This window comes from Panicum hallii, chromosome 1 (assembly GCF_002211085.1).
Source record: "Panicum hallii strain FIL2 chromosome 1, PHallii_v3.1, whole genome shotgun sequence".
In the NCBI taxonomy this organism is placed as follows: Eukaryota; Viridiplantae; Streptophyta; class Magnoliopsida; order Poales; family Poaceae; genus Panicum; species Panicum hallii.
Window position 1 is genome coordinate 5,694,404 of NC_038042.1, and position 67,857 is coordinate 5,762,260.

The 67,857-nt window shown below is 46.8% G+C and overlaps 9 protein-coding genes and 1 long non-coding RNA gene across 12 annotated transcripts in view; 4 read left to right on the forward strand and 6 right to left on the reverse strand.

The window, feature by feature from the left end:
- Nucleotides 1–1,940: 1,940 nt before the first annotated feature.
- On the reverse strand, nt 1,941–4,150 carry LOC112903496 (UDP-glycosyltransferase 73D1-like). The gene has a single exon (XM_025972765.1). It carries the CDS (start codon nt 3,612–3,614, stop codon nt 2,127–2,129), a length of 1,488 nt encoding a protein of 495 aa, XP_025828550.1. The 5' UTR covers nt 3,615–4,150; the 3' UTR covers nt 1,941–2,126.
- A 622-nt stretch (nt 4,151–4,772) lies between these two features.
- On the reverse strand, nt 4,773–5,927 carry LOC112903506 (receptor kinase-like protein Xa21). The gene has a single exon (XM_025972774.1). It carries the CDS (start codon nt 5,896–5,898, stop codon nt 4,837–4,839), a length of 1,062 nt encoding a protein of 353 aa, XP_025828559.1. The 5' UTR covers nt 5,899–5,927; the 3' UTR covers nt 4,773–4,836.
- Nucleotides 5,928–6,395: 468 nt separating this feature from the next.
- Nucleotides 6,396–8,806, reverse strand: LOC112903517 (probable leucine-rich repeat receptor-like protein kinase At1g35710). 2 transcript variants are annotated; one of them, XM_025972785.1, is made up of 3 exons: nt 8,633–8,806; nt 7,744–8,491; nt 6,396–7,624 (listed from the first exon to the last, which is right to left on the reverse strand). In XM_025972785.1, the coding sequence occupies exon 3, from the start codon at nt 7,419–7,421 to the stop codon at nt 6,417–6,419; it is 1,005 nt and encodes a 334-aa protein (XP_025828570.1). In that variant the 5' UTR covers nt 7,422–7,624; nt 7,744–8,491; nt 8,633–8,806; the 3' UTR covers nt 6,396–6,416. The 2 variants fall into 2 exon arrangements, with proteins under 2 accessions (XP_025828570.1, XP_025828577.1); XM_025972792.1 differs by having other exon boundaries at nt 8,724–8,777.
- A 4,477-nt stretch (nt 8,807–13,283) lies between these two features.
- Nucleotides 13,284–17,893, forward strand: LOC112874574 (receptor kinase-like protein Xa21). The gene is made up of 3 exons (XM_025937963.1): nt 13,284–13,471; nt 13,612–16,333; nt 16,436–17,893. The coding sequence occupies exons 1-3, from the start codon at nt 13,379–13,381 to the stop codon at nt 16,828–16,830; spliced, it is 3,210 nt and encodes a 1,069-aa protein (XP_025793748.1). The 5' UTR covers nt 13,284–13,378; the 3' UTR covers nt 16,831–17,893.
- Nucleotides 17,894–28,572: 10,679 nt separating this feature from the next.
- On the reverse strand, nt 28,573–30,069 carry LOC112899839 (caffeoylshikimate esterase). Its single transcript, XM_025968474.1, has one exon. The coding sequence runs from the start codon at nt 29,821–29,823 to the stop codon at nt 28,804–28,806; it is 1,020 nt and encodes a 339-aa protein (XP_025824259.1). The 5' UTR covers nt 29,824–30,069; the 3' UTR covers nt 28,573–28,803.
- A 6,795-nt stretch (nt 30,070–36,864) lies between these two features.
- On the forward strand, nt 36,865–40,595 carry LOC112879000 (ADP,ATP carrier protein 2, chloroplastic-like). The gene is made up of 5 exons (XM_025943313.1): nt 36,865–37,706; nt 38,206–38,472; nt 38,556–38,699; nt 38,789–39,136; nt 39,784–40,595. The coding sequence occupies exons 1-5, from the start codon at nt 36,948–36,950 to the stop codon at nt 40,336–40,338; spliced, it is 2,073 nt and encodes a 690-aa protein (XP_025799098.1). The 5' UTR covers nt 36,865–36,947; the 3' UTR covers nt 40,339–40,595.
- Nucleotides 40,596–41,704: 1,109 nt separating this feature from the next.
- Nucleotides 41,705–46,298, forward strand: LOC112879001 (glycine-rich RNA-binding protein RZ1B). Of its 2 annotated transcripts, none has more exons than XM_025943314.1 (9): nt 41,705–41,986; nt 43,144–43,242; nt 43,318–43,688; nt 44,495–44,555; nt 44,631–44,687; nt 45,399–45,467; nt 45,604–45,669; nt 45,761–45,829; nt 45,958–46,298. In XM_025943314.1, the coding sequence occupies exons 1-9, from the start codon at nt 41,876–41,878 to the stop codon at nt 46,045–46,047; spliced, it is 993 nt and encodes a 330-aa protein (XP_025799099.1). In that variant the 5' UTR covers nt 41,705–41,875; the 3' UTR covers nt 46,048–46,298. The 2 variants fall into 2 exon arrangements, with proteins under 2 accessions (XP_025799099.1, XP_025799100.1); XM_025943315.1 differs by having other exon boundaries at nt 41,708–41,986; nt 44,634–44,687.
- A 3,895-nt stretch (nt 46,299–50,193) lies between these two features.
- LOC112889955 (ABC transporter G family member 39) lies at nt 50,194–56,972 on the forward strand. Its single transcript, XM_025956764.1, has 23 exons — nt 50,194–50,703; nt 50,833–50,953; nt 51,065–51,153; nt 51,243–51,327; nt 51,453–51,612; nt 51,697–51,773; nt 51,863–51,913; nt 51,990–52,080; nt 52,173–52,474; nt 52,559–52,840; nt 52,914–53,391; nt 53,469–53,572; nt 53,659–53,821; nt 53,910–54,029; nt 54,115–54,224; nt 54,314–54,646; nt 54,757–55,047; nt 55,139–55,222; nt 55,306–55,439; nt 55,527–55,754; nt 55,858–56,029; nt 56,142–56,396; nt 56,489–56,972. Exons 1-23 carry the CDS (start codon nt 50,363–50,365, stop codon nt 56,750–56,752), a joined length of 4,335 nt encoding a protein of 1,444 aa, XP_025812549.1. The 5' UTR covers nt 50,194–50,362; the 3' UTR covers nt 56,753–56,972.
- A 2,481-nt stretch (nt 56,973–59,453) lies between these two features.
- LOC112878964 lies at nt 59,454–60,470 on the reverse strand. The gene is made up of 2 exons (XR_003225917.1): nt 60,144–60,470; nt 59,454–59,956 (listed from the first exon to the last, which is right to left on the reverse strand). It is a non-coding gene; the product is annotated as an uncharacterized LOC112878964 (long non-coding RNA).
- Nucleotides 60,471–63,615: 3,145 nt separating this feature from the next.
- Nucleotides 63,616–67,857, reverse strand: part of LOC112878804 (palmitoyl-acyl carrier protein thioesterase, chloroplastic-like) — a 4,585-nt gene continuing 343 nt past the window's right edge. Inside the window, exons 2-7 of the mRNA XM_025943023.1 lie at nt 67,045–67,570; nt 66,810–66,943; nt 65,736–65,849; nt 65,345–65,528; nt 65,178–65,246; nt 63,616–64,273 (exon numbers count right to left, since the gene is read on the reverse strand). Coding sequence (XP_025798808.1) covers nt 64,007–64,273; nt 65,178–65,246; nt 65,345–65,528; nt 65,736–65,849; nt 66,810–66,943; nt 67,045–67,512 — 1,236 coding nt within the window. The 5' untranslated portion in view covers nt 67,513–67,570 and the 3' untranslated portion in view covers nt 63,616–64,006. The remainder of the gene's footprint in view (nt 64,274–65,177; nt 65,247–65,344; nt 65,529–65,735; nt 65,850–66,809; nt 66,944–67,044; nt 67,571–67,857) is intronic.

Below are 67,857 nucleotides of genomic sequence, written 5' to 3' on the forward strand. Positions count from 1 at the left end.
AACTACTGCTCGAGGAGAAAAGTAAAAAGCTTTGCACGTAGATAGACTATTACTATTTCAGTGCGGATATTTAAGTGACAATGTAAATCATGTTGTGCAACATAGATAGGCAGATCTAGGTTCTTATCCAATATTGGCATGCATCTACTACTGGCAGTAGTTGGTTCAAAAGCTCAAAGTATTCTATTTAAACATCTCTATTTTGCAAACTAAAAATATGCACTAGTAAACATTACTTGGACATATATTTAGTTATGCGATAGGAATCTTAAGATGCAACCGTAGTTTCTTCCCAAAATGAATTGAATCCATTTGAAAATAGGAAGAAGAATTGAATTCACGAACCTGGGTGCGGCTTAACTGAATTTACATTGTTATGCTTCCAACATGATCTAGCTTGCACTGGCTGGTGTTGAACTAATCAGGTACATATGTAAGAAACATGATCCCATTAGATCATAGTTGTGATTTTGGTGATTGTGTGACAATATAATTAATGGGACTAACAAAGTTTATGAGCTCATAATTGTAGGACTTCTATGTCCCACGGATGAAGTTCAAACCGTAGCAAGATGTCCAAATCACTATCAAGATGTCAAGTCCAAATGACAGCCGAGATGAGTTGGAGAAGTGACAGCATGAAAAGAGAGTGTCGGATGAACTGACGGCATGAAAAATCAAGGGGACGGTGCAATGCAGAATTGCAACGACGATCAAGTGAAGAAAAGTCTTTAGCATCGGATGATCCGGTCTTCAACGTCAGTTGAACCGACGAATTGTGATTTGATTACTCAATAAGCATGTCAAGTGATAGAAAGTTTCGAGGAGGAAGCCCTTCAACACCGGATAAACCGACGGGCGCCGGATGAAGCGTCGGATGAAGACATCGGTGCAATGATACAAGCAAAAACCAGCGTGGTAGAGAAGGGCCAATGGCTACGTGAAAAAAGGGGTACCAGATGAGCGGCACCCACCCAGGCGGAGCGTTGGTTGATCCGACACTACTGCACTTTTACTGGCCATTGGAGAGTTGTTGGGCTATTTATACCCCCTTCTCTAGCCCATTTATGGTTGCTGGACTTCAGAGGAAGCATACACACACTAAAGAAGACCTCCAAGCCACCATAGTGCTAATTAATCACATCCATAGACTTTAGCACATGTTTTGAGAGTGTTAGTATTAAATTAGGCTAAAAGAGAGTGTAAGAGTAAGGTGTAGGTGCTTTTTGTATGGTTCTAGAATGAACCATACTTGTAATCTTGGTGCCGTTCCATTTGAGTCTTGGTGACTCGCGGGCAAGTATTCGACTCTTACGCTTGGAGTGGAGCGGTGTCGACGACCTTAACTTATTCGGGGGACGAGGAGACCCCTCCTTTGTTGGAAGCTCCGTAGCGAAGGCGGCGTCAAGGTGACCGGTATAAGAGTGATGAGCATTGCCTTTGTGGCAATGTCTTCATCTACTTGGCTTGAACCTTAGTGGCGAGATCAAGCTCTTGCTCGAAAGAGATTTGGTGACCAGAAGTGTACCTTGGTGGAGCTTCAACGTGGACTAGGTGTGGCTTTAGCCCACCGATACCATGGGAAAAAAATCGACGTGCAGGGTCTGCATTTCTTCTAATCCACTCCTTTACGTTTCCACAGTTCATACTTGCAAGTTGTGCGCCTTTACTTCTTCCAAGCTAGGATTGATTATAGGTTGCAAAACTCTTGGGTTGGATTAGAACACAAGAAGAACTCTAGTTGCACATCTTGATAGCATGTTTTACTTTATATATTTTGTGCAAACTAGTTGAAATCATAGGTTAAAATTTTAAGTTTGCCTAATTCACCTCCTCCCTCTTTTAGCCTACGAGCACCGATTCCTTTCGATGTATCTTCGGTCTCGAGAGAAGGGGAGGCTCCACTTTTAGTGAGGATACATTAATGGAGCATGAATACCTGGAAGAAATTGGATGATATAGCTAGTATTCAAGTGTCACCTTTCAGAATAAACGGTGAGGCTAGAGAGAACTCAGTGGCAATTTCTTCTTCAAATAAGCTGGTTGATAACACTTGCCATGGCCTTTAACACTTGCCATGGCCTTCTCACAACAAGCATGCCTTCTCTCGCTTGCCGCTCGGCGGCTTATTGTTCTTCTGACGCTGTGGTTTTCTTCCGCTCGACGTGTTCCATGAGAAGCGCCATGTTCCGGTCCGACGAGCCGCCGCGCGCCACGGCGTCCCGCGCCTTCCTGCTGAGCTCGGCGGCCCTCGCCCGCCGCGCGGAGCCCTCCTCCCCGCCGTCCATCACTTCCGCCACGGCCCTCGCCACGTCCTCCCTCATCGCCACCAGGGCCGCCGCCTCCACGCCCCACGGCGTCGCGTCCTTGACGCCCACGGGCACCCCGACACGCAGCACGTCCACGACGAGCTTCTCGTTCACGAACTGCTCCGCGAAGTGCGGCCACGTCGCCATCGGCAGCCCCGCCGCGACGCACTCCAGCACGGAGTTCCAGCCGCAGTGCGTCACGAAGGCGCCCGTCGCCGGGTGCGACAGGATCGCCCTCTGCGGCGCCGAATCCCTGATCACCAGCCCCATCTCCCCGACGCGGGACTCGAAGCCGTCGCCGGACAGCCACCACTCGAACTCGGCGAGGTTGCCGGGCTTGACCGCCCAGATGAACGGCCGGTTGCTCGCCTCCAGCCCATGCGCGATCTCGGCAAGCTGCGGCACCGACGAGCGCACCAGGCTGCCGAAGCTCACGAACACCACGGAACGGGGCTTCTTGGACTCGAGCCAATTCGCGCACCGGACGGCGGCCGCGTCCTCGGCGGTCGCCGCCGCCGACGGCATGGTGTTCAGGAATAGAGGCCCGATGGTCCATACCTTCTTGCCGATGGCCGCCTCGTAGGCGTCCACGAACCGGGGCTCAAGCTCCGCGAAGCTGTTCACCACCAGGCCGTCCGCTCTCGCGCTCTCGGCCATGATCTCCTCGCCGAACTCCTTCATGCCGGGGCCCGTGAAATTCCCCGGCGACCGTGCCCGCGATATCTCGACGTCGATGGGGAAACCAGGGACGCGCACGGGACGCCTGTCGTCGTCGACGCCGTCGAAGATCCTATGGACGTTCATCTGTCGCATGCAGAAGGAGGAGAAGGCGCAGAACCCGTCGAACGCGAGCCGCGGCACGCCGAGCTCCCGGGCCGCCCCGCCGGTCCACGGGTGGCAGGCGTCGGCGACGACGCAGCTCGCCGGAGCGCCGGCGGCGGCATCGCCCCGGAGGCACGCGACGAGCGGCGCGCGGAGCATGGCGCAGGCGTCGTTGAAGCGGCCGAGGAGGCTGGGGCCCGGGAGCGCGTCGAGGCTCTCGCAGCCCTCGGGGAGGCCGGCCTCGGCGCAGGGGAAGCGGAGCGGGAGGAAGCGAATCGGGATCGCGTCGTCGCCGGGGCCGCGGCCGAGGCGGGGCAGGTTGAGGGTCGTGGTGACGAACGTGACGAGCGCGCCCCGGCGCGCCAGGGCCCGCGCCATGTCGAGCATCGGGCCGGCGTGGCCCGCCGCCATCATCGGCACCAGCACGAAGTGCGGCGCCGTCTCGGCGCCGGCGACAGCCGCGGCGCCGCTGCCCGACGACATGACCGGCGGACCCGGCGGGTGGCTCAACGAAGTCTTGTTGGATACTTTGTCTATGTGTGATTAGCTACTTGTGTTGTTCGCGCAAGCTGAGAGCTGAGTGCTGCAAGTCGTGGTCGTGCTAATAGCTGCTACGATGTCACTTCGGTCCACGAGACAATACACTAGTAGGTAGAACGATAAGATTGTTGGCCCTGGATTTTGCCAACTTCTAAGTAGAACTTTACTTTGACTTTATCACTTGGAGACGGGTCACGGAGTAAGGATTTGGTTGCTAGGGTCAAGGCTAATCCCCGCCCGAAGGAAAACGCAAGCCAATAGCCAACCACGCACACTTCTGAGTGATTCGCTCGCTTCTCCAGTTCTCCGATCTCCAGGAAGAAACACCTGAGGCGCGGAGACGCCGGGCCATGTCGATCTGTAGCGTTCCGTGGCTGCTTCGGGTCCACCCATCGGTGATGTTGTTGTGTCAAACTAAAATTTCGGTGGAAACATTGCGTGCTTTTGCTATATGTAAGATTTGGGAGTCATAGCGATTTATTTGGCTATTTTTAAGATTACAAACAAAACATGTTTGGATAAAGAAAACTTATTTGGGAGTCAAGAAGGTGGTGGCTGAAGGAGACAATGAGGTGGTGACTAGAAACAAAACATTGTTCGAAGTACGCTGTACTTTTTTTTATTCCACTACGCTTGCAATAGAATACAGAGGTCGTCTCACTCCATGTGCATAAAGCATCTAGTGTACCAAACTAATGAGTCATACTTAGCATCCACCCCCAATACAACTGGACTGTCTGATTTCGTGCAACTCTGCAGCTGCTTCTCTCATGTTCATTCGATCGCCAGGGGCCTGGCATGTGCAAGAAAGTGCCACTTCCACCAGGGCCAACAAGCACTGAAGGGCTCCATTTCCCTTTTCCAGGTTTGCTCGAGCACAGTTCTGGTATTCTTCTAGGAGATAAGCATGCACTATATCAAGTATCTGGTCAGCAAAGTTCGTCTCGCAGAAGTTGATGATGCTGCGTCCATTGCAGAAGAGAGGATCAGTAGGCCTTTTTCCTGTCAACATCTCCATCAGGACTACGCCAAAGCTGTACACGTCTGCAGAAGTTGATAGGTAACTACCTCCGGCGTATTCTGAATATTCGAAACAAAAGGTGCAGGGTATGACATAGTTAATCTAAGTGACTATATTGTTATCACATAAACAAAAGTTACAGCTTTATGTTCTTGTGTTCCCTGGAGCGATATATCCAATTATTCCCTTCAAACTTATTGTACCAGCTGATCTCGAATCTCCAGCTCTTTGTGATTTGGTTTCAAGGTAGAACCTTGCAATGCCGAAGTCTCCTAGATGAGCGGTCATGTCATCATCAAGAAGAATATTGCTGGGCTTCAAGTCGCAGTGAATGATGGGACTCTCACAATCATGATGTATATACTGCAATGCATCAGCAATGTCAACAGCTATTTTCAGTCTTTGAGACAGATTCATGTTATTCGCAGTGTTTCCGTAGCCAGGAGGATGCAACCAAGAATCCAAACTGCCATTGGGCATAAACCTATAGACTAGGGCTTTGAAATCATTGCCCCTATTATCAATTGTTGAGCACACAGTTAGAATTGGAAGAAGGTTGCGGTGCCGGATATTTCTCAGAGCTTGACATTCTGACATGAAACTCCTATCAGTCCCTTCCACGGCAAGGTCAAAAACCTTCACAGCCACAACCACGGGTTCAGGAGTTATTAGCCTTCCTTTGTATACTGAACCATGGCTTCCTCTCCCAACCAAGTTAGACGCTGAAAAGTTATCTGTAGATTGAGCTAAATCCTTATAAGGAACTTTAGGAAATTGCTCATCAGAAAAAGACAGTGATGACTGTGCTATTGACACCTTCTTTCTTGAGATGATAAAATATATCAGTAATGTGAGGGACACAATGCCTAACATGGGGGTCAATATTCTTACAAAATAGTGTCGCCGTCCAGTTCTTCTCTGAGTAACAGTATTGGGGCATGGAGGCATATGTAATTCTAGCACACCTCCACAGAGCTGCCAATTTCCTTCAAGCGAAATGGCTGTAGTGTTTTTGAATACCCCTTCTTTTGGTACTTCACCCTCAAGATAATTGTGAGACAGATCTAATTCTGTGAGAAGCTGTAGTTTGCTTAGAGTAATTGGGATCAACCCAGAAAAATTGTTATGAGAAAGGTTGAGCATGGCCAAACTATTAAGATTGCCGAAACACATGGGGATGCTTCCGGAGAGCAAGTTTAAGTGCATTCGGACAGTTTGCAGTTGCTGGCAAGTGCCCAAAGAAAATGGAATTCCCCCGGTAAGCTTGTTGGATGAAAGATCTAGATAGTTAATCTATTGAAGGTTGCCAAGATCAGGTATTTGGCCTTCCAAATTGTTGTTGGATAATGAACATTGAACAACTGTGGAAGCTATGAGATTTTTTGGTATATGGCCTTGAAGATTATCATAATTGAGGTATAAATTTGAGAGCTGTGGAAGTTTTCCTAAGCTTGAGGGTATGGGACCATAGAATTGATTCTCTCTTAGAAACAGCTCTGTCAACTTTGAAATATTACCAATGGAATCTGGAATGTGCCCGCTGAAGTGGTTGCTCTGAATGTATAAACCAAGGTTTTAAATCTCTGGCTATAGCTTCCGCTATCTCCGGCTATAGCTGTTTGAGAGAGATTTAGCTAATTTTTTCATATACAACTTAGCTTTTAGCTACTGCTGTAGCCCGCTATAGCCTGTTTTTGATATAGATAGCTAAATGCATTAGCCGGCTATTTCAAACATTGGTATAAACCCTCTAAGTTAACCATACTTTCAATCCAACCACCAATGGCACCTGTAAAGCTGTTGTACTGTAAATCTAATGTAGTTAGCTTATGAAGGTTTCCTATGCTCGATGGGACTAATCCGTATAGCATGTTGCTTCCAAGCGAGAGGTAGTCAAGATTAGAGGAAAGGTTACCGACTGAATCTGGTAGCACTCCCTGCTGCAGCAGATTTCCGTAGAGTGAAAGCCTCACTAGAAGAGTGCAGTTGGTTAATGCGTCTAGAAACTCCCAGCTTTGGCTATCTTCTGCTTCAAGATTGTTGTTATGGAGAAATAGCGTTCTGAACTTCTGAAGTTTAACAAGAGGAGGAGGGATTCTGCCTGTGAAGCCATAGTTGTTCTCCAATGCTATCGACTGCAGCGCTGATGCATTGCCTAGTGATTCCGGGATGTGGCCTCCCAGCATGTTTCCACCCAAGTAAAGGAGCTGGAGGTTAGGGAGGGAGTCCCCGATCTTAGATGGCAGTGGACCATGAAGCATATTCACTGGCATGGCCAATTGTTGCAGAGAAGAGAAATTCAGCAGTGCTTCGGGGATTCTACCTGTCAGCCTATTTCCACCAAGCAGCAAGTCTGACATGTTGGATAGCTTCCCAAGCTCCTCGGGGATGCTTCCATGGAGATGGTTAGATTGAAGAATGACGTGCCGTAAGGTTGCGATGTTACCTAGGTCAGGCGGAATGGCCCCTGTGAGATTGTTCGAGTGAAGCCATAGATGTAGCAGGCTGGAGAGGAGGGCTAACTTCTTGGGAATTTCTCCCACGAGCAAGTTCCCTGCAAGGTACAATCCCCGCAAGCTGGAGCAATTCGTGACTGCGTCCGGAATGCTTCCCTGTAACGAGTTGTAGTTTAGGTCAAGGAACTTGAGGTTGCGCAGGTAGCCGAGATCAGGAGGTATCTGGCCAGAGAACCTGTTCGTGGAGAGGTTAAGGTACGCAAGGTACGACATGTTCCCAAGGGAAGGAGAGACCCGACCGGCCAAACGAAGCACCTGCAGCGGCGGCTGCCAGCTGAGAGAGAAGCGAGGGGAGAAGACGGGCGGCGCAGGCACACAGGAGGCGGTTGTAGAGCACAATAGAAGATGCAGAAAAATTCAGTCGACGACGACGACGGCGACGCCTACGGCAACGGCGGCGGCTGTGACCATAGGAACTGTTGGGAGCAGACAAGATGCGCAACGAGAAGTGAGAATAAACGCGAGATCTGTGGTGGCGAGGAGCAGTCTGGCTGCGGCAAACACAGATATGTTAGGCCGGAGGGACGGCACGTACGTTGGAGTGGAGGCAGACGGCGGCGCCGGTGGATGCGCAGGCGACCTTTAGAACGCTGGGGAGGAATTGCATCTAGATGCGCGACGAAGGAGGAGGAAACTCGGTATCCCTGCGGCAAATACAAAATGAGAAATTCATCTGCGCCAAGCACGGCAGGGGATAGCATAGCGGCGGAGGGCTGCGGCGGCGACGGATGGATGCGGTGGCGGAGGCGGAGGCTGGGAGAGAGGGATGAGAGAGCGATGAGAGAGATGAATGCAGACACAGATAAGACGGAGAGACGAATCCAGCGCGAAAGTAGAGAGAGAATGATCTTGTACATATACCGTATGTATCAGTGTATAATACTATTCGGATTTCACGGCTGGGAAAACAAAAAAGGCAGCGGATGCGACAGCCGCCGAGATGTGCGGTCAGGATAGAGAACGCTGAGCGTTCGTTTGCCAAAAACCGCTTTGCCAAACGAAAATTACGGCGCGCCAGGCCACACGCCACGCCCTCCCAGCTGCAGAAGTGGACGCTGGAGTTCCATGAGCCCAGGGCCCCTCTCGGATCGCTCCTGATCGCGCGCTTGAAATCAAGGAGGGAGGCGAGGTCCGTGTCGTCCCCGTCGCGGGTCGTGCAGCTGACGGTTCCAGCTCCCCAGGACAAGAGCAAGATTACCATGGCCCACGGCATGAGCGAGCATGCCAGGTTCCATGTGTTGCTTAGCCTTAGCAGCCATGTTTAGGCCTTTGTTCTCTACTTCCTACATGAAGAAGAACATCAACAATCATGTCGGGGATGTAAATCAATCACATAATTAGTTCGCTTTTGCAGGAAGCAAGACTAACAAAAGGTAAAGAGGACACAATAAGACAAATAATAAAAGCAAAGATTTGAAGTGTACCTTGTGCCTGCTTAGTAAGAGTTAGTTGTGAACGACACAAGGCAACTGAAGTGCATGATATGCAGATACTAGGGAAAGAGAAGAAGCATACAGCCATGCCGCCACAGTTTATCCAGGACTGAAAGCAACGGAACATGAGCAGGGCCTGTCTTGTACTGGATGCGAGTTGCAGAATCCGATAGGTCTAGACAAGTGTAAAAGGGCATTGCCTCAAAGAAGTTTCATTTGTCATGCTCTAATGACATCTTTATCACTCTTACCCGGCAAGTCTTTCAATGTTCGTTGAAAGATTGCAAACGAAACCCGGGTCCACAAATGGACAATTACCCTTAATTATTGAGGAAGCGTGGCTTGCGTACCCACCCACCGGCCGGCTATGGGGCGATAAAAGAGACAACGGTGGATGGCGTCAAACACGGCAAAGTCTAAACTTGGACCATCTCCAGCAGTTTCTCAATAACATCTTCTAATAAGATAGTATTGGAATATTCCAATACTAATTTTATAGATTATTGGGAGAGATGCTTTTACAGTTCTCCTAATAACCTCATCCCTGGAAGAGCTAAAATTCTCCCTCATTTGAGGGGAGTAGGGAACAACCCAATAATTATTGGGGAAAGGGAGATGTTTTGGGGGAACTGTTGGAGTACATTTTCTTCCTAATATTATCATATTATTGGGGAAAGGGAGACTGCTGGAGATGCTCTTACTCTCTCTTTCTATATCTATATCTATATCTATATCTATATCTATACCTATTTCTAAAGCACATAAGGTTTCCATCTAAATTTTTGGTTGGTCCGTCTTGTATCATTGATAGGTGGACCTTTGGTCCATCCTGTATGCGAGTCGGACCAGCCCGTTGTCCACGACTCGATCACGTAGATCCCTACAAATTAACATGCGACTATATGTGTCCGATACTTATACCAACTTTGTCCGTAGCAATGCACGGGCATATTAGACTAGTTTTTTTTCAAAAAGAGCAAAGACTCTTTCGTGTTAATATTATGTTATATTGTTAGAAAGGAGAAACAAAAGAACAATAAAAAGAAAAAGACAGAAAGGGTACAGCAGATGCTAACACCCCCGCTGCCGCCCTTGCCCTCTCACTACTTGGACCAAAATAACAATTCCATAGGAACACCGGCCAACTAACGGCACCCTGACACAGGGCTCCTGCCAACTAATGGCAACGAAGATACGATACAGCAACAGACAGAAGGCCACAAAATTTTAAGAGAGTTGTTTAAAAGATGGCCGGCGATTTCTTTTTTTAAGAATTAGTTGTGAAATGGTTACTATGCCAAGTAACCATTAGACAAGATCCTTCCTTGTCTATGCTGCATTGCTGCTTACTCTCGGCCTGGTCCTAGTACTTCCTTTTATTGTTACGAAAAAGGGAGTGGCTCCAATGCCAAAGTTGTTAGTCTCTAATGGTTACTTGGCATAGTATGCCGCAGTGGCGCGGCGCTGGGCCTCCTCCGGAGTCCATCCATCCTGGAAGGAAGCACGGACGCGGCGGCACCGAGCTAGCTTGTTCCTTTCCTCATTAGACTGTGCCCCGGCCATACCCCTTCCCAAATTCCTCGCGCGCGCGTCATCAAGCACCGATCGCCGCGCACCGCCCGTATGCCGCCGGCCTCGCCGCGACGCGGTGTCCTCCGTGGCGCTCGCTGCTGTCGTGCCGTGCCGTGCCGCCGCCCTCTCCACGTTCGCGCAGGTGCGCTGCGCCTGCGAACGGACCGTCCAGCCGCCACGCCGCAGCGAACCCCCGCCGCCCAGCGGTCGAACGCGCGTCGTCCAGCAGTACACACGCCCAGAGGCCAGAGCAGCCGCCCGTCGAACTGCGCGTGCCGCCTGCGTCGACCGCGTCGTTGCATGGAGGCAATTGACGACCGATCCTTCTACCTGGGAAGCTGGAACACGTCGCCAACTAGGAAAGCGGGCGGTGGAGACCTGGACGACGCCGCCGACGCGGCGGGCGGCCGTGTTGGCAACGGCGCCGGCCGAGTCAGACCCTGAAATACCGTCCACCCTTGGGCCTCTCCCGAGCGTTGGATCGGGCTTGTGCGGCCGTGATCGGCGTGGATGGGGAGCCAGAACTTCTCCACTTTCCTCGCGCACGCAGTTGACTCATCCGGTTTTGGTTAGGTCTTCACGCATCTAGCATTATTCATGTAGGCTCACACCAAAAGATGACCCCTCGTACTCACATCTAGTTTGTGTGCTTATCAGAAATATTTTTGTATGATAGGAGCACAACTGAACAAACGGAGAAGAGAAGGAGAAGGGGGTCGTCTAGCTCATCAGGCGTCGATCGAGGCAGCCCTTCTGCTCGTGGCGCTTCTGGCAGTGGCCGTAGTAGGATATGTCCTGCGGCGCCGGCGGCGCGTTGTACATCCTCGCTCACTTCTTCTTCTTCTTCCCCTCTTCTTCTCTGCGGTCGCAGGCGAAGCACTAGCTAACCGAGCTCTCTGCTGCTACTACTGCTTCTACTTGGGCTCTCTTGTCTCTTCTACCTTGTGCGGAACAGAACAATGGATAGAAGGGCTTTCCTAGGTGACACCGTACCCTTTGACAAATGGTGTCCTCTCCTGCGTTTGGTCTTATAAATACGTTCAAGACGAGGCATGGGAGGAAGCTACTGCTCGGCGGCGTGCGCCCACGGGCCACGGCCTACGCACGGAAGCGAACAAAGTCACCGGCGGCGCCGCGCAGGTGCCGGTGATGGCGTGCTGCTCGCCAGCAGCCGCCTCCGCCGCCACGCCGCATCGTCCCTCATCTCGGAAGCCGGCTGCTGCGGTTCGACGCCGGCACAGCGCCTGCGAGCTATGCGCTGCGTTTCGTCGAAGGGGACGACGGCAGGAGGCTGGGCATGGAAAGCGGCGAAGGCCTGGCTCCTCCAACCGCGCCGATCACGACCGGACAAGCCCGATCCAACGCTGGGGCGATGTCCAGGGGTGGACGGTATTTCATTTACCGTCCACCCCTGGAGTCCGACCCGTCCGGCGCCGTTGCCAACACGGCCGGCCGCCGCGCCGCCCAAGTCTCCACCACCGGCTTTCCTAGTTGGCGACGTGTTCCAGCTTCCCAGGTAGAAGGTTCCGTCGTTAATTGCCGCCGTCGCAATTCGCAACGACACGGTGGACGCCGGCGGTGCGCGCAGTTCGACGGACGGCTGCTCGATCTGGCCTCTGGGCATGTGTTTGGTGGACGCGCGTTCCATCGGACCTATGGGCGGGGCGGCGGGGGTGCAGCTGGACGGTCCGTGCGCACAGGCGTGGACGTGGAGAGGGTGGCGGCACGGCACGACAGCAGCGACCGCCACGGAGGACATCGCGCCGCGGCGAGGCCGGCGGCATGCAGGCGGTGCGCGGCGATCGGTGCCTGGTGACGCGCGCGCGAGGACTTTGGAGAAGGGGTACGGCCGGAGCATAGTCTGGTGAGGAACAAGCTAGCTCGGTGCAGCGTCCGTGCTTCCTGCCAGGATGGACTCCGGAGGAGGCCCCACCATACTATGCGAAGTAACCGCCGGCTCGTGAATTTCCAATTTCACTACTAATTCTTAAAAAAAACAGAGAGAGAAACCGCCGGCCACTTTGTAAACAACTCTGAAAATTTTGTGATCTTCTGTTTGCTGCATTACATGTATCTTCGTTGCCATCAGTTGGCATGCAGGAGCCCTGTGTCAGGGTGCCGTTAGTTGACCGGTGTCCAATGGGCAATGGAATTGTTTTTTTGGTCGAAGTAGTGAGGGTACGGTTGGCAGAGGGGTTGTTCTGTTTGTTCAGCTGCTGTACCCTTTCTGTCCGTTTCTTTTCCTTGTTCTTTTGTTTCTCCTTTCTAATAATATAATAACAACACACAAAAGTCTTTGCTCTTTTTGAAATATAAAAGAGAGTAAGTTTAGACTTTGTAGTGTTGGACGCCATCCACCGTTGTCTCTTTATCGCTAGTCCCAGAGCCGGCGGCTACGCAGGTTACGCTTCCTCGTTAACTAAGGGTAGGTAATTGTCCATATGGGGACTCGGGTTTGGTTTGTAATTTTTCAACGACCATTGAAAGACTAGGCGGATAAAGGTGATCCATATGTCATTTAGGCTAATCACAATGGGGGTTTCATGTCCATATTTCCAAGAATGCCACATCAACTTTGTAAAAGGATGAAACACCCTCTCTCAATAGAGAGTTTCATCTCAATATTTCATATGCCAACATACTACTTAAATGCTGCAAATAAATAACCAATAGGATTTACTCAATTGTGTGAAGATGAAACAAAACACTCCCAATGGAGGTTTCACACGGTTTCCAAGTTCTTGGAAATGGGTTAACATAGTTTCATCCTCATGAAACTCTTACTTCTTGAATGATGTGCCATGTCATCCAAATTGCTGATGTGGCAGGCTAATTAATGCCATGAAACACCCCATGAAACTCTCATTGTGAATAGCCTTAGAGCATGACAATTGACAAATGAAACTTCTTTGAGGCAATGCCCTTTCACACTTGTCTAGACCTATCGGATTCTGCAACTCGCATCCAGTACAAGACAGGGTCTGGTCCTGCTCCGTCGCTTTCAGTCCTCGCAGATAACCTGTGGCGGCATGACATGAAACTTCTTTGAGGCAATTCCCTTTCACACTTGTCTAGACCTATCGGATTCTGCAACTCGCATCCAGTACAAGACAGGCCCTGCTCATATTCCGTTGCTTTCAGTCCTCCTGGATAAACTGTGGCGGCATGGCTGTATGCTTCTTCTCTTTCCCTAGTATCTGCATATCATGCACTTCAGTTGCCTTGTGTCGATCACAACTCTTACTAAGCAGGCACAAGGTACACTTCAAATCTTTGCTTTTATTATTTGTCTTATTGTGTCCTCTTTACCTTTGTTAGTCTTGCTTCGTGCAAAAGCGAACTAATTATGTGATTGATTTACATCCCCGACATGATTGTTGATGTTCTTCTTCATGTAGGAAGTAGAGAACAAAGGCCTAACCATGGCTGCTAAGGCTAAGCAACACATGAAACCTGGCATGCTCATGCCGTGGGCCATGGTAATCCTGCTGTTGTCCTGTGGAGCTGGAACCATCAGCTGCACGACCCGCGACGGGGACGACACGGATCTCGTCTCGCTCCTTGATTTCAAGCGCGCGATCAGGAGCGATCCGAGAGGGGCCCTGAGCTCATGGAACTCTAGCGTCCACTTCTGCGGCTGGAAGGGCGTGTCGTGTGGCCGTCCGGAGCGCGTCGTGGCACTGAACCTGTCCGGGCAGGCTTTGGACGGTCAGATCTCTCCTTCCCTTGGGAACATGTCATACCTTGCCTCCCTTAATCTCTCCACGAACAGGTTCTCTGGACAGATACCTCCTGATCTCGGCTACCTGCGCAGGCTCAAGTTCCTTGACCTGAAATACAACTCGTTACAGGGAAGCATTCCGGACGCAGTCACGAATTGCTCCAGCTTGCGGGGATTGTACCTTGCAGGGAACTTGCTTGTGGGAGAAATTCCCAAGAAATTAGCCCTCCTCTCAAGCCTGCTACATCTATGGCTTCACTCGAACTATCTTACAGGGACCATTCCACCTGACCTAGGTAACATCACAACCTTACGGCACGTCATTCTTCAAGCTAACCAGCTCCATGGAAGCATCCCCGAGGAGCTTGGGAAGCTATCCAACATGTCAGACTTGCTGCTTGGTGGAAATAGGCTGACAGGTAGAATCCCAGAAGCACTCCTGAATCTCTCTTCTCTGCAACAACTGGCCATGCCAGTGAATATGCTTCATGGTCCACTGCCATCTAGGATCGGGGACTTCCTCCCTAACCTCCGGCTCCTTTACTTGGGTGCCAACATGCTGGGAGGTCACATCCCGGAATCACTAGGCAATGCATCAGCGCTGCAGTCGATAGAATTGGAGTACAACTATGGCTTTACAGGCAGAATCCCTCCTTCTCTTGGTAAACTTCAGAAGCTCAGAACGCTAGGTCTCAATGATAACAATCTTGAAGCAAAAGATAGCCAAAGCTGGGAATTTCTAGACGCATTAACCAATTGCACTCGTCTAGTGAAGCTTTCACTCTATGGAAATCTGCTGCGGGGAGTACTACCAGATTCAGTCGGTAACCTTTCGTCTAATCTTGACTACCTCACGCTTGGAAGCAACATGCTATACGGATTGGTCCCATCAAGCATAGGAAACCTTCATAAGCTAACTAAATTAGATTTACAGAACAACAGTTTTACAGGTGCCATTGGTGGATGGATTGAAAATATGGTTAACTTAGAGGGTTTATACATTCAGAGCAACCACTTCAGTGGGCACATTCCAGATTCCATTGGTAATTTTTCAAAGTTGACAGAGCTGTTTCTAGGTGAGAATCAATTCTATGGTCCCATACCCTCAAGCTTAGGAAAACTTCCACAGCTCTCAAATTTATACCTCAGTTATAACAATCTTCAAGGCAATATACCAAAAAGTCTCATAGCACCCACAATTGTTCAATGTTCATTATCCAACAACAATTTGGAAGGCCAAATACCTGATCTTGGCAACCTTCAACAGATTAACTATCTTGATCTTTCATCCAACAAGCTTACCGGGGCAATTCCACTTTCTTTGGGCACTTGCCAGCAACTGCAAACTGTCCTAATGGAGTTAAACTTGCTCTCCGGAAGTATCCCCATGTCTTTCGGCAATCTTAATAGTTTAGCCATGCTCAACCTTTCTCATAACAATTTCTCAGGGTCAATCCCAATTACTCTAAGCAAACTACAGCTTCTCACAGAATTAGATCTGTCTCACAATCATCTTGAGGGTGAAGTACCAAAAGAAGGGGTATTCAAAAACACTACAGCCATTTCGCTTGAAGGAAATTGGCAGCTCTGTGGAGGTGTGCTAGAATTACATATGCCTCCATGCCCCAATACTGTTACTCAGAGAAGAACTGGACGGCGACACTATTTTGTAAGAATATTGACCCCCATGTTAGGCATTGTGTCCCTCACATTACTGATATATTTTATCATCTCAAGAAAGAAGGTGTCAAGAGCACAGTCATCACTGTCTTTTTCTGATGAGCAATTTCCTAAAGTTTCTTATAAGGATTTAGCTCAGTCCACAGATAACTTTTCAGAGTCTAACTTGGTTGGGAGAGGAAGCCATGGTTCAGTATACAAAGGAAGGCTAATAACTCCTGAACCCGTGGTTGTGGCTGTGAAGGTTTTTGACCTTGCCGTGGAAGGGACTGATAGGAGTTTCATGTCAGAATGTCAAGCTCTGAGAAATATCCGGCACCGCAACCTTCTTCCAATCCTAACTGTGTGCTCAACAATTGATAATAGGGGCAATGATTTCAAAGCTCTAGTCTATAGGTTTATGCCCAATGGCAATTTGGATTCTTGGTTGCATCCTCCTGGGTATGGAAACAATGCGAATAACCTGAATCTGTCTCAAAGATTGAAAATAGCTGTTGACATTGCTGATGCATTGCAATATATACATCATGATTGTGAGAGTCCTATCCTTCACTGCGACTTGAAGCCCAGCAATATTCTTCTTGACAATGATATGACCGCTCGTCTAGGAGACTTCGGCATTGCAAGGTTCTACCTTGAAACCAAATCACAAACAGCTGGAGATTCGAGATCAACTGGTACAATAAGCTTGAAGGGAACAATTGGATATATTGCTCCAGGTAACATAAGAACATAAAGCTATAAATCTTGTTTATGTGATAATAATATAGTCACTTAGATTAACTATGCCACACACTGCCCCTTTTGTTTCGACTATTCAGAATATGCCGGAGGTAGTTACCTATCAACTTCTGGAGACGTGTACAGCTTCGGTGTAGTCCTGATGGAGATGTTGACGGGGAAAAGGCCAACCGATCCTCTCTTCTGCAATGGACTCAGCATCATCAACTTCTGCGAGACAAACTTTCCTGACCAGATACTTGATATAATTGATGCTGATCTCCTAGAAGAATACAAGGACTGTGCTCGAGCAAACCCGGAAAAGGGAAACGGAGCCCTTCAGTGCTTGTTGGCCCTGGTGGAAGTGGCACTTTCTTGCACATGCCAGGCCCCTGGCGATCGAATGAACATGAGAGAAGCAGCTGCAGAGTTGCACGAAATCAGACAGTCCAGTTCTATTGGGGTGGATGCTAAATTGCTAAGTATGATTCATTAGTTTGGTATACACCAGATGCTATGCACTTATGGAATCGGACCTCCGGAGTCCATCCTGGGAGGAAGCACGGACGCGGCACCGAGCTAGCTTGTTCCTCATCAGACAGTGCTCCGGCCGTACCCCTTCTCCAAAGTCCTCGCGCGCGCGTCACCAAGCACCAATCGCCGCGCACCGCCCGCATGCCGCCGGCCTTGCCGCGACGCGGTGTCCTCCGTGGCGCTTGCTGCTGTCGTGCCGCTGACCTCTCCACGTCCACGCCGGTGCGCACGGACCGTCCAGCCGCCACGCTGCAGCGCACCCCCCGCCGCCCAGTCGAACGCGCGTCCATCAGTACACACGCCCAGAGGCTAGAGCAGCCGTCCGTGGAACCGCGCGCGCCGCCGGCGTCCATTGCGTCGTTGCGATGGAGGCAATTGACGACGGATCCTTCTACCTGGGAAGCCGGAACACGTCGCCAACTAGGAAAGCGGGCGGTGCTGGAGACCTGGGCGACGCGGCGGGCTGCCGTGTTGGGAACGGCGCTGGCCGGATCGGACCCCAGGGGTAGACGGTACTTCGTCTACCGTCCGGGGGTGGACGGTAAATGAAATACCGTCCACCCCTAGGCCTCTCCCGAGCGTTGGATCGGGCTTGTGCGGTCATGATCGGCGCGGATGGGGAGCCAGGCCCTCTCCGCTTTCCTCGCGCGACGCGCAGCCTGCCGTCGTCCCCTTCGACGAAACGCAGCGCGTGGCTCGCAGTCGGCGGACGTGCCGGCGTCGAACCGCAGCACCCGACTTCCGAGATGAGGGACGAAGCGGTGTGGCGGTGGAGACGGCTGCCGGCGAGCAGCACGCCGGCACCGGCACCTGCGCGGTGCCGCCGCCCGTGACTTCGTTCGCTTCCACACGCCGTGCGTAGGCCGTGGCCCGTGGCGCCAGGCGCGGCCATCCCTCGCGCGCGCCGCCGAGAAGTAGCCTCCTCCCGTGCCTCGTCTTGAACGTATTTATAAGATCAAACGCAAGAGAGGACACCATTTGTCTAAGGGTACGGTGTCCATGGTTCTGTTCTGCACAAGGTAGAATAGACAAGAGAGCCCAATCAGCTAGTGCTTCGCCTTCGACCGCAGAGAAGAGGAGGAGGAGAAGAAGAAGTGAGCGAGGATGTACAGCGGGCCGCAGGACATGTCCGTACGGCCACTGCCAGAAGCGCCAAGAGGAGAAGGGCTGCCTCCACGCCTGGTGAGCTAGACGACCCCCTTCTCCTTCTCTTCTCCGTTTGTTCAGTCGTGCTGTCATGCAAAAATATTTCTGATAAGCACACAAATTAGATGTGAGGGGTCATCTTTTGGTGTGAGCCTACATGAATAATGCTAGATGCGTGAAGAGCCAACCAAAACCGGATGAGCTAACTGGTGCTCGGACGCAGGGGTCATCTTTCTAACATACATAAATTGTCAGGGTAGCTAGAGATAATTTGCCGGCCCTCTCAAGCTGTTTCTTCTCAAATATGCTAGTTTTTCATCATGCGTGCTTGTTGTGAGAGGTTGGAGGGAAACAAGTTAGCTCGGCGTTGCTGTGTCAACATCGTTGAGGAATCACTGTTCGATATGGTAGGAAAGACACTATCGGATTTTTGGTTTTGTATCAGTCAAGAGGTTTTGGCTTTGTATGTAGAATTATCATCCGAACACAATGGCCTCACTCTACCGTCGCATTGGAGGTTATTATTAGGTCAGTGCATGGTGTCGTCGGCCAGTGCAGCGAAGGTACCCTGTCAGAACTCTTCGCACGGCTGGCTGGTCTGTTTATTGGTATTTTGTTTTAATAGACAATAAGCCTTTTCCTACGAAGATCACGTTGAATGGTGAGTTCTAAAGGTTTTCCTGATGTACTAGTGGCTAGGTCGATTTCCAAGTAGCTCATTGTTATTTAATCAAAGAAAGGGCCAAAACTTTCATCCCATCTAACTCTCTTCCATCTTTTGTGAGAGCACAAACTCGTAATATGGTAGCGCCGCACTCAATGTTGATTATGCTTCAGCAGACTTCATGCCCGAGAAAACGAGGCTAATAAAAAATCATTAACAAGATGTGGGTGCACGACTACAATGTGAAAAATGTATGAACTGCCTTTCATAAATTGACCGTGAGAGCAGCTGTGACATGTCGCTCCATTTTTTTTCATCTCTGTCATTTGAAATTAAAAGCTTTGCACTTTGTCAAGTGCAATGAGGCGTTGCCATGTTGGAGTGAAACAAATGATCTTGATACTTCGAGGCTTCGAGCTTGAGTGATAAACGCAGCTGAAACCACCACGGCTTTACATGTCGGTGTGGGGCTTAGTTTGGTGACGCACGATGCTGCCCAAAGGGGCTAGTAAAAAAACCCATGAACAAAATGTTGAAGTAAATTAAGTTATGTATGATTACAATGCGAAAAATGTGTAAAGAGCCTTCTATAAATAGACGGTAAACGTTGCTGTGACATGTATGTAGCTCCAAGTTATTTTTCATCTGTCTTTTGGAGCTAAAAGATTTGCAGTTTGTCAGTGCCATAACTAGATGTTGCCACGTCAGAGTCAGAGTGAAAGTGAAACAAATAATCTCAATACTTCTGTTTTGAGTGATAAACGCAGATGAAACTGGCACAGCCTTTTGTCCAGAACCCGCTTAATTAAGCTGAGATGCTAATCATTATTAGGCTTGCAGGGCGCAGCATTCTTCTAAGTTGCCGGCTTCTTCCTTCATAGAGGCCGACGGAGAGAGAGGGGCCACCACCACACGATGTTCATGCTAACGAGAAAGTAGACAGAGAGGGGCAAAACCCGATGGCACTGATGAGCTCAAGACGGCGTCGAAGAAGATTAGAAGAGCAACAGAGCCCCAAGCATGATCAGCGCGATCACGGCTGCCCAGACCAGCAGCTTCATCAGTGACAGTTCAGTGCAGGGCCAACATCGTGTGCAGGTGCATGTGTTGCCCAGCAGTCTCGCTAATACAGGCTACAGGAAGTGTGAACACTTGCTGTCTGTTTGGTCTAATTACGTGTGGTAGTAAATACCAAGACATAACGATGTATTGATTGATTGCGGCATCAGGCCGTCCGGAACAGGGCGCACAATGTGCATTGCTGGTAAAAACGGAATTCTAGCTTCAAACATTAGCACGCGAGCGGAGCAGAGTGCATAACATGTTTTTTTCTTCAAAAATGGAACATAATAATGTACATGCATGTGACAAGTATGTGTCATGAAGATATGTAGAATAGCTTTCATTTGTTCAGGTATTGCGACATTTTTACATGCACACCTAACTGTACATAGATGTAAACATAATGTAGATGGTTTAGAGGACAACGATCTCGCCTTTCCACACCACTACACCAATAAGTCATATCATTAGTGAGAGCACAAAGACATAGACATTATGTCCCCTCCTCGCTGTTACCACATAATTTGTTTCACTCCAATGCCTCACAACAACAAGCACCATGGAACTTTACCATACATGGAGAAGAAATGGCTAGAGAGCAACAGCGTTCTCAATCTCCATTCTCACCGTATTTATGTTGAATCAAGGGTTGGCCCTAGCTTGCATCCATTCGCCGTTGGTTCATCCAAATTTAGGCAGGCATTCATGCATTCGATTTATATATTAATGTACCCTCACATCAAGTTCGTGTGCTCTTTTCTTTTTATCTTCCACCCTTTCGTTTACCAACTATTTTTGTCCAGGGAGGCATAGTGAATGTATGTGTGACTCACGAGTTTGGCATGGTCCATTGTTGGTGTTTTTACCGTCAGTCTATCTAGGGATATCCTAAGGTAGGTGATTATTTGGTGAGGGATCGCCAGATCTGGAACTTGAAGGTGAACGCAAGGACACAAGACACAAATTTAGACAGGTTCGGGCCGCAAGAGTAGCGTAATACCCTACATCCTGTTTTGGGGTGTTGTATATTGCGCCCCGCGCTTGGGGTTGAGTTGCCTGTTGACTGCTCTCGGTTGGTTCTCTGCCTATCTAGGTATCCCTGCCCTTCTTTATATATCATGTTCCTAATAGAATTACGAGGTAGGAGTCCTAGTAGGATTACAAGGTAGGAGTTCTAGTAGGATTACAAGGTATGAGTCCTAATAGGATTATTGGAATTCTAGTAGGAATCAAACTTTTTTTTTCCTCACGAGTAGCTTCCTTGCGGTACCTAGAGGATCTATCCCTGACATCCATCACCATTGGAGTTCATGATGCAGTCATGCAGATTACAAAAATGTGTGAACGTTCAAAAATAGCGTAAATGGGCCAGATACTAATAGGTTAGCAACCTTAAGGAATGCTTTCAGAAGGAATCTTTAAAAGACGAAAAATAACCCGGCATTTGGTAAAAATCGAGTGCACATAGCGCCACGTCTACAACAAATATGGTCCATTCCATTCTGAACAAACGGCCGGACAAAAGCTAGCGTATGGGTTAGTTTTCTGAAGCTTGCTGAACGCACGCAGTACTACTCGAGCAGGGCAACTCGGGATGCTTCCCCTTCGGCAGCTCTAGAAATTCTTCCTCCGCAACGCTCGCAGCTTCATATCGTCGCACACGCGGACAAGCAAAAATAATCTCCCTTCCCATTGGGAAACCTCGATCCAATCCAATCTGCCAGGGCAAAACAATTTTCCCTGAGCGCACACCTCGATCTGATCTGCAACTACAAGGGCGCCAACATACAAGAAGCATCACCAAGATCCTTGCAGATTAGAGTCAAAATACTGGTTAATTTGATGAGGTATACTTCTGTTTCCCCAAATGATAAGGTGCTTTGTGGTTCTGGCATTTTTTTCTTTTGAAGAAACAGGAGGGGAGAATCCCCTACTGGATATATATAAAATTAAGGAACAAAAGTTTGAGAGTACAGAGACAACAAAAACAACAACAACAACAGCGAAAAAGAGCCTAACTGGACTAAAGCATGAAGCGAAGAACCAGCTAAACTGGGACAGCAGTTAGCAATGAAGTGTCAGCCAAACTTTCATCTCGTCAATCTTGGTTTGCTTTGCTCTGTGAAGTAGAAGCTTATACTCATTACAGAATCTCCTTTTGCAATCCTGGATTGATGGGTGAACATTGTTGAAGATCCAATCATTCCTGGTGGTCCAAATGCTCCACGCCATCAGCACAATGATTTCCAATGCGAAAGAGACATTAAGTCTTCTTCTAATTCTTCTGAATATTTCTAACATTGGTCTTGTGGAGGCATAGGTCACTCCAATTGATTCCTAGCATGCCTTTGCAAAGTTGCATCGCAGGATTAAATGCGTCAAACTTTCTAATCTCTGCAAAATACAGAGGTCCCAGGTGACTGACTCCAGTTCCATCTTTCCTTTGAAGAATGTCTCTTGTGTTAATTCTATCCTTGAGAAGTAACCAAAAGAAGACCTTATGTTTCATCTAGCAGTTTGCTTTCCAAATCCATTTGAATAAAGGGTGGATTCTTCTGTGACCAATGAGAGCTTTGTAGGCCTTGGTGGTAGAGAAAAGCAGACTACCCCATATGTAGGTCCAGATATCGCTGTTGTCAGTTGGTTGCCATCCTGTGAACCATTCTGAGAGTTGCTGAAATTGTTGGAAGGCTTCTTGAGAAAGTGGTAGAGAGAAAAGATCATAGAGATTTGGCAAAGCAACTTTGGCACTTAAGAGTGATGGAGGGATCCTTGGCAAAAGAGAAAAGCTCTGGGAAGATGAATTTGGGGACATTATCATTCCATAGATCTTGCCAGAAAAGGATGGTGGACCCATTTTGGGCCAGAGCTTTTGCCAGTCCTTTAAATTTATCTAGTAGCTTCACAATATCTCTCCATCAGAAAGAGCCTTTTCTCTGTTGACCAGGCAAATTTCCATTTGAATAGTAATTCTCCCAGACCAGGTGCACCCAAGGTATATTTGCTTTGGAGAAGAACTTATGCAGAAATTTCAGGAGAAGAGCATCATTGTGTGTTGATAAGTTGATGACACCAAGACCACCTTCTTGCTTTGGTAGGCATACCATTGGCCAGGCAGCTTTTGGGGGCTGTTTGGCCGTCAAGTCTGATCCTCTCCACAGGCAGTGTTTTCTGTACTTATCCAGTTGTTTAATCACCCCTTTTGGCAATTTAAGCGTGCAGCATTAAAAGATTGTTGTCGATGATAGAACCGAATTAACCATTTTCAGTTTCCCTCCCGGAGAGAGGAAGGCAGAATCTCACAAAGATTACAAGAGGTAATAATCTCCCTCATTCACTCCAATCAGTATGGATTCATTAAAAGTAGGACGATGCATGACTGTCTTGCATGGGCATTTGAGTACATATCCATCTGCAAAAGGACAAAGAAGGAAATGGTCATTGTCAAATTGGACTTCGAAAAGGCTTTCGACAGGGTAGAACATCAAGCTATACTTCAAATTTTGCAACACAAAGGGTTCCCTCAGAAGTGGATTCTCTGGATAAAGGACATTCTAGGCTCAGCCACCTCAGCTGTACTTCTGAATGGGATTCCAGGGAAAACTTTCATTGCTGAAGAGGAGTTAGACAGGGAGATCCTCTATCTCCACTTCTTTTTGTTTTGGCTGCTGACTTGCTACGAAGCCTAGTGAATAAGGCCAAGGACGAAGGGAGACTGAGGTTACCAATCGCAGGGAATATTGGGGGAGATTTTCCAATTGTTCAGTATGCTGATGTTATCTTGCTCATTATGGAGGGATGCCCAAATCAGCTTCTGGTCTTGAAAGAAATCTTAGAAGCCTTTGCTATGGCTGAGAGTGAATTACAGCAAATCCATTATGGTCCCGATAAATGTTACAGACGAGAGACTTGAAGTTCTGGCTAGCGTGTTTGGATGTCAAAAGGGTAGCCTACCTTTCACCTACGTGGGCCTCCCCCTTGGAACCACCAAACCAAAAATTGATGATTTCTTAGCACTTATTCAAAGGTTCTGGCATGTTCGTAAGATCTGCCCTATATATTTTTTTAAGATTGCACAACACCCCATTCCATAGCACTTATACGTAGGATTGTTTATTAGAGAGCACCACCATCTGTATTTCATCCTTGATAATTCACCGCAAGCAGTATTATAGATTATGACTAGCTTTCATCATTTAATCATTTTTTATCTAATCAATTGATTTTTGGATCGTCACTGGGTTGAGCCATCGTGTTGTCTGCGTCTGGTCGTTTAGGCTTCAGTGCCACTGGGTGGCATAATAATACTAGCATTTAGCCTTTCGATGTTTCTTTGCTGTATGTAGTCCATATGAACCTATAAACCATGAGATCGATCAGTGTAGCTATCTTCTCAGTTCAATGATGATAATCTCTTTTGGTGTTAGTATCGTTAGCCGTCTTATCTGATTGTGATTGCTGATTATTAGTTCTGTAAATTAAAAGGTCTTCTAATTCGAGACACATAGGATTTTATATATTGCCCTGGTGCATGGCAGTGAGAATGTGAGATAAGATTGACTAATCTGTTCTTCATTTCTGTTAGCTTATTTTCAGATGGATGATGGTGTATCTGCTTATACTATGGATACGCCAGTTGTGTCCATGGGATTCGCGGGACTTCCACACGTTCGTTTTTGCCTATGCCAGGATGCCTAAAAATCACTGAAGCAGTCAGTCCGATGTTTGTAGGAGCACATGCATTTGACATAGTTTCAGATAACTATAGAAGTTTTTTTTTTTTGGCAATCAGTTCAATGCTTGTAGGAGAATATGCTTGGGGCACATAAATTTCAGATAACTACAAATAAATGCATGTTGCAGTTTTCAGATAACTAATTTCACATAAATAGTTACCTTTTTATGAATAATTTATGCGCTTTATTTTGCAAATCACTAGACAATCTATGTTACTTTGTATAATGTGCACATACCCTCTAAAGTGCTTATTCAAAGCACAATGAACCTCATCGACCTGGAGACACGCCACATGATGTCTCTCCCCTTATGTCATTTTTTAAAAATAGGTTAAAACTAAGAATGGCATGGAATTTCCAAAACAAAAATCTTGAGAGAGAAGGGTAAATGATCGTTGTTGTTGAGAGAAAAGGCTATTTGATTTTAACCCCTAAAAGGTATGTGTTTGCATCGGCTCCTAGAAGTTGATCGTTTGCAAACCACTGCTCTGTTGGCCTTGATATGCCCTTTTCATTAATTAATGACGTGAAAGGATGCACAACAGAAGTTGATGTTTGACATACACTGGCACTTATTAAAGCATTATCTCAAAGGGAATAATACAGGGCTTGGATGAAGAACCGGTACCTTTTCATGTACAGTAACAGAGTGTACAATAACACCATGAAGCTTAGGCCACTGGGAGCCGCATGGATAGTGGAGATTAGGTGGCGAACTTCCTTAGTGGTACCATTGCATAATTTCATTATACCAACACAACATCGTCAAAAAGCCGCATATTTGGCGAGTTCCGAACGCCTAGGTAGCCTCTATCTCCGCTTTCCTCGCGCAGCACGCAGTCGTGCGACGCGCAGCCTGCCGTCGTCCCCTGAGTCTTTGATGAAACGCAGCGCGTAGCTCGCGGTCGGCGCCGGCACGCAGCACCCGGCTTCCGAGATGAGGGACGACGCGGTGTGGCGGCGGAGGCTGCTGCCGGCGAGCAGCACGCCAGCACCGGCACCTGCGCGGCACCGCCGGTGACTTCGTTCGCTTCCACGTGGTGTGCAGGTCGTGGCGCCAGGCGCGACCGTCCCCTTGCGCGCGCCTCGTCTTGAACGTATTTAAGACAAGAAAATAGACAAGAGAGCCCAAGTAGAAGCAGTAGTAGCATGCTAGCAGCAGAGAGCTCGGCCAGCTAGTGCTTCGCCTGCGACCGCAGAGAGAAGAAGAGGAGGAGGAGGAGAAGTGAGCGAGGATGTACAACGCGCCGACGGCGCCGCAGGACATGTCCTACTACGGCCACTTGCCAGAAGCGCCACGAGGAGAAGGGCTGCCTCGATCGACGCCTGATGAGCTAGACGACCCCCTTCTCTTCGTTTGTTCAGTCGTGCTGTCATGCAAAAATATTTCTGATAAGCACACAAACTAGATTTGAGGGGTCATCTTTTGGTGTGAGCCTACATGAATAATGCTAGATGCGTGAAGACTCAACCAAAACCGGATGAGCTAACTGGTGCTCGGATGCAGGGGTCGTCTTCTTTTGATGAAATGCAGGGGTCGTCCTTCTAGCATATATAAATGGTTAGGCTAGCTAGAGATAATTTGCTGGCCCTCTCAAGCTGTTTCTTCTCATATATATATATATATATATATATATATATATATATATATATATATATATATATATATGTATGTATGTATATATGTATATATATATATATGCTAGTTTGTCATCATGCGCACTTGTTGTGAAAGGTTGGAGAGAAACAAATTAGCTCGGCGTTCATGTGCCAATAGTGATGAGGAAGTAATGTTCGGCATGGTGGGACAGACAATATCGGATTTTTGGTTTTGTATCAGTGCAGATGTTTTGGCTTTGTAGTTAGAATCGCCATCGGCACACGACAGCCTCCGTGGACCGTTTCTTTGGAAGTTATTAGGTCACTGCACGGTGTCGTCGCCCAGCACAACAAAGGTATCCGCCAAGAGCTTGTTCACCCGACTGGCTGGTCTATTTATTGGTATTTTGTCTTAATAGACAATAAGTCTTTTTCTACAAAGATCACGTTGACATATATAAATTTTGTATGGTAGTAAATACCAGGAGTCCAGGACACAATGATATTTGATTGTGGAATCAGGACGTTCGGATTAAGGCTACTTTATTATTAACCAAAATGCACACATATGACATTGCCGACAAAAATTGAATTCTAACATCCAGAGATTAGCACACGAGCGGAGCAGAGGATGGCATAATTTTTTTTCTTCAAAAATGGGACATAATGTGCATGTGACAAGTAGGTGTCATGAAGATGTAGGATAGCTTAATTTTGTTTTGATATTGTAACATTTTTACCTGCACAACTAACTCAACGCAGGCAAAATATAGATAGATGGTTTAGAATACTGTGCTAATTTATAGGAAAAATATACTCCTCCTCCTTGTCCAATGGAACGTTTCTTTCTTTGCCTCCATCAGCAACTCCGCATCGATCGGTCTTTGCAGATAGCTCGCCTTTCCACGCCAATAAGTCATTTCATTAGTGACAACAGAGACGTGAGACATTATGTCCCCTCCTCGCTATTACCACATAAACAACAACCTAATTTGTTTCACTCCAATGCCTCACAACAAGCACCATGGAACTTTACCATATATGGAGAAGAAATGGCTAGAGAGCACTCCAGTGCTCTCTCTATCCTCACCATATTTATATATGTTGCATCAAGGGTTGGCCCTAGCTTGCATCATCCATTCACCGGTTGGTTCATCTAATTTTAGGCAGGTATTCATGCATATGATTTATATCTTAATGTACCCTCATATCAAGTTCGTGTGTTCTTTTCTTTGATCTTCCACTTTTTGGTTTACCAACTATTTTTGTCCAGGGAGGCATACTGAACGTATGTGTGACTCATGAGTTTGGCATGGTCCAGCACCACTGGAGTTCATGATGCAGTCACGCAGATCACAAAAATGTGTGAACATTCAAAAACGACGTAAATAGGCCAGAGGCTAAATAGGTTAGCTCCCTTAAGGAATATTGCTTTCAGAAGGAATGCTTTCAGGATGTCTCTCCCCTTATGTCATTTTTTTTTAAAAAAAAGTACGTTAAAACTAAGGATGGCCGGTAATTTCCAAAAGAAAAAAACTAGAGAGAGAAAAGGGTAAATGATCGTTGCTGTTGAGAGAAAAGCTATTTGATTTTTTACCCCTAAAAGGTATGTATTTGCATCGGCTCCTAGAAGTTGATCGTTTGCAAATCACTTCTCTGCCTCTGCTGGCCTTGACATGGCCTTTCATTAATGATGAGAAAGGGTGCACAATAGAATTTGATGTGGACATGAATAATGCAGGGCTTCCATGCAGAACTGATATTTTTTCCATGTACAATAACACCATGAAGCTTAGGCCGAGAGTGAAAACTTGTTTGCAATTAGGGCCAAGATTAGGCGGCGAACTTCCTTATTAGTACCATATTGTGCAGTTTCATCATACGAACACAGCATCGCCAAAAAAAGCCGCATGCCGAACGCATTTTAGGGGAAACCGAAGTAACAAGAGACGATGAAAATTCAGGATTCCATTTCGATGGCTGAGAGATGAACCACCCCACTTGTCATCCGCATGTAGTCTGTCTATACGTTCGTTCAGTGCACAGAAGTCTCGCACAATGTTGGGTGGTTCTCTAGCTACTTGGCACGCCTCTTCCAGGAGAGCCGATCGGCCTCTTGCCAGTTGCCACTAGTGTGCTACGAGAGCGTTGCTATTGAGAAGGGGGCCCTCCCCCATGACCTGATGAAGCGAACAGCCAGAATTGCTTCCGGGGAAAGGGGTCGCTAGCTTGTTCCCGTTCAGTTGTCTTGTTTTTTCCCCTGCGCAGAATCGCGACGTGCTTATCTGGATCTTGTGAAGACTATGCGTAATTGCGTGTGATTCATTGGATGCTTCCACTCAGATCTGATCTGAAGCTTCCCTCTCCATGTTGTTGAGAATCAAATTGAGGGTGGACTTTGGCGACTCAATTAATGACCTGAATAATTGTAAGACCAATGCTGATCCAAAACTTGGGGACCTGTGCTAGTGCCCCGCTGGCAACAAAAACAGCAAAATCAAAACGATGATCGATCCGCAGATCAAATCGTTTCTTGTTTGTCTAAAAAGATCGTTTCTTGCAGCACATTTGATCCAATGAATGAAAGCAAAAGCTATAGTTCAGATCTTTCTTGCAGTCGATGGCAATGGGCATCCATCGTCTTCGTAGAACTACAAGCGATTACCCAAAAAAAAAAGAAAAAGGAATGGAGTTGTGCGATGGGAACAGCCAACACAGCACCGCACCGTCAGGCCGGCGGCGCCTCCTTGTCGCGGTCCCCGTTGGCGGCTGCGGCGGCCAGGCCGTAGCGGCGCACGCGCTCGTCGATCCACCTGCGCATGTCGGCGAGCACGCGGTCGCGGTTCTCGTCGGGCTCGCCCTGGATGAGCGAGTGGTACATCCCCTCGTACAGGATGAGCTCCTTGTCCTCGCTGCGCGCGCGCTCGTACAGCATCCTGGACCCCTCCGGCGAGGTCACGCCGTCGTCGGTCCCGTGCACGGCGAGGAACGGCGCGGTCACCTCCCCGAGGCTGCCCCGCAGCATCTCCGTCACGCGGGCCAGCTCCCGCATCGTGCCCACCCGCGGCGCGCCGCGGTAGAGGCGCGGGTTGGACGCGATGAGCCGCAGCTTGTCCGGGTCCTTGATCGCCTTCCCCACCATCCTCTTGTCCGGGAGCACGGCCCAGGTGTCGGCGAGGCCGAAGAGGAGCCCGTACAGGAAGAGCCGGACGCGGGACGGGTACATGCCGTCGGGGATGACGAGGAGCGGCGCCGAGAGGACGAGCCCCGTCCAGCGCGCGGACGGCGGGGAGCGGAGGTACATGAGCAGCGTGGCGGCGCCGCCCATGGACTCGCCGAACAGGAACGCTGGGAGCGCGGCGTACGCCTCGCTGGCGCGCACGGAGAGGAAGAAGGCGAGGGACGCGGCGGCCGCGGCCTCCATGTCGCCGAGGTACCCGCGGAGGCCGTCGGAGCGGCCGTGGCCGAGGAGGTCGGCGCAGAAGACGGCGTACCCCCAGCGCGCGTAGCTGATGGCGGCGGTCTGGAAGAGCCAGGAGGAGTCGGAGCCGTAGCCGTGGGTCATGAAGACGGCGCCCTTGACGTCGCCGGAGAGCGGGTGGAAGGCGTGGGTGAAGAGGCGGCCGTGCGGGGACTGGAAGTAGGACTCGGCGTGGCGGAGCCCCTGCGCGGCGTAGTACTCGTCGGGCTCCGGGGTGTCGCCCCAGAAGTACTTGGTCGCCAGCGGCGGGTCCCCGGGCGGTGCCATCGCCGGAGTGAGCTGGGAGAATGGTGTGGTGTGAGCTCTGGACGCCGGCGGGATTGGAGAGCCCGGGAGCGGCTTTATGCTAGCGGGCGTGCAGGCCGGCTGGCAAGCAGAGGGGATGCCGGCTAGTGGTATCCACCAAGCCTTTTGCGGTCGCGGTTTCCGGCTTCCCGGCGGTGGTTGACTTCGTCGGAGTAACGGTGAGCACGTGGGGAGTTCGGCCCGCTTGTCGGTGGCTGTGGGCTGTGGGCTGTGGGCTGTGGCGCGCGGTCTTTATTTATTACTGGTTGGCGACGAAGTGACGAAGCGGGTCACGGCTGTTCGATCTGGGCCTCTGGAACCCGTACCCTAAACATACTCAATGGGCCTCTGGAACCCTTAGCCCAGCGCAAACAAGATGACTGAACTGAACCCATGGGCCCAAACAAAGTATTAATACCGAAAGATTCTGATGGCGTCACTTTCTCTCGCATAAGGTCCAGTTGCTATTAAACAAAGCGGATCCAGCAGATTTTCTCACCCTGAGGCGAAGCGCAAGTCTTTATGGTGCCCGGGATTTGGTCCAGTCCTGCTGCAATTCACCGCCGCCACCAAACCTGGAAATTTAAAGGCAGATCGAGTTACGTATCTGAGTTGCAGCAGCTCATGCCAGTGTATATGCCACACGCAGCGCATGGACTTGGTTCACGTAAGTAGCACTTCAGAGGTATACCGTGGATACTCTCTGGTCCAGTGGATCTGATGCAGGGATGCCCAGCTGATCCAACCACAGACGACCCGGCTCGCCGTTAGTGCGTTCAGAACCTGCAAATGCATCGCGACATGCTTATGTCAGCTTATGGATCACTCCGCATGGAGTTCTTGCCCCGTGCTTATTTTCTATGTTATCTGTGGAGAGCTGCAGCTGCTGTTAAAAAATATTGTATATTTTATTTCTCAAGTTCAATGAGAAGTTCAAAAAAAAAAAGATGGGCATGCATACTTACATTGAGTTTCTTCAGGCTTCAGCATATGAGAGGCAACGCCCCAGCGCTTAATTAGCATGCGTGGCACGCATGTCTACGTGCACCTAGGAAGGAGGCCATGAGCGCATATTCCAGCTTATATACTACCTTCCCTGTTCATTGCGGGTTGGTTATTTGTCAGCATTCATATGTATGAAATACATATGTGGAGTTTCCTAGAATTTCATGTGATTCAGTAAACAGAATACAGATTCCATGATTGCTGGATTGATCCGTAGGGATTGATGAAGAGTGAGCTGATAATGGAATTTTTCTTCGATAAAACACTTTTTAATTTTTTTTCTCTTGTTCCGAAAAGAAAAGTAAAATCTTTATTTTGTAAACTAAGAAATACAATAGTCAATATTCCTTATAATAGATATACTTTATTATATCATAAGAATCTTAAGATAACCGACCATTTTGATTCTTTAGAACAACTGGATGAATTTAGTAGATCCTTTTAGAAGGGCCCCAATGACCATAGATGGATTAGTTGTACCCACGGTTTTTTTATTGGGATCTATTTAGATGCATGCGGAGCACGGCCCAACCATGTGACAGCACAAGCCGTACGAGACAAAGGACATGTGCCGCCGAAAAGGGGAAGCGAGGAAAATACGGGGAATCTATTCACCACACGCGTTACTGCGCGCGATGCAATCGCAGAAGGGCTCTGCCCTCCTGTTCATCGTCTTCCCCGAGCTAGGGGAGGGGGAGCGGCCGCCGGAGAGGGGTGGGAGGTGGGTGCAGCGGCCGCTGGCGATGTCGCCGGCGGCCGGGGTGGTGATCGAGGCGGCGGAGCTTAGGGTTCCAGGGTTGCCGGGGGTGGGGACGGCTCCATGGTCACCGGCCCTAGAGTAGGAGGTTGGCGGCGGAGGCGAGGCAGCGCCCCGGCCGGGCGAGGCCGGACATCCGGTGGGCGGTGGCCGGCGGCGGAGGCAAGGAGAAGGCGGCGGTGATGGGCGGGCGGGGCGGCAAGATTGGTTAGTGGTGGCGGCCGTGAAGGACGGTGGCGGAGGCATCGGAGACGGCGCTGAAACCGAGGGATACAGAGGAAGACGGGGGCACTCCTCTGCAATTAGATCGATTCCAATCACAAACAGCAAGAAATAGACACCCCTAGAAAAATATGTGTCCGAGAGCGGCTGCAGTACGATATTTGCAGGCGAGGCCCAAAGACAGAGCGTGATGGTCACGAGCGTACAGCCAAAAGGGGCGGCGGGCCTTGCCCTCAAAAAAGAAAAAAAGGGCCCTCAGAAAAGAAAAGGGAGCGACTTCACAACAATCGAGTAAATATTGATTAGTGTATCACTCGATTTTCCAAGCTAATAATATGGTGCCACGTAGACAATTGTCATCTGAAAAATTATGTAATAGTTTGAGCACGCTCATCACTAGGACATCAGATGTGGCTTTGCAAGAAATGCACTTTGTGTTGCTTGTCCCGATGAAGAATGTCACATACTGCATCGATTGTCTGCGTTTTATGTTCATAAAAAATAGGGGGGAAAGGTGGGAAAAGATACAAGGACATATTGTGTGATGTGCTTGTATTAAAACATTAAGAAAATTTAGAAATGGAACAAACCCCCTCATGCATCCAATATCCAAATGGATCAACAAGTTTTGTTCTTCAGATCAGGATAAGCGTGATTTTGAATTTGTTTCTGGTTATGTGCCCTCTACAAATTACAACAAAAAGGAGATTTGGATGTAGCCACATGTCTATCTGCACGATGTAACATGTAACATTGATAGCAGCTAACTGGTGTCTGTTCTGCTGGAAAAGAAATTATGGCAGCAGATGATGGACGATGAAAAATCTGAAGATACAAGAGAGGGATTACAAACTCATGGCACAAATAGAGACATAAAAAAATCATGCCTTGGTCTTACAAAACAGAACAAATTCTTCCATTTGTTTTGTCTGAGCCAAAGAAATCACTCAATACAAATAAAAAAATAGAACAAAACAACACAGAAAGTGAAATCTAGATAAGCATTATAGCAAAAATTCCTCCCTGATTAAGAAAACTAGAAAAGTACTCACAGCTCAGCATCACTGGCTTCACAGCTCAGCATCACTGGATTCAACAGATAAAATAGACAGAATGTGAAATCTAGATAAGCATTATAGTTGGAAATGGCATTAAACAAGTATGTATTGAGAGTTATAAACTAATCGATAATTCATATAGCATAGAAACAAAGGATCGGTTCTTATTGGCTCAGTTATGTAGATATAATCCAAAAGCAAAAGCTAAAGCAAAACACACACACATGTTCCCTCAGTCTTAGCTAGGATGGCCAACACAGAATTGGCCTGACAAGTAGAAATTATTCTACCCCCCACCATGATTTAACTTCAAAATGAGAAACCTAACAAAACAAACAAACAGAATAGCAGGGGCACCGTCTCATTATGCTTCAAAAATAAAACCGCTCCCTAGAGATAATATGGGCCTTCATTGTGAGCCCCTGCATCACCCACAACAAAATTACACTTACAGGCTCTGACTGGTGCTGACAACAAAGAACACTACAAGGAAGCGGAGGAAGAAAAGGAGACAGGAAAATTAAATGGTTGGTGAGGATAAACGGCTCGTGGTACGAGGAAAATACAAAACAATTTGAAAATAGCTGCACCATCGGATCCAACAAAACAAACAGACCCGTCTGCTTGGAATGCAGCGGCCGTGGGTCCAAAATTTCCTGCGATGAAAAATCAAGGCGTACAGACCCTGGGCCGCATCAACTCATATGGGCCTTGAGCGCATGCTCAGTGGGCTAAATAGAAACCAAAGTCCACGCCTAAAATCCGACTAAGGACGGCAACGAGTTTTTACTCGAGTGTCATTTAGGAATTCCTGCAAGCAGTTCCTTCCTGTCCTCGAGGTCCGTTTGACACGGCCGGGACTAAAGATACCCGCGCGGCCGGGGCTTCTCTCATGGCCACGGCCCGCGGTTTAGAACATGCGCCGATCATGTCCTAGGAAGCTAACCGGTGATCACTGTCGAGCCCCCGAGTCCCTCCTGACTCGCCGCTTCTACGCTGCAGCCAGGGCCCATGGCGGGCCGGAGCGTTCTGGAGCGTCCATTTTGCCGCGTGGGGCCCGGCCGGCAGTTACCGGCCGTCGAAAGGGCGCACGGGGCCACGGGCACGTGAAACGCTCTGCGGGTGGGGGGCAGAGGCGCAGAGCGGTCGCGCGTTCCTGGCCGTCCATCCATCCGCGAGGGCGCGGGGGTCCCGGCGACGGGTGCGCCCCGGTCCAGAACGCAGCAGCCCAGTGATTCCCGGCGCGCTGGTGAGGAGAGGGAGAACGTGCAGCGCGGCGTGCCCCCGGCACGCGACACGCCAGCGTGGGTTTGGGCGCGTCCCGTCGTCCGATCCTTCCAGGCACCACCAGCACACATCATCGTCTGTAGCGCGCAGCAGCAGCACGAGACGCGCACCGGTGCTACCGTACTGGTGTGCTCTGCTTGCTGCTCTCTTGCTGGCTGCACAGGTTGTTCACTTCGGCCAACTCAAAGTTTTGTTTCTCTTTTTGATGGAAGCTCAAAGTTCTGTGATTACGACAGGGTCTAGAGTCAAGAACATGGGAGAAGGGAGATGATGGTTGATGGGAACGGTAACAAAATCACGTAAGAATCGCTTCACAGACAATGTTCCATACTCGGTACCTCCGCTCGCGAATAATCGACAGTTCCCGACCACACATATCTACCGGGCTACCGGAAGCATGGCAAAGTTTTTGTCGGGGCGTCGTACAAAGGAAAACAGAAACAGGAGGCGTATTCAATTCAAACACTTTTACAAGTTTTGGTAGGACGCTGCTGTCACTTTTGCAAGTTCTCGTGACGCTACTCTCACTCTCGCCAAATTAACTTATGGGGTATTTGGCACGGCTCCGTAAGAGCTTCACCACCGGCTCCTTCAGAAGCTGTACCAAACTACTCCGGCTTTAAATAGCTTGAGAAACCGTTTTCTAGCGGAAAATAGAGGAGTCGACAAAATGGCTTCGGCTCCTCCATAGAAGCCGTGCCAAACACCCCCTTATATACGCCACTGTGGAATAACACACGAAAATAATTAACTTATATATACTAATATATTTTTTATTTGTAATAGACTACATATAAATTATCTTGTAGAAGTTTCAAAAATTTTGGAACCGATTTACTACTTTATATATGTTAAATGAATTTCTACATAATTATCGAAATTAATTTCAAATTGAACTATGTGTGTATCTAATAAGATAAAAAATTGCAAAAAACATATTTAAGCTTATATTTTCCATTCTAACCCATGTGTTGGAGATAGATGAAAAATTCAATTATCTTCTAGGGATAATTCAAACTTCTATGTCCAAATTACCATAATAATTACAACAATATCTAAATTGGGCTAGAAAATTCTACAAATCGACATGACAAAATATTTTTGGTATATATGCTTTCCATAAAAAAATTAAATAATTTTAGTAAAGTGGGATCATACATTGTTCATAAAAAAATCCATCTGTCACATAGCTCCTAATAACTCAAGTCAAAATTTGAAATTTGAATACCTCATAATATCTTTGAACTCGTATGCACCTCAAATTTGATCACCACCTTATATTCACCTTCCTGTTCACAAGTCTGAGTTTACTTTGCCACTTATTATGTAAAAAAATTGTCTTTCTATTTTTTAAATAACTAATTAAGGCACCTTTTGAAGTGAACGAGGTATATTATTTATTAAAAAATTAAAATTATAATGAAATATTTTCATGAAGAAAAATATTAATTTATTGTTACATTAAATTTTTCATAAAAATTAAAATTAGCTACTAATAATCTTTAATCTTGGTATAGAGTAGAGGAGTTGACTGTGACTCTATATATCATGTTTAACGTAGCAAATACAATTACCGATTGACCGTTAATCAGTAGATATAGATATCTTTATCGATTGATGGTTACTCTGCAAAATAAGAATTACCGGCTCACCGAAGATTTACTGACTGTCCATTGGTAATTGGTAATACTGGATTTTTACACGTTTGTCGCTAATTTGGTATCATGGTGCAGTGGTTACGGACCCATCTGCCATTATGCCACTATTGAAGCCATACGGGAGGCCGAGCCAGGCGTGCGCGTAGCACAGTGTTGATTTGTTCAGCCACGTCACTTTCGTGTTAGAGTAACCCATGCCTTCACGTTTTCTCGTTAACTTGAGCTTTCAAGGACCAACGAGTACATGTGGTGAGCCAGAGATCTACGCACAACGCCACTTCTGTGGCTCTACTCTTCTTCACATTGCTTTGCTACTGGCGGCTTCGTCTACTGCCTACTACAAGCAAATAAACCCGCAGATTTTTTTCCCGTGAGTATATGTTTTCTGTGATGTACCGGTACTCTCCATCCGCTTAAGTATGAGACGTTTAGGAAAGATCAATTTAAACTAACTACTTGACCATCGTAGGTTAATTAGTTCATTTTATCCTATCGAATAGAGGTGAATTTGGATGATTTCACGAGGGGACATAAAGATAGGTGTGAGCTTTTTCTTCGCAAGATGATTATGATTAGTAGCATCGCCTGCACTCATCTCCGTAACTAATGTATTGGGTTTAAGCTTTTGCTAAAAAAGAAACTCGTTCCAATGTCTACACGCCAAACAGCTGCAAGTCTTTAAGCATTTAATAATGGCAGCTGAAAATTTTAGCTGAATTATGGGGTACTTTTAGCTTTGCCACAGTGTGCGCTGCGCTGGAATTTAGAAGCCAATTCTAATGACTTGCAGCCATACGGGAGGCCGAGCCAGGCGTGCGCGTAGCACTGCACTGGAATATCCTCGTCAGACGGACACTAACCAGTATCCGCCCCTCCCCCGGCCCCACCCGTCAGCTCGTTCGTTCACCTTCACTCTAATCACCCCCCTGTCCACGATTAGCGAAGGCCCGCTCCGCTAATCCCTCGTTAACCCGGCCACTCCCCTCTAATCCCAGCGCCTCCGCCCCACTCCTATAAGAAAGCAGCCTCCCCTTCCCAAACCCCCTGCTTGCCGGGCGCCTGACCTTATCTCCTCCACCCCCCCTCCCCGAGATATTTCGTCGCCTCCGGCCCGCCACCATGGAGTCCGGCCTCGTCGCAAGCCACCGCCTCCGCCTCCCGCTCCCCTCCGCCGCCGCCGCGGGCGCCGCGCGCAGCCACCTCCTCCGCCACCGCCACCCCCTCGCCGCCCCGGCGCCTGCGGCCGCGCCCCTCCGCCTCAGCCTCCCGCGCCACCTCCCCCGGCCCACCCCGCTGCGCCTCCCCGCCGCGCTCCCGCTCCGCCCTTCCCTCCCGCCCCTCCGCGCCTCCGCCGCGGCGGCCGCGTCCCCGGCGCCGGGGGACGACGCGTCCTCGCCCAAGTTCCTGGGCGTGGAGACGAAGACGCTCAAGAAGATCGTGCCCCTGGGGCTCATGTTCTTCTGCATCCTCTTCAACTACACCATCCTGCGGGACACCAAGGACGTGCTCGTCGTCACCGCCAAGGGCAGCAGCGCCGAGATCATCCCCTTCCTCAAGACGTGGGTCAACCTGCCCATGGCCGTCGGCTTCATGCTCCTCTACACCAAGCTCGCCGATGTTCTCTCCAAGGAGGCGCTCTTCTACGCCGTCATCTTCCCCTTCATCGCCTTCTTCGGGGCCTTCGCCTACGTGCTCTACCCCATGCGCGACGCCATCCACCCCACCGCGCTCGCCGACCGCCTGCTCGCCTCGCTCGGCCCCAGCTTCCTCGGGCCCGTCGCCATCCTCCGGGTCTGGAGCTTCTGCCTCTTCTATGTCATGGCCGAGCTCTGGGGCAGCGTCGTCATATCCGTGCTCTTCTGGGGGTTCGCCAACCAGGTACACCCAATTCTATTACCGTTTCCTCTGTCACTGTTAATTTATTAATGGTCGCCGGTTGCGAATTCTCTCCTGAGATGGTAGTGATTCATGGCTGAATATTTTAAAATTAAAGTAATTGATGATTGCTCTGTTCTGGACTCTGGTATTCGCTTTCCATAATCCTTGGAATCAGGCACACCCAATTCTGTTACTGTGTCCTCTCTGTCACAGTAGCAATTTAGTAATGTTCACCTATTGCAAAATCTCTCTTGAAATGTTAGTGATTCGTGGCTGAATATTTTAAAATTACAAGTAGTTATTGATGGTTGCTCTGTTGTGACCTCTCTGGATATTCCCTTCCTAAAATCTTTGGAATGGCTGGTGGGGTATGGTTGTATGTATTCGCGGGAATTCATTGATTTTTTTTTGTTCCAAAACCAGGGCAGTAGCCGGTAGATAGATTCACTGTGTCCTGTCTGTTTATGTACAAATCATCAGGTGCTCTAAATTATTGCAGATTACCACAGTTGAAGAGGCCAAAGAGTTTTACCCGTTGTTCGGGCTCGGAGCCAATGTGGCGCTCATTTTCTCCGGCCGCACGGTGAAATACTTCTCAAACATGAGGAAGAATTTGGGCCCCGGGGTGGATGGATGGGCAATTTCGTTGAAGGCCATGATGAGCATAGTGGTTATACTGGGCCTTGTCATCACTGGTATCTATTGGGGAGTGAACAAGTTTGTTATTGATAGCTCATCTATGCCAGTGGTCGAGCGGAAAAAGAAGGTTTGACCTCACAGGTCTTCTAATGTTCTTCTGCTTGTGTTTGTGGAGCTCTCTTTAATGATTCTGTGAACATAACATTTCAGGACAAGCCAAAGCTCAGCATGGGCGAGAGCATGAAGGTGCTTCTGTCATCTCGGTATGTGAGGGATCTTGCTACGTTGGTCGTTGCTTATGGAATAAGCATTAACCTTGTTGAGGTGACATGGAAATCGAAATTGAAGGCACAGGTATGATTCTCTATGTAGCATCCATTCTAACATGTCAGCAACAAATACACAGTATAGTTGTTAATTAAGTTTCTGCTGTTGTGTTGCAGTTCCCGAGCCCTAACGAATATTCTTCATTCATGGGCGATTTCTCAACTGCTACTGGCATAGCTACATTTACGATGATGTTGTTAGGGAGAGTAATTCTGAGAAAGTTTGGGTGGGGAGTTGCAGCTACGATCACACCTGCAGTGTTGCTTCTCACAGGAGTTGGATTCTTCTCACTGATTTTGTTTGGTGAGCCATTGACTCCTCTCATGACCAAGTTTGGAATGACGCCTTTGCTTGCGGCAGTCTATGTTGGAGCAATGCAGAACATTTTCAGTAAGAGTGCAAAATACAGTTTATTTGATCCTTGCAAAGAGATGGCATACATTCCTTTGGATGAGGATATGAAGGTTAGTCTACAAAGTTATCTATTACAGTACTTTGTGTAGACTGGTATCGAATTCATATCATGCCATGGTAACCATACTTACATCCATATGGTTGCTCCAATTAACACAATAATTTGTCAGTAGTCTATGTGATTAGCTGGTTGTTCAACACATCAAATAAACCCTGTCGTTCACTAATTCTGCTTACTCAGTAGAAGATTCTAATATCGGTACTTTTTACCTGATTGCTTACTCTCATCAGAGGAGAAGTTGCAATCAGTATATACCATGACTCGTAGAAGCAAAGACATATGTGCACATGAGATTCCTACTTTTTACTGACTTCTCATTACTTTCTTTCATATTTACATTTAGCACTGCATGAGAGAGATCATGCTTCTTTATCGTCTACTCGAATGGTACCTGCGTCACTGAAACACTGCAATAACCATTCAACCTCCCATGTTATGTCACGATAAAAGAGTCATAATCGTTAATTCTGCATTTACTACCAAAATTCTTGTAAACATGTCACATGCATACATAAGATTCAAGGATTTCATCAAGAGTTCGCGCTGTTTCTGGAAACATATATCTATGCTCACTTCATGCTGCCTCCATGTTCATTTGCTATTTCTGTTATCAATGTTTTCTTGTCCTGATTTCAGGTTAAAGGTAAAGCAGCTATTGACGTGGTCTGCAACCCCCTGGGGAAATCTGGAGGTGCTTTGATTCAGCAGTTCATGATCCTGTCATTTGGATCTCTTGCAAATTCAACGCCCTACCTTGGTGGAATACTTCTGGTCATTGTTCTTGCATGGCTGGGCGCTGTAAGGTCCCTCGACTCGCAGTTCTCTCCCCTGGCAAAGCAAGAGCTTGAGAGAGAAAAGCTGTTGAAAGCAAAGGCAGTTGAAACAACTGCTACAGTAGTCGGGGCTGGAAATGGTTCTCTCCAAGAAAATCTAGCTAGCGAGACCTCTGCGAATGGCTCGGCCATCAAGCAGTCTCAAGAACCAGATGGCTCGGCCATCAAGCAGTCTCAAGAACAAGACGGCTCGGCCATCAAGCAGTCTCAAGAACAAGACGGCTCGGCCATCAAGCAGTCTCAAGAACCAGACGGCTCGGCCATCAAGCAGTCTCAAGAACCAGACGGCTCGGCCATCAGGCAGTCTCAAGAACCAGAGAGTTCCGCCCCTGAGAAATCTGGTCAACAGTCTCAATAAGTTTTTCTGCTCAGAAATTTAGTTAGTACAAGACTTGGGAGAGACCAAAAGTTTCTTGGGCCCGTCATCTGGAGCTGCTGAAAAAGGTAGCAGAATGATATGAAAAATAAGGCGGCCTATTCTTCTGTTGTTGTAGCATTTTTTTTATGTCCCCTTGGAAGTATTTGTAGCTGTTTGTTGTTTCATTCCATAGATATAAACTGTTCTTGTTGGCTATTACAATTTTGGGAAATCTGCTTTCATGATAGTCTTCTACATATTGTCAGGCCCTGATTGCGAGTACATTACTTATTTGGCCCTGGTTTTGGCATTGATAGGTACCTCTCACACTCCTACTGCTAAATATTGATTAGCCAGTTCGACCATTTTTATTTGACCATGGTTCAGTCCGTCGTTTTTATATTCATAATATCAACGGGAATGTTGTTTAGCATGACCTCAATTCATAGTCTTAAGTATATGAGGTTTGGGATAAGCTAATTTGTTCAAATGTCAGTGATTTAAGAACTTTGGGGAGAACAGTTAGAATTTACCAACGGAAGTAACAAAAATGGATTATGGTAGTGGGATGGCCGACCAATTCCCCGTGATCGCGTTGTCAGAAGATACTCTTTTCAATAAGAAATAGCGCTGCCAGAAGATACTCTTTTCAATAAGAAATAGGCGGTCTCATCTTGAGACGATATAATAGCTAATACATACAATATATTATTTTATAAATTGTATCATAGTAAATATATAATTTTATAATTTATGTATAAAAAAATAAAATATTGTGAGTTGCATGGCAACAGCAACTCGTATAATGGTTGGTTGTTGTTATTATCTATCTTTTAGGATGCTTCCGTGATTTCGCATTGGTATAATGGTTGGTTGTTGTTATTATCTATCTTTTAGGATGCTTCTGTTGCAGTTGGCGAGTGCTGACTGTCCCAAAATTTTGTTCACTCCTGAATTCCTGCATGGCTTCAGAGGCAGGAGTCGAATTATGTAGTCATTTACCAATGCGATTTTTTTAGAAGTGAGAAGAACTTTTTTACCAATGCGAAATTCTTGTAGCGCAGAGCCTCAGCTATGCAATTATGCGAGCGCACGAATACCTGAGAAGTGAGAACATCATCTGCAGCATTTTTTCCCCGGATGGAATCATCATCATCAATCGGGAGGAAATCCAGGGACACCATGATCTAACTGGGCCATATCCTAACTGAGCCCGAGACTGAGAGAACTGTGCGCACGAGCCCAGCTCAGTCCACGCTATGCTCGGCCCAGCCCAGCCCAAGCCATCGCTCCCCGTGCGCGAAACGGACGGCGGAGATCGGTTGCCAGCGGACGGCGAGAGGACGCGCCGATCCGTGATTTCTCCAGATCAGATCCGACAGCCCGCTCTCTCACCTCCTCCCGTCTCCTCTCTCCCCTCCCCACCCGGTCGTCGTCGTCGCGGCGCGAGCGAGAGCGAGCGAGACAGAGCGAGAGGGGGAAAACCCAAAACCCTAGCACCCCCGTCCTCGCCCTACGAGCGGCCGCGAGCGAGGAGATGGCGGTGGACGAGGTCACGTCGGTCTACGTCGGCGGCCTGCCCTACGAGGCCAACGAGGACATGCTCCGCGACGCCTTCGAGTACTACGGCACCATCGTCTCCGTCAAGGTTCGCCCCGCTCCCCACCCCTTTTCCTCCCCTTCTGGTCAGCTCCGCGCTTACTCTCTGGAAGGATTGCGTGGGGCGCTGATATCAGGGTTACTTCGGTGGAGTGAGGCCTGCGGCGGCCGGCGATATGTTTTTGGAGCATGGTGGAAAAGCGGGTTGATTTTATTTTCAATAAGGGTCTCTTTTGCCACTGCTCTGGTGAAAATTTTCAGACCTTTCAGCTGGGTGATTAGGGTAGATTTTCTCGGGAAAGGTTCTTTTTCTTTTTGTTTTTCTTTAGTAGTATCTTGTGGGATGACAACTATTTGCATATTTTAGTGCATTATATAGGCGGTAAGGGAGTTTTCATTCTATTCATTCTGGAATAAGGGATTTCGGGAGCTCGTGCAGTGCATGTTCTCTTTTAAGAAAAATGAGAACACAAAGGAAAAGGAGGAGGTAGTGTCCGGCTTCTCAGTTTTGGTGGTTAAACTAATTTAAAGCCAACATGAATTGGCCAGTTGGGGGGTAGAATGGTTCTGAGTGGAGTTCAGATTTGTCAGTTTAGTGGTTGCCGTATTTACACCAAGGACGTTTGGTTTTCGTTTGGATGCTTACTTCCCCTTTGTTATTAGTTGACTCCATACCTTGAAGAATTGCAGATTACAAACTGTTCTGAGTAGATCTCAGAGGTCAAGTCATGAGTTCGCGTTCATTATGGTTTATGTCTTGACTGTCTTTGCTTCTCTTGGACTGAGAGGGGTGTGAAGATGGCATCATCATTACTGGACCTTTATCCAGAGTACATGGGTTGCAAATGTGGACTGTGAATTGCCAATGTCAACCACATACAGAAAGACAAAAGCAATATTTTTTGATTTTGTTTTGCTTGTTTGCTAGTACAGTAGTATTCCCTCCATTCCAAATCATAGGCTGTTTTCTCTTTCTAGCTACATAGTTTTTACTATGCATTTAGACAGCGCATATCTAGGTGCATAGCAAAATCTATGTACCTAGAAAAGCCAAAATGACCTATAATTTGGAACGGAGGGAGTATGATTTAGCAGTCGATGCTATGGCTTTTTCTTGAGGCGGTTCCTTGTGATGTAACCAACTGTTTTTGAGGTGTTGTGAGATTATTATACAGCATTTTTTCCTGATTAATTCGTGCATTCCAGGTGATAAATGATCATTCTGTCAAAGGCAAGTGTTATGGTTTTGTTACTTTCACTCACCCCAAAGCTGCTGAGAATGCAATTGCAGGCATGGATGGCAAGGTATCCGTCCTGCTTAGAACTTACTTAGCACCTTTCTTTTATCTTGTATTCAACGCTCCTTTTTGTTTGCAACAGAAAATAGGCAATCGCATTGTTAGAGTAAATGAAGTGCGTACAAGAGGTCCCCGAGATTTTGGTCGCGATGGTTTTAGACGAGATCCTAGAAGGTATGGTAGAGATCCATACTGGGACAGAAGGGATAGGGAACGCAGCTATGATCGCGAAAGAGATCCCTACCATGACAGGGATAGTGATCGATCTCGTGAGCATGACAGAGACAGAGATTATGAACATGGTGGCTTCAATCGAGAAATTGATTATCCCATGGATCGTGATCATGAAGTGGACGAGAGGCGTCCTAGAGAGCATGATCGTGCACTAGAAATGCATAATATGGATTCAGATAATGACAGAGACAAGGAGCACGGGTCAAGAAAAAGATTCAGGTGCCACTTTGATTTTGGTTTTCCTTTGGAGTTATGTTTATATTTATGTTGATAACAATGATTGATATCTATCTCAAACGATTTAATGAAAAAATCATGTATGATATATATATCTTTTAGGAAAGTGCTTACAGTGTGTTCAATTGTTGTTCTTGAGCCATCTGAAATTAATATGCTGCAACATCTCTTGGTCCTTAACCTGGGTTTCGTATTTCAGTACCTTGGAACATGATCCATGATGAATATGGCTGTAGCCATGCTGTCTTAGTTAGATCAATAAGAAAATATTATTTCACTTTAGAGAATTTTGAACATGAAATTTTGATGATATCAATATGTTACCATGCATTAATTTCTCTGACTCTCTATATGCTCAAATTATTTTAAGTTAATGTAACAGATCACCTGCCTGTACAATTAGAAAGCTGAGCAGTTTTGATGAATGAAATATTATTTTGCCCTAATGTGCAAAATACTTGTATGCTGACTAGTGGCTTTGCAGCCATGCACTTGTGTACAACATCATTATAAGAAACTAGGTTCATTGCATTATGATCCTCAAATAGCCTCTTCCTAATCTGTTGCATACTTCTGGTTTTTGATATAGTTTTTGTTGGCTTGTAAGGTATTCAGGCAGCATGATTTGTAACCTCACTCTGAAGTTTTTTACGTCATTGTTTGTTAAATCAAAATTTCCTTACATGTCCAGTTATAATACAACGCTGCGCCATATTGGAAGTATTTCTTAGGTAACCTATAATATTTTGAAGACCGAAGCATTTACTTTCCCAGTATCTTCTATGCAGCCGTCCAAAAGGTCGTGATAGCAGAGATTTATCGAGTTCCAGTGATGGTCTTCAAAATGACGTAAACACATCTTTATTCTGTGCTCTTCTGAATGGTTCCCTGACTGTTGATCTCAATTCCTCCTTGTTTTGGTAGCAGGAAAAAAATCACTTGGACAAGGCCATTCAGATGCGTGAGGACCTTGAAAATGAGGTAGTCCATCTTCTTAGAGATCTTGTGCTGTATTACTTTGATCTGAACCACTTTTTACCCTACCATATCTAAGGGTGATTGTAAAACCATGATGAATTTCTTTCATCTCCAGAAGCTGTCCATTCAGGCTAACTTGCCCGCATTGCTTTGGGAAAAATACATGAATTCAAGTTAAATATGAAGACCATGTTAAGACAAAATATGCAAGTTTTGAGAGTTCACCAAGATTTGTGGATGTAGATGCAAGGAAGTTTGAACCCTTGTAGAAGTTTAAAACTCAATCTCATTGCCGAAGTATACATACTTATTTAATGCTGCAGTCCACTTAATATTTGTCTTTTGCTTTTAGATTTTGGTTTTGACAGAATCGATAATATTTAGCTTGTTTTCATTTGATACACTGCTTTTCTGAAATATTGTCAGATGACTAACCAAGCATTGATCATGGAACACATGGAACTTGTTTACCAAGAAAAGATTCAAATCAGTTGCCTATTCACAGTTTGATTTACAATTATCATGGTATCCTTTTGACGGGAAAGGATAATGGGTGTAGGATCCATGGTAGAGTGACATACTCAGATTTATTTAGTTTTGTGCATTCTTTGTCACTCTTGAGATGACCATGAAGCCCATAAGCACTTCAGTTCAGCGACTTAAATGTCTGGCATTTTATATTGCGAAACGAGTTTGAATGTTGTAGTTTTGCAGGTTCACCAGATGAAAGATAAAATTGCAGCAAAAGAACAGAACATTGCAGACTTGCAGAAGAAAGCTCAGGTGATCCCCTGTCTTGATTTTTTTATGGATTTTGTTGTCATCATTTACCCTGTTGTTAATTGAGAGACACTGCTTGGCCATATTTAGGATGAGTTCTGATGATAACTCACAAAACATTTTTCTTGTAAAACTGCAGAAATTAGAAGATGAACTGGTTGCTGCACGCAAAGTCTCTTCAGAACGACAATTAGCTGTTACAGACGTATGTGCTCTTCACTTGTTGGCTGCTTATCTATGAAAATCTTTTAAGTGTAGAACTGCAGTTATTTGTCTGATGAAATCATTATATGCAGCTTTACAAACATTTTCTCCAACTTCAAGACTACAATGACAGAGTCAAGACGGCTGAACAGAGGCTTCAGGTTGTTTTCTCAACATTGTTTTTCTTTTATTTCCTTGTACGTATTCATGTCACCATGAAATGATTTGTATCAATGATCATTTTGGTGCTCTATGAAGTGATATACTAACGCTTTCTGTTTCATATCAGTCACTTGTCAATGCTGCGATGGTTGAGCTTGACATGGCCGAAGATGCTACAACCAGAGACGGCTCAATGTACGAGAATGGCGTGGTTTGAGCATCTGGGCGCCGCCGACTGTATGGTTTCTCAGTAACTAATTTATTAGACTTTTAGTTTGTTGCAATGTAATAGAACTGTACGGAAAGTATCGAGCAATGTTATGTAAGGATCAGTAAACGAGTGGCTGCTCATTTGCTGCTATTGTGGTCCAGACTTCTCTTTCAAGTCGAATTTATTAGCCGGCCTGACTATTGCTGAAACGGTAAGCTCAGCCCGTGATATGTCAACAAGTTCAGTTGTTTAAGCTTTGACCTTTGAAATGCTCCCAGACTCCCACTCTTTCGCGCTGCTCTCCGAGGACGCACATGACCATGGACGCACACCTCGTCGGCGCCGTCCGCCGCCACCATCTTTTGGAATTTGGGGGACGTCGAACACGGTCGCACGAACAACCTGGACACATGTAGGGCCATCTCTGCTCCCCAGTGCCAAGTTGACCGGGTTCAAGAATCCACTGTCATGCGTTTGCACGGCAAGGCGAATGCCCAGCTCCAAAATGCGACACCAAAGGTGGAGGTGCCCTTCTCTTGGCGACGGCGACTCGCTTCTTGGTGTCACGGGCTGCTTGAGCTTCCTTTTGTCATCCTCCACCTCAAGTGATCTGCGTAAATCCAGGCGGCCCAAGCTCATCAGCCAGAGCTCATCTCTGCTCATGATCTGTTCGATGAAATGCCCCAGCTAGAGACCGTAGGGAGAAAGGAAGATGGAGAGGGGTGAAAAGGAATATACCCAGCCAGCATGAGCATACCATATCAGCACGAGGTGCCCACGAAGGAGTATGGATCTAGATAACATAATATAAAAAGTTTATGAGCCTAAAACTACATTTTTTAAGTTCGATGAAGTCGTCGAAATCTCGATCGAATGCCTTCGGCTCCCTGGGGTTGATGCACTGAAGGGTGGTTTCTGTGAAATTGATGCACTCTACGATACCTTGGTCGACTCGGTCGATGCCGGAGAAGATGTCGCCGGTGGCAACGGGAGGATGGTGAGGAGTCTCAGGGCGGTTCTGTGTCGAGGATGCCGGGTCAGGCTGATGGAGAGCAACTTCCGCGAGCTTGATGCATTCGGCGATGCCATCGTCCACCTGATCTATCTCGACAATTAGACCGTCAGGACTGATCGATGGGCGAGGGTTTACCTTGATATGACTTGCGTAGCTTCCAATTAGATTGGAAAGTTTGATCTCACTGAGATCATCGGAAAGATTGTCAATGTCGTGGCTGGATATCGGAGCAGATGCCTCCGGCTTCTTAGGGTTGGCCAGGTGGTTCTTGAAACCACCTGAGCCGTTGGCGTTGCAGACTCGGGAGCCGAAGGTAAAAGTGGTGCCCTCGTCGGGCATGACACCGGTGAAGTGGAAAAATACCATCGAGCTCTCCGGTGGATGCTCGATGAACACTCCTACCTGGCGCGTCAGCTGTCGGTATTTAACCTCCAAGCCCACCGAGGGATATCTTCGAGGTGGTAGATTGTAGGTGAGGTGTCGCCGAGGTCAGGAATTTGAAGGTGCAAAGAACACAAGATTTAGATAGGTTCAGGCCACTGAGAGTGTAATACCCTACGTCCTGTGTGGTGGTTTGTATTGTCTTAGGTGTTGATTGTTGGTTGATGATCTTTTGGAGGGGGTTCCTACTGCTCTTATATACTCCGGGGGGACATGATTATATGAAAATTCTACCTCGATACTATCTTAGGAGTCCTACCCGAGTATTATTTGGGTAGTTTCCTTTTGTTCCTACTTGCCCTGCGCCTATACGAGTAATTACAATTGATGTAGAGTGTGGGTCATGTCCTATCCCTTATTCTAGAATATATACGCCATGTGCACAGTCCCGTGGCGCCGGGTCTGATAGTATCGGTAGGTGTCGGTGTTTTACCACCACGCCCACCGAGGGATACCCCCGAGGTGGTGAGTTTGTAGGTAGGGTGTCGCCGAGATTAGAAACTTGAAGGTGTAAAGGAACGCAAGATTTAGATAGTTTCGGATCGCTGAGAGCGTAATACCCTTCGCTGAGAGAGTGAATGTCCACAGCCAAGTTCACATAAACATAGCATTTAGGCTATCAGCACATGCCAAACAAAGAAACCAAACAAACAGCACAACCACTGCTGTAAGACTAGGAACTAAATAATAATTCTGCTTCTAAAGTTCCATCCGAAGTTGATGGCGCCCTCCATTATGCTGCAATTTCTCTTTCTCTCTGGACAATTCGGACCAGTACCTTATCCAATACATCCTCTGAGAATAGACTAGTGGTAAAGTTTATAGTACATTTGCACATTACTCGAATCCAAACAGCCCTGAGGCAGAAGCGGAGGAATTCATTTTTCTATTTTTTTTATCATTTCTTACGCCTACGTCCGCGTCGGCACTGCTGGAGGCGGCCAACTCAGACCGTGACGCGTCAGCCAGTTCAGTTGTGTGCAAACTTGACTTCTGAAGTGCTCCCCCTCTCTTTGTGAACTGTACGTATCTCGGGCGGCGAATCCTTGGTGAGGCAGCTTTGTTTGTTGTTTTCGTTACTGATCGCCTTGTTTTCCGCTGGGACGCGCTACCGGCGTACGACCAAGTCAGTCGCTACTGTACAGAACCGGCACGCATAGCATTTTCCCCTTTTATTACATGGTTATCTGCATTGAGCAACAGAAGCTTTGGAGTCACTAGCTAGCCGGCCAGCCGGCCCCGGCGAGTCGGGTCACCGGCCACCGCCAAACCCAGCCGCGTCAAGGTCGTCGTCGCGCTAGGACCCTCTCAACGATGGACAGCTGATTTTTACTTGTTTTTAAACAGCAGCAACAATGGCAGCAAAGGGCAGGCAGCTCCATGCAGCTCATGTTGCAACAGCCAGCAGGAGAGCAGCAGGCCATGTTTGACCTGCTGCTGCCGAATCCGCCAGCCTTGGTTGGCTTCCACGCACGGGCGGCCGGCGCCCACCCGCGTCGAAGTCAACGGCGCAGGCCCATCTTGACCTCTTCCGGGGGACTCCGACACTCCGTGGTGTGCGCCGGTCTCGCGACTCCTTTGCGTCGTCACCCAGGCAGAGGTTGCTAATTAACGGCCCGGTTAATTATTACCCTCGACGTGACGGCAACGTGACGTGAGCCAAGAACAGAGAGGCGCGCAAAAACAGGCGCTGGTCGAGGCGCGCGTGAGTGCTACGTGGCGTACCTGCGGTCGACGTCCTCGGCTCCTTCAACGGCGAGGAAGAAATTGCACGTACCTTATGTGTGGCTATGGCACCGAGTACACCGAGGGTTTTCTTCTCATTGTTTTCTTTCTTTTTTCTTCCCCTCCCTGAGAAAGCAATGCAAGTCCGACACCCGGCGGGCGAGGGGGTCGTACTCGTACGTGATGGAGTCAAACGCCTCGTCAGCAGCAAGTTTCATCTTGGGGAGAGAGGGAGGAAGGAAGAAAATTAAAGGCCCGTTCGGTTATCCCGTTCCGGGCCATTGCAGGCCAGGAACAGTTACACACTAGTATAAATTATTGAAGGAGTAGGAACAGTTCCGGACCATTCTCATGCAACCGAACGGGATCTAAAGGGGCACTTTCAAATTTTGAAATTTGCAACGCGGCCTTCTCGAACCAGCAAGAAATGATGTCCGGTTATTTTTGAATACAAACAGCCAAACAGGGGGGGGGGAGTCTCCAAACTGCACAAGCCTGAACGGAACCATTCTCCTTGGCGGTGACGGTGAACCCGCATGTAGCATGACGCAGATCACAAGCGATGGCTACCTGACCGGCTGACTTGAGCACTGACCCCCTGCCGTACGGAGCCAAGCTCCCGGGCCCGCCGCACCGTCTGAGCTCCGCAGCCGTAGATCCGCGGATGGACGGCCCGAGCAGTGCCCGGGTCAGGCAGAGGCGCCTGGCGCCCGGTCAAGCCCAGCCCATTCAAACGGTCAAACTATTTACGCTGGACTCGCAATATGAAAAGGAAAAAAAAATTACTCCACCTCCTCCACTCTAACGGCTGAATAATTTCCCGCGAAGCAAGGGACCTCCGCGCCCGCCACCGGAGAAGGATCTGACGGCACGGGGAACGGGAGCGCGCTCGTATTTATACCCGGCATCGCCGTCTCCTCCTTTCCTCGGACACTCTCGCTTCCCCCCTTCTCCACTCCCCCTCCATCTTCTTCTCCGCGAGGTCACAGCAAGCTGAAGTGTAGGGCGCAAGCTGCAAGGAGCGGGGGTCGAGCAAGAACACGGCTGGTGAAGCAAAGAAGGAGAAGAGACCGAGAACCCAAGAACGGAGGAGTTAAGGATACTCCAGTTGAGCCGAGGTTGCATTGATTCGGTCGAGCTATGGATTTAGTGCGGATGGGGAGCATCGCCGGCGGGAGCATGCGGCGGACGGCGTCGTCGTGGCGGGCGTCCGGCCGGAGCGACACGTTCGGGCGGTCGGCGCGGGAGGAGGACGACGAGGAGGCGCTGCGGTGGGCGGCCATCGAGAAGCTGCCCACCTACGACCGCATGCGCAAGGGCATCATCCTCACGACGGGGGACGCGGCCGGCGCCGGCGTCGAGGAGGTGGACATCCAGGGGCTCGGCATGCAGGAGCGCAAGAACCTCATCGAGCGCCTCATCCGCACCGCCGAGGAGGACAACGAGCGCTTCCTCCTCAAGCTCCGCGACCGCATGGAGCGGTGAGCACTGAGTCACTGACGACGAGTCAGCTACCATTTCTGGAACCTTGATCGCTTCAGAAAAAAAAACGTCCAGAAGCACTTACAAAATATTCTGCACATATTCACGATTTTTGTTGGTTTCTGCAGAGTTGGGATTGACAACCCGACAATAGAAGTGCGGTTTGAGCACCTCAACATCGACGCAGAGGCTTACGTCGGCGACCGGGGCGTCCCGACGTTCACCAACTTCTTCTCCAACAAAGTCATGGTACGCACCCGCAGTGGCAGCTTCATGAATGCTTCCTAGCCGTGGAAAACGTACAACTTTCGAGTTTCTTCAGCTTCTGACTCCATTGAGCTGCTCCCAATCCAACCACAGGATGCACTAAGTGCTCTGCGCATCGTTTCGAGCGGGAAGAGGCCAATCTCCATCCTTCATGACATCAGTGGAATCATAAGGCCCGGCAGGTAAGGAACCGAAGAATTTTAAATATGCAAAATTTGAATTTTGTTCTCCAGTTGGACCGTACTCACCATGCATGTGGAAAATTGTTCAGGATGTCTTTGTTGCTTGGCCCTCCTGGGTCTGGGAAAACTAGTCTACTTCTAGCATTGTCAGGGAAACTTGACTCATCTCTCAAGGTATATACCACATCTTGCATATTATCTTGAGTTTGAGTTGCTCTGAACAGGCACAAGACAGCTATAGATAAAAAAAAAACTTGCTGTAAGTTTGACATGGGTGAACTTCTAATGGAAATTTCCAGGTGTCAGGAAGGGTGACTTACAATGGGCATGATATGGATGAATTTGTCCCTCAGCGGACATCCGCGTACATCGGTCAGCACGATGTTCATGTCGGCGAAATGACGGTCCGGGAAACACTTGCCTTCTCTGCAAGATGCCAAGGAGTTGGAACACGTTATGGTACGTAACATGGACACTGAAAACGAACAAAGATAATTGTTTACCTTTGGTAGAGTGAATCTTATAGTGTTTTGGATTATACAGACATGCTCACGGAACTCTCAAGAAGGGAGAAAGAAGCCAACATTAAGCCAGATCCTGATATCGATGTTTACATGAAGGTATAATCTATTTAATTCGAACTAAACCCTGTATTTACATTGGAAGTAACTAGGGGTACTCAAGTTATTGTGCTCTTCTGTGCAAACAGGCTATCTCTGTGGAAGGTCAAGAGAGTGTGGTCACAGATTATATCCTCAAAGTGAGTAAAAATACACTTATGAAAAGTAGCAGGAGAAATGGATCTGCCCCCTAACAGTACTTGCATTTCTTTGCAGATTCTGGGTCTGGAGATCTGTGCAGATACAATGGTTGGGGACTCTATGATCAGAGGTATCTCAGGAGGACAAAAGAAGCGTGTCACAACAGGTATGCGCAATCTGCAGCTACAGAATGATAAGTGCATCAAGCCCTTTGAACCTGACCGTAAAATCTGACTTCTTGACGTTTAACTTTCACAGGTGAGATGCTTGTTGGGCCAGCTAAGGCGCTATTCATGGATGAAATATCCACTGGTCTGGACAGCTCCACAACATATCAGATCATTAACTCTCTAAGGCAGTCGGTCCACATCCTTGGTGGAACGGCACTTATCGCATTGCTTCAGCCTGCACCTGAAACATATGAGCTCTTTGATGACATTGTTCTCCTCTCTGAGGGCCAAATTGTATACCAGGGTCCTCGTGAGAATGTCCTCGAATTCTTCGAGGCCATGGGCTTCAAATGTCCTGAGAGAAAAGGTGTTGCAGACTTCTTGCAAGAAGTGAGTATTCCAAAAGAATCATGCTAGCTGCACGTTGTGATTTGGAACTCCAATCTCACAGTGTTTCCTTTTGTGGTATCGCAGGTTACGTCTAGGAAGGATCAGCATCAGTACTGGTGTCGAAGAGACGAGCCATACCGATACATCTCAGTTAATGACTTTGCAGAGGCATTCAAAGCATTCCATATTGGGCGTAAGCTAGGATCGGAGCTCAAGGTGCCATTCGATCGAACCAGGAACCATCCTGCAGCTCTCACAACGTCCAAGTATGGTATCAGCAAGATGGAGCTTCTGAGGGCATGCTTCTCTAGGGAGTGGCTATTGATGAAGAGGAACTCGTTTGTTTACATCTTCAAAGTAGTCCAAGTACGTATCCTGCTTCCTGAAATCTTCTCAATTCAGATAATAAATTCTGATGAATGTTCCATATTTGTACCAGCTCATAATCCTCGGAACCATTGCAATGACGGTTTTCCTGCGCACGACAATGCATCGACGCAGTGTTGAAGATGGAGTGATATTTCTGGGGGCAATGTTCCTTGGCCTAGTCACACATTTGTTCAATGGTTTCGCTGAGCTTGCCATGAGCATTGCAAAGCTGCCGATATTCTATAAGCAGAGGGACCTCCTCTTCTATCCATCTTGGGCATACGCATTGCCTACATGGGTGCTCAAGATCCCAATATCATTCTTGGAATGCGCTGTGTGGATTGGCATGACTTACTATGTCATTGGCTTTGATCCAAATATCGAAAGGTTCTTCCGCCATTACCTGCTGCTTGTACTAATCAGCCAGATGGCATCTGGTCTTTTCCGGCTTCTTGCTGCATTAGGAAGAGAAATGGTTGTCGCAGACACCTTTGGGTCATTTGCTCAGCTTGTTCTTCTGATTCTTGGTGGCTTTTTGATAGCAAGAGGTATGCCAAATCTCCATTCGGACAATGTTTAGATATTATCCAGAGCATGGAACTGAGCCTTCTCTCTCTATCTACAGATAACATCAAGAAATGGTGGATTTGGGGCTACTGGTCCTCCCCTCTGATGTATGCACAGAATGCCATAGCTAATAATGAGTTCCTGGGCCACAGCTGGCAGATGGTAATGCATCTTCTCTGAAGCAATCTAGGCGTGATCATTGTGTAGTTCAGATAGATAGATGACAAACAATGTCAAACTTTATGCAGATTGTTGATCCAACAACAAGCAACGAGACACTTGGTGTCCAAATTCTGAAGGCACGTGGCATCTTTATCGACCCAAACTGGTATTGGATCGGTGCCGGTGCATTGCTTGGGTACATCATGCTCTTCAACATACTCTTTATTTTGTTCCTCGACTGGCTTGGCCGTGAGTACCTTCTCAGCTCAAAAATAGATTAATTCATAGAATTCAAAGCATTTCATGTTTGGCACTGACGCCGTTCTCAAAACCACAGCACTTGGGAAAGGTCAAACCGTTGTTTCTGAAGAGGAACTGCGGGAGAAGCATGTAAACCGTACTGGTGAAAATATCGAGCTGCTGCAGCTTGGAACAGATTCCCAGATTTCTCCTGATGGTTAGTCCAAAGCATATTCGTGTGCACCACCTGATAAATCGAACATGCCGTTGTTTCATTCTTGTAACAAGTCTAACAAATGCAGGAAGAAGAGAAATCGTTGGAGCTGGCACCAGGAAGAGAGGAATGGTACTTCCATTTACACCATTGTCAATCACCTTTGACAATATCAAATACTCTGTGGACATGCCTCAGGTAAGCATAAATCAGAAAAACTGCCTTCTATTTAACACAGAAACTCGTAATACTAAATAATAAGTATTAATTCTATGACTTTTTGACAGGAAATGAAAGACAAAGGTATTACTGAAGACAGGTTACTGCTGCTGAAGGGTGTAAGCGGAGCCTTCAGACCAGGAGTCCTGACAGCATTGATGGGAGTCAGTGGAGCGGGTAAGACTACCCTGATGGATGTACTGGCAGGAAGGAAAACTGGCGGTTACATTGAGGGAGATATTTCCATCTCTGGATACCCAAAGAAGCAAGAGACCTTTGCTCGGATTGCTGGCTACTGTGAGCAAAATGATATCCACTCTCCACATGTCACTGTCTATGAATCCCTCCTGTACTCAGCATGGCTTCGGTTGCCGCCAGAAGTAGACTCAGAAGCAAGAAAGGTAGGTGAAAAAAACCCTTCATTTTGCTAGCTCATAAGCAATTCATTACCACTTTGCATTGGAAACTATTACTAGAATTCTTGGCTAATTGGATCAATTAATGGATGCAGATGTTTGTGGAAGAAGTTATGGAACTAGTGGAGTTGACACCTCTGAGGGGAGCATTGGTGGGACTGCCAGGAGTAAATGGTTTATCCACTGAACAGCGAAAGAGGCTCACTATTGCTGTTGAGCTCGTTGCCAACCCATCCATCATATTCATGGATGAACCAACTTCAGGTTTAGATGCCAGGGCAGCTGCAATTGTGATGAGGACAGTCAGGAATACTGTGGACACAGGAAGGACAGTTGTCTGCACAATCCACCAGCCCAGCATTGATATTTTTGAAGCTTTTGATGAGGTAAGTTGTGATAATTATGAAACTGGGAGCTTTCCATGGTAATCTTGAATTCTGGAAGCAACGCTCATATATCATTCTTGAACTTCCACAGCTATTCCTGATGAAACGGGGAGGGGAAGAAATATACGTCGGCCCCTTGGGACGCAACTCGTGCCATCTGATTGACTACTTTGAGGTGAGCTTCAGTACTCACTGAACAAAATATTCAACTTCTAACTTATGACACATGATAACCTTTGCTTGGTGTTTCAAATGTAGGGAATACAAGGAGTGAAGAAAATCAAGGATGGTTACAACCCTGCAACATGGATGTTGGAAGTGACCACCTTAGCTCAAGAGGATATCCTTGGGATCAATTTTGCCGAAGTATACAGAAACTCTGACCTATACCGGTATGTTCAGAGACATCAACCTCAGAATGGTGTTTGTCCTTTATCTATGATGTGTTTTATGTCACTGATTAGGATGCACCATTGCAGGAGGAACAAAGCTTTAATCAGTGAACTAGGCACACCTCCACCTGGATCCAAGGACTTGTACTTCCCAACCCAGTACTCACAGTCCTTCCTCACACAATGCATGGCTTGCCTGTGGAAGCAGCACAAGTCTTACTGGAGAAATCCATCATACACCGCGACTAGAATCTTCTTCACAACAGTTATAGCCCTCATCTTCGGAACCATCTTCTTAAACTTAGGCAAGAAAATGTGAGTGCCCTTGCTTACAACTCCCAACTGAGACGTGAATAACCTGATCTATGTTGGCATACTGTGACAAAGAAACTTACTGTACTTTTGATCTTACTATCAGTGGCACTAGGCAGGACCTGTTCAATTCTTTGGGATCCATGTATGCAGCAGTTATTTTCATTGGAATTCAGAATGGTCAAACTGTGCAACCCATTGTGGATGTTGAGCGAACAGTTTTCTACCGAGAAAAGGCAGCTGGCATGTACTCTGCTCTACCCTATGCTTTTGCACAGGTAATTGGTTGTAACTGAAGATTTAAATAAAACGAAATAATTGCATTTTTCTTCCTTGAATCTAGTGCTGAGTTATAACTTTAGGTTCTATAACAGTTTAACCTTTCAACAGGTTCTTATTGAGATCCCACATATCTTCCTTCAGACAGCCGTGTATGGTCTCATTGTCTACAGCCTGATTGGCTTTGACTGGACAGTTGAGAAGTTCTTCTGGTATATGTTCTTCATGTTCTTCACCTTCATGTACTTCACGTTCTACGGCATGATGGCGGTAGCCATGACACCAAACAGCGACATTGCTGCCATAGTCTCAACTGCATTCTACGCCATATGGAATATCTTTGCCGGCTTCCTTATCCCTCGACCAGTAAGTGTCCAAGTGTGTAACTCCTTGTACTACAGTGCAACAACCCAATTTTCTATATTGTTGATGCTGAAACATACGCTGCTGGGTTGCAGAGGATACCAATATGGTGGAGATGGTACTCATGGGCATGTCCGGTGGCTTGGACACTATATGGACTTGTGGCCTCACAGTTTGGAGATATCACAAATGTTACGATGGAAGATGATGGGGAAACAGTGAAAGATTTTGTCAGCAGATTCTTTGGATTCCATCATGATCAATTGGGTTATGTAGCTACTGCTGTTGTTGGATTCACAGTTCTATTTGCTTTCGTCTTTGCCTTGTCCATCAAAGCCTTCAACTTCCAGAGAAGATAAGGGAAGCGACCTAAAAAAGTTAGTGTTGCTTCAGCTCATTTTCAGTAGATAGGCGCTACAGCAATGTAAGGTTATGAGAGAGTATATATGTAGCATTTGTTTCGTTTCTAGGCAGTTAACATTTGACATCATTTTTCGTTTCAATCAGTTTGGCCTGTAGTTGTGTACTGAACAGAAAGGGGCCTATGTGTAAATTGTATGTAGATTGTGCATAATTGAGTTCAATGCAAACTTTTTCTTTAAATTTATACCTTTGGTCTAACTGATACTTGCTTCTAAAAATTAAGTTCATGGTACAATAACATGAAAAGAGAGAGAAAAAAAGGCAGTGCCTATATAACAAATAAGGTCATTTCAGTTCAAACATACTTGAGAAAGTCCATGAACATTAGAAGTACAAGTTAATTTGAAGAGGAACATTCAGAACTCAGAAGCAATGCATCATAAACACAGAACCCAATAACCAGCTAAGACGGAAATGCTGGAGTACTCTTTCCCATCTCTTTCTTTGATAGTTTCTTTGATCGGTAAATATATAAAGGAGTCTACCTCATCTGAGGTAGCATCCTTCTCAATGCCGATGAACAGAATTCCGACAATAGCTCACTGAGAATCCTAGGTTACTAACTGCCCAAAATCCGAATCCAACTGATATCCAGGACTAGATCAAATGGCTCTTCCCTAAATTCCTATCCAGAGACCCAGAATGCTTCCAATTACTCATAGCCCCAACCAGCAAAAGAGCCAAGGAGCAAGCAGGTGCAGATGGCACTGTTGGCGACTCGCAAGCCCTTCCCCAAACGCCATCACCAACCCACATCAAAGTATAAATCCCAAATCGACCTCTTCCCCCATCCGCACGCTTGTTCTAGATCAAAATGGATTGCAATTTGCAGCTTAGAACTGCTCATTACAGAAGTATAGGACGCGAGATTACCGCAGCTCACCGCGTCGCACCTGCAGCGGTTGCTCGCATTGCGCCAGCCGCCGCAGCCCACTCCGGCAGGCCGAAGACGGAGCCGCCACCGCATGCGAGGCGCGAATCAAGCCTCCAGACCGCGAGAATGGTCCGCCGCCCGCGCGAGAGGCCCGGTCCCGGCCGCCTCGGAGTTCGCGCGACTCCTGCGGCGGTAGGGGTTTGGGAGTTGGGAGGCTGCTGTCCCGTTGGGTTTTGGGCCTTTCGGCTTTACTGACGAAGTGGAACGCATGCGTGATCAGTGATCGAATTGGAGACCATTGGCTCCTCTCTACTGACGAAGTGGAACGCATGCGTGATCAGTGATCGAATTTCGTTGGATTCAAACCACAGTAGTAGTAGTAAGTGTTTGACCAAAATTTGATAAGATGGCGACATTGGATTCAGTTTGCTTGTTCTGTTCTTTCTACGCAAAATCTAACTAACAGTACTAACGGGGTATTTGGATCCAGGACTAATTTAGTCCGGATCATATCAGATTTTGGAGGTCAAATAGAGGGATCGAATATAAGCTAACTAGGTGCTAATTTACAAGATAAATCTATTAAATCTAATTAATCTATCATTAGCATATATTTATTATAATACAACATGATCAAATTATGAACTAATTAGACTTAATGGATCGTCTCGCAAATTAGTCTCTATTTATACAATTAATTTTATAATTAGATTGTATTTAATACTTCAAATTATATCTAAACATCTCAGGACTCAAGATTAAAGAACCAAACATTGCCTGAACTGAATAATCTGAAACCGTTGAAAGACCAAACATGCTGAAGAATTATGTCAGCAGTGGTGATGTCTCGTGAGGCATCCTTCCTTTCCTTTGAGTATCGGTTGGGAATCACATCTTCACTCTACTTTTCTCATTTCAAGCTTACTTTGTAAGTATGTGGATTCACGGGACTAAAGTTTAGTCTCTATCACATCGGATATTTGGATACCAATTAGAAGTATTAAATAAAATCTAACTACAAGTTAATTCATGAGACGAATTCATTAAAGCTAATTAGTTCATGATTTGACCATGTTGTGTTATAGTAAATATATGCTAATGATAGATTAATTAGGCTTAATAGACTTGTCTCGTAAATTAGCCTCCATTTATGCAATTGGTTTTGTAATTAGCTCATGTCTAATTGGTGTTCAAACATCCGACGTGACGCGAGTAAAGTTTAGTCACCCGGATCCAAACAGCCTCTCAGTCGCTTGATGTGTTGGCAGCGCTCGCATGATTCAAATAGCTCTGAGTCTCCGTTTGGATGTCGATATTAGAAGCATTGGCATTAAATTAGGTTCAATGCCAAATCAGCCTAATATTAGTATTAGGTTACAATACCAAAACCATTGTTTGGATGTAGATGAAATTGCTCCGTAGCTAAGTATGAAAAGGCTCAGCCATCTAATCAGGCAGCGATACCTAATCTTCCTCTGTTCTTCCTTAAGATGTTGTAAAACTGCAATTTTTTTCAACAAAATGATGTAAAATTGCAACAGTTTTTTTTTCCCAGAAAAAGAGAGAATGTATGATGTAAAACTGTATTAAAATTTGATGAACAAAGAAGATAGCAAGAGCACATCACAAGCGACAGGAACAGAGACCACAACACACCAACCACCGTGATCCATCCACTGAATGCTGGAGTTCTGCAACTCTGCATTCCTAGTCCTGAAGATGCATAAGCACCTACAAGCTAGTAAGTTCATGAAAGCATTAAGAAAAACAATAACACAAGCAACCTTTATATACACAAGGACTGTAATAATATATATTACGAGCGTGCTGACAAGCCAAACAACAACAACTGCAACTACAACTTAGCCTTTTGTCCCAAGCAAGTTGGAGTAGGCTGCTTCACTGAACAAGCCAAACCAATAACAGATTTACAGTCCCAAGGAGTACAGCTGCTTCACTGAACTTGCTCACAGTCACAGGTACTGGGGTAACTAGCTTACTACTTTCAACTTACAGTTAACACTTTACACCAATGACATCATGTTTTATTTTTTTGAAAGACAACATCATGTTTTATTTCGATGAACACTTCCAGATTGATTACAATTCTTCACAACTGAAATGTATCTACAACAAATCGATAATGTCGTGGCGACGGAATTGGTTGAACCGATCCTACTCGTCCTTCTTGCCGCAGCAGCAGAAGCACTCCAGGCAGTGCTCGCAGGCCTCGTAGCAGCAGAAGCAGCAGCACAGCATGAAGGCGCTGCAAGCAGGCCAAGAAAATAACAAAAATCATTTTCACTATGATGCATCTTACTTATGAGTGTGTAAATTTGCTTCGATGTTTGTGCAAAACATGGGATTTTTGAGAAGCCTGCAGTTGTACTATGGTTTTTTTTTTCTTCAGAACAGCTCATGCTCATCGAGTAGCTTGAGTTGATCTTACTGACCAGGCATAGAGGAAGCCCTTCTCCTCATGGCGCTTCTTCACATGCTCCATGGCCGACAGCTTCCGGTCCTCGCCCTGCGAAGGCTCATCCATTGTCGCAGCCGCGCGCCTGTTCTTCGCGACAGAAAGGAGCACTACAATCTACTGAAAAGAGAGGAAGAAGAAGGTGGTGGGCAGCTAAGGGAGGCGTGGCTTGTTCTTGCACCCGTTCTAGTGTGGTATATAAGGAGAAGGCTGGCTGGAGCATGTAGCTTACCTAACCCCTTGCTCCTTGTCAGAAAACAGCATGGACAGTTGACTGTGTATTATTGTTTCATTTTTTTCTGTAAACTCTTGGTGATAAGTTCGTACGCAATCATCATGCTCCCCACCAACTTCAAACCATGGGCATGCAGATTTTTCGCAAGGAGATGCCTTGGAAGATGCCCTAGATGTCACTGTGAGATAGGGAGGTGTAAGCGGTGTGGATAAGTTGGTCTTTGACAGTGCATTAGCTCTTGTAAGTGGTCAGGCTGTGTCATGTGTGCAAACTTTGCAAAGGGCTGGAACAAGTTTGCATTTTCTAAGAAGCTCCTGCAAGTTGCAACAGATGGAACGAAAAGGCAGTATTCCTCAACATGCCGTTTACATGACCACATCATTGGCTTTAGACTTTGAGATCTTTTCGACTTCAAAAGAAGCTGTCATTTGCTTATTAAAGAGGCAAGGAAGGGACTTGGTGCCAAAAATAATATAACTATCAATAGCAAAAACAGGTGAACGAATGCGATTGGGATTTAATGTGCGAAAATGATCTGCACAGTCACTTTTAATTTGTGTGATCAGCTTACAGATTTCCATGATATGCACTGTCATGCTACTGTGTGGTTATTTTTCAGTTTGCAGTGCCAAATTTATTGTGGCAAAGAATTTAACCTGTGTTAGATCATTAGGATCACTAGGTGTTAGATCAGAGGGTGTTTTGCATTAACTTGAGATAAACAACATTGGTCCATGAGTTACTTCGAGAGAGACGGAGGGAGAGAGGGAGAGAGAGATCGCCAGGCGTGGTGGAGCTGGATCCGGCCATGGCGAAGATGATGGTGTTGTGGATGACGGTGAGGCGGCGTAAGGGCGGCAACCGAGGTCGAGGTCGCAGAGGGTGGCGTCGTTGAGGCCGACGAAGTGCACCGAGGCGGCGGCGAGGTCGGTGAAGTGGACGCAGAGGCCGCAGCGGCGGCGTAGTCCAGGGGTGGGGGCGCTTCCCACCGCTTCAGCTCTCCCTAGATCGGTAGGGTTTGTAGGTGGGCAAGTGGGGCACGGCGAACTTTGGCGTGCGTGCCCCCGCGGTCCCCACCTCCTCTATATGGTGCTGCGCGACAGGGGTCCACCAACCACATCTCGGTTGGGCGCCCCCGATCAGGGCGCGATCAAGAACTCCGACTAGGTCGTTGGACCGAGTCGGACGAGATCAATTCTAACAACCTGTTGTCAATCCACAGGAAAGAGAAAGCAATTGATTATGTTTTTTTAGAAATGCATGATACAAATATTACAAATTTAGCGTTTCTAACAACATAAGGAAACAAATGCCATGTAGGAAACTTGATATATATAGGTAGTTCATATGTCTTCAGCATGTGCAGGATTTTGCACCATTTAACTAGGTTACTAGGTAGGCCCCTGTTTAACATTCAACAAGCACAATCCAAGGTTAAAATTTATCATGGTGACATGCCACCAAATGGTATGTAGCTCGTTGATGTATATCATCCAAGCAAAACGAACCATAAATCTTCTATCACTTCACCATACCAGGTGGGTCACGATTCAAAGTTAAGACCTAAAATAGCTCATGTTCCATGAGCATTTCTAAAATTTCATTTTTCATAAGCGGTTGGAGTATTGTTTTCGGACGTTATTTTCAGTGACTCATCTATGCCCCAGTCTCCACTACCTGTAAACATCAATCTCAGTGAGCACCAGCACTATGAGATGACGTGGTTCATGTGGCCCAATATTATGGGTGTGAGGTATACCCATGTAGCAACCCAACCAAATATATCGAACGAATCACATGAGCTGCCGTGTGTGGGGTGCATAACATGACTGATTTTCAGGCATGAAATGGTCAGGGTTCAGAGAATATCTCTTGCATCAGCATATCTCTCTCACGGGGAAAGAACGTTTTTTTTTCCGAAAGGGCATGGGGAAAGAATGTTGGTTACAGTTCATCTGTATATGTTTTCTTTTTGTCTGAGTTGAACTAGCACTACTTCCCTCTATAATCCTTTACTTGCAACCTGTCTACACCATGATTTGTCCTTGTTTCGGACCGAGATTGGTGTAAGAATTTTTTTCAGAACAATTGGAATTATATTGTTACAAATGAGGTATTTTTGAACTGGAAATTTTACTGATTGATTAGAAGTTTTTCAAATCATGAAACTTGCCAATGGAGCTGGAGAATGATGAATGAACGCTGCCGCCTCCTGGTTCAATGGCTATTTTAGTATCTTTCAATCCTTGATTTTGATTTCTTAAGCTGGAGCACTGCACTGGTGTCAGCGAAGCAGATCTGCACGAAATCTGCTCCAAGACTGCCACCTGTCGATGTGGACATGCATGTTTATCAACAAAAAACATGATTTGGTTCTAAAAATACATCACAGATTCAGAGTACCATGTGTCAGATTGGCTATGCCAGTTTGAATCAAAGCACCTGATGGTGATGGAACCGATATGAACAAATCCAAGTGCTATGATTGGGTTTGATGGCATGATCTCTCATGCGCAGTTTGTAATTGGATAATCCATCACGAAGGCAAGAGCGTATCCGTAATTTGCAAGAAACTCATAGGAATTAGGAAGCAGTTGAAAAGATTATAAAACAAAACTAGTCTAATTTACCTGATTATTGGGTGGATTTCACGTCACTGATCAATTTTCCATTCTTTAGTTTACGCATGTAATTCAAGAATTGTCTATGCAATCATGCACTGGATACTGTTCAATTGGGCAAGTGTTATGGTAAAGTTCTGGAGCAAATAACTATATGTGGGGAAAAGGAAGAGCTATTTACAGGCCCATGTGGCCCTTTATGTTACAGTAACAGGACTCATGAACAGCACAACAACCTTTGTTACTACTTCACAGATTCAGGTCTGGAAACCTGCAAAGACAGAGACAACAGGACTTGAAGAAACCACTAATTTTTCTGATTAAGGACAATCTTAAAACTTCTATATAAGCTGATGGCATAATACCGAGACTAAGTCTAAATTTTTCGTTGTTTCTGACCAACTTGTCATTGCATATATGTCAAACTTAAAGAAAAGGATACATGCACGGCTGCACCCATCACAACTCCTTACAGAGCACGTTACGCTGTCCATTCCAGTTCACCAAAGCCACAAGCCTGAATAGACTTCAAGAATGCGAGCTGTGCAGCCACCCACATTTGACGAGGCCATAGGCCATAGCCGCCAGCAAAGGAAACTTGGAAAAACTCAGATTACGTATTCGAAAAATTACAAAGATTCAGCATCAGGAATATGTTTCTCTAAGACTAAGACTCTAAGACGCGATCGGACCAGACTTACTGCACACTGGGGTTTATAGTATAGACACAGCCCGGCAGCCGAGTATGAGGCGTCCACTTCCGCATCGTACTGGGACAACTAGTCTGCTAGGAGCCTAGAACACTACTTATGTACACCAGTCACCAGGTAGTTTTCGTCATTTCACCTTCTTTTCTTCCCACCTTCTGGTGACTTTCTTCCTATATAACCTATGTAAGTGCATCATACTAGTATGACTTGCTGTCCAGTCTGTTCCCAGTAAGGAAGAGAAAGTACTTGTTCCAAGGCAATCAAGTCCGTGAAGCTAAAATTCGCTAGCTGAGACTGGAGTCAATAATCCCATGGCATTGGTTTTCTTTGGCCTCCACATAGTCCGTGCCTTCACAATGGTATGCCCTGACTCAAGGCACAGCAAATGCTCACACTGCAAGGTTGTTTCTCCTGAGCCATCAATGCAGTCAGTGAACACCGTGGTGTGTGACTGCAGCACACTGTCTCTGCCACATTCTCTCTTGTAGTCTAGGACAATGCTAGCCAGCTCGTGATTCTCAAATATAGAGATTGGAGCACTCTGGTGGGAAAATAAGTGCAAAAGGTCAGAGGGTGGTGAAAATACAGTAAATAAGCACTACATCTTTATGCCAACGGAAAAGGTAAACACCAGGCAACAGATTATGTGAACTAGTGAAATGCTGTAAACCGTAGTGCAAAACTATGCTAACTCTGCTAGGCATGTTGCCCGGTTCAAGGCCAATGAATCAGGTGGGGATATCTCTCCCCACTGTTGATCCTTAAAAAACGATTCCTAGAGCTAATGAATAGGGAAGGCGTCCGTTCAATAGATTATCATGAATTACAGCATGGAGTCCAAGAGTAGAGAAATATTTGCATAAAAACCTGAAAACTGGGATTCAAGCATCAAGTTTTAGATCAAAGGGCACAAACAGAAACAAAAGCGCGTAGTTGTGTACCGAGTGACCAAGTGAACATGTTAATTATCTGGAAATAGCATTCTGTGTGCCCCTTGTGCAATATGTAAGGATATTGTACATTCAGACAGACACCTGAGCTATTGAACAGCATCTGGCTGTCCAGGGTAGATTAGCACAGAGAAGACTTTACTAGCAACAACAGGCATGCCTTTTATATTCTCAACAATAATATAAACTATGCGGCCGATTCAAATAATTCTCCGAAGATATCCGAAATAAAATTTTGTCACATGCCAAAAAGTTAATAGGTTCAACTGCAATGTGGCTATCCAAATAATTAACTCAGCAATATATAAACTATGCGAACAATCCAAAAAAATAATCAACAGTATATAAACTACTCAGAACCAAAATTAGCAGAGCAATAAATGTTTATGTACATCGCAAAGACCAATTTGTTAATATCAAGGATCCAGTCATCAAAAGGCATAAACATAAACAGAACACCATCTAGATGCAGATAAAAAGTAACATTGTTTTTACCTCAAGAATCCACCCAATGTATCTAACATTGTTGACATGCTGGTTGAGATCAAGGTCAGCCCATCGAGGCTGCATTATATTACATACCAATAACCATAAATTACATAACTAACAAACACTACCAACCATAGGATAAGACATCAATTTATGGCGTGTGCAATACTTACAGTCAAACCTGTTCGGACATATTTGCTAGCCATGGCTCCGCCATTCCCTGGCAATTTTGGAAGTTTACGTCTGTCTTCATCAGCGATAGCAGTGCGCTCAAAAAAGTATGGTGCTATTTCAGTTCTCACTTCATCAGGAAACCTTGCGAGTTTTCTAGTATGCTTATGCATCATAACCCATTTACTGCACGTTTGGCCAAAGCATAAGGAGAAAATATCAGTAAAAGCAAATGGCTAGATGACAAAACTCTAACAGGTCATATAGATTTGTGCTGTAAGAACTAAAATGCATGCATAAATCAATAGCAATATGATAGGGAGGACAGTCAAGTGGCAATTGTCTATGCTGTGATGTTATTAATTTAAATAAGGGCAGCATAAAGATGAAAACCTTGTAGCCCTCAATATAGTCTGGCCTGTGTTACAATCATGTAAATGCCAATCTCTACGCATTCCGTTTTTACCATGACCACTGACCCATGTATCTATGCCCACTGTATCGCCCCTGCATAAGAATTAAAAAACAATAGAGCCTTGGATTACCTAAATCCACTTAGGTCAAAGAAGTAACATGATGAAACATATGCAGCTCTCCTGCATATATTCGAGTAACATGATGAAACAGATGGGTTCAAAATATATCAAGGTTCAATTAGATGATGAAACAGTAATAATATGGTGTAACATATATAAATGTTCAAAATTACTACGTTATATTAGATGATAACTAATTTAGCAGTACTTTATTGCGAACACTTTCCAAGCTGAGGTTCCTATTAAAATAGACATAAAACCACCTACTTTTTAAATATCACTATCACAATTATCATCAACGACTTTTAGGTCCCCGATGAATGAGGTAGAAACTCCACATGGAAAATTCGTAGTATGCAATGAATTAATCACACATGTCCAAATCAGATATAGTTTCTGCATCGCTAAGCAATAACCAAAGTGTGAATCCCAAATAAAGCTTCCGCTAACTACAAACAGCATCCATGGGTCTTCTAGTATGGAAGCCAGAGAATATGCCATTTGACCCCATTTGGCCAGCTGATTGGACATGAAAGCGCAGAAATTGAAGCATGCAATAGTTTCAAAATTTCTCGCAAGAATACTTGACACCTAATTTCTCACCAACAATAGACATCACCATCATATTTCCAATCAAACATTCTGAAGGCACTGAAAAGATGTAATATACTAATATTGTGGCTTTAACTGCAGCAGAGGGTCCTCTTTCTAACCTATCGTGGCACAGCAAGCTCACAAGTCAAAGAAGCAAGAGACAACAGTTATATATGACCCCCTAGCTGGCTAGCTTGAGAACTCCACAGCACACATCATTAGCATTTTTTTTTTTGTAAAAAGGAGACATCATTTAAACCCAGAAACTATAGCCAATTCAGCGTGAGGACTCAAATATAACTCAAATAACAGCAAAAGGATAGTTTGCAATCTGTACCAGCATGGGTACTGCTCCACCAGGACCTGCATTTGACTGACAACCCAGAACAAGTTGCGTTTACTCATCTCCGGTGTCGAACCAAAGCCATCGCCCAGCAGCCCAGCGCTCTTGACATGATTCAGCGCCGTCTCCTACACACACAGAAACAGAATGAAACAACAAAATTCGAATCCACAGTGAGCACCTACGGCACAATCAGACGCTGTGCAGGCCATGCTTCACGGTTACCCACCTGCAAATGATTCATAAGCGTCTCTATCGATGCCGTCCGATCGGCCCCGATCTCGTACGACCGGATGGAGAAGTCCTGCCGGAACACCTGCCCACTGAAGCCGAACGTGTCGATGAGCATGTCGGGCCGCTTGGGCTTCCAGTCGACCAGCGTCCACTGCCGCTCCGCGGCCAAGAAAATGGTCGTGATGGCCGCGAGCAGCACGCTCCAATCCGGCAGCTGGTTGTAGAACGTCCTCGGCGCCGAGGGGCGGGCCGCCTCGTCCTCACCGTCAGTCACCGCAGCCTTGCCGCCGCCGCCGCTCACCTTGGGGACGGTGGCGCGCAGCCTTGCCGAGGACCTCACCACACCCGCGTTTCCGGCGACCCCACGCATGTCCAGGCTGTCCTTGGACGACCCGCCCGTGCCGTTCTTGGGCGCCGGCGCCGGCGCCGGAAAGAACGCCGACGAGGCGACGGAGGCGGCCATGTGAGGATACGGCCGCACAGGCACAGCTCCCGCGTCCAGTCAAATCGAAGAAGCCAAACTGGATTTCAGAGGGGAACAGCTTTAGATTCTCGAAAAGATGGCAACTTTTTCGATTAATCGACTGGCGATGGAAGAATTCTTTGAACAGAAACTTCACAGAGTGCTGGGATATGGAGAAGGGGCCATTACGTCTACCGATTTATCAAAGCAAAACTCTTCTAATCACTGAAGTGGAAAATTTTAGCATGACAGTAAAACTCCAGTACTACTACTGATCGAAGATGCCAAGCGTCTCGGATGAGCCTCCATCTCTTTCCAGCAAAACCAATTAAGATCATCGGGTGT

Coding starts and splice junctions, on each gene's coding strand:
- LOC112899839 (XM_025968474.1), bottom strand. CDS start 29,823: ATGGCACCGCCCGGGGACCCGCCGCTGGCGACCAAGTACTTCTGGGGC.
- LOC112903496 (XM_025972765.1), bottom strand. CDS start 3,614: ATGTCGTCGGGCAGCGGCGCCGCGGCTGTCGCCGGCGCCGAGACGGCG.
- LOC112903517 (XM_025972785.1), bottom strand. CDS start 7,421: ATGTCGTACCTTGCGTACCTTAACCTCTCCACGAACAGGTTCTCTGGC.
- LOC112879001 (XM_025943314.1), top strand. CDS start 41,876: ATGGCGGTGGACGAGGTCACGTCGGTCTACGTCGGCGGCCTGCCCTAC. Junction 43,689..44,494: donor GGGTCAAGAAAAAGATTCAG/GTGCCACTTTGA, acceptor TCTTCTATGCAG/CCGTCCAAAAGGTCGTGATA. Junction 44,688..45,398: donor GTGAGGACCTTGAAAATGAG/GTAGTCCATCTT, acceptor GTAGTTTTGCAG/GTTCACCAGATGAAAGATAA.
- LOC112903506 (XM_025972774.1), bottom strand. CDS start 5,898: ATGCACTTAAACTTGCTCTCCGGAAGCATCCCCATGTGTTTCGGCAAT.
- LOC112874574 (XM_025937963.1), top strand. CDS start 13,379: ATGGCTGTATGCTTCTTCTCTTTCCCTAGTATCTGCATATCATGCACT. Junction 13,472..13,611: donor TCTTACTAAGCAGGCACAAG/GTACACTTCAAA, acceptor TTCTTCATGTAG/GAAGTAGAGAACAAAGGCCT. Junction 16,334..16,435: donor AATTGGATATATTGCTCCAG/GTAACATAAGAA, acceptor TCGACTATTCAG/AATATGCCGGAGGTAGTTAC.
- LOC112879000 (XM_025943313.1), top strand. CDS start 36,948: ATGGAGTCCGGCCTCGTCGCAAGCCACCGCCTCCGCCTCCCGCTCCCC. Junction 37,707..38,205: donor TCTGGGGGTTCGCCAACCAG/GTACACCCAATT, acceptor AAATTATTGCAG/ATTACCACAGTTGAAGAGGC. Junction 38,473..38,555: donor TGGTCGAGCGGAAAAAGAAG/GTTTGACCTCAC, acceptor ATAACATTTCAG/GACAAGCCAAAGCTCAGCAT.
- LOC112889955 (XM_025956764.1), top strand. CDS start 50,363: ATGGATTTAGTGCGGATGGGGAGCATCGCCGGCGGGAGCATGCGGCGG. Junction 51,154..51,242: donor GGAATCATAAGGCCCGGCAG/GTAAGGAACCGA, acceptor AAAATTGTTCAG/GATGTCTTTGTTGCTTGGCC. Junction 52,081..52,172: donor AAAGAAGCGTGTCACAACAG/GTATGCGCAATC, acceptor TAACTTTCACAG/GTGAGATGCTTGTTGGGCCA.